General features: G+C 32.8%; 2 protein-coding genes across 5 annotated transcripts; both read right to left on the bottom strand.

Annotated features, from left to right (window-relative positions):
* Positions 1-27,850: 27,850 nt before the first annotated feature.
* LOC126777249 (trypsin-like) lies at positions 27,851-33,055 on the bottom strand. 4 transcript variants are annotated; one of them, XM_050500249.1, is made up of 6 exons: positions 32,998-33,016; positions 32,652-32,864; positions 31,368-31,654; positions 29,884-30,139; positions 28,317-28,505; positions 27,851-28,065 (listed from the first exon to the last, which is right to left on the bottom strand). In XM_050500249.1, the coding sequence occupies exons 3-6, from the start codon at positions 31,607-31,609 to the stop codon at positions 27,856-27,858; spliced, it is 897 nt and encodes a 298-aa protein (XP_050356206.1). In that variant the 5' UTR covers positions 31,610-31,654; positions 32,652-32,864; positions 32,998-33,016; the 3' UTR covers positions 27,851-27,855. The 4 variants fall into 4 exon arrangements, with proteins under 4 accessions (XP_050356206.1, XP_050356207.1, XP_050356208.1 ...); XM_050500250.1 differs by lacking the exon at positions 32,652-32,864 and having other exon boundaries at positions 32,998-33,055; XM_050500251.1 differs by lacking the exon at positions 32,652-32,864 and having other exon boundaries at positions 32,901-33,005.
* An 8,584-nt stretch (positions 33,056-41,639) lies between these two features.
* Positions 41,640-56,669, bottom strand: LOC126777324 (orexin/Hypocretin receptor type 1-like). Its single transcript, XM_050500326.1, has 7 exons — positions 56,082-56,669; positions 50,724-50,871; positions 50,077-50,218; positions 48,792-48,904; positions 44,944-45,043; positions 42,611-42,723; positions 41,640-42,103 (listed from the first exon to the last, which is right to left on the bottom strand). Exons 1-7 carry the CDS (start codon positions 56,667-56,669, stop codon positions 41,640-41,642), a joined length of 1,668 nt encoding a protein of 555 aa, XP_050356283.1.
* Positions 56,670-72,089: the final 15,420 nt, after the last annotated feature.

The raw sequence follows: 72,089 nt of genomic DNA, 5'->3' as shown, positions 1-72,089 counted from the left end.
ATCGTGCTTAACAAACCCGTGACACTGTTTTCCGCAAACACAGGGCACGGGGGTGTGAGGTTTTCGGGCGGCACATTTATCGGTAACCACCAATCAAGGTCAACGACGAATATCCTCCTCTTAAAAGCTTCAAGACCAAGTCCTTACTCTCTTATACCAGCGTAGAAATAAACAGAAATCTTGACATGTATATGTATATATGTTTATTGTAAATTACCCCAAAAGTTGTACAACGTAAATATTTCTATATGATAATATTTTTAAAAGCACAAATTCAGAAAAATATATACACAGAAACTCCCAATCTTTAACAATAATTTAAGATTAAAAAAGAAAATGTTTGTCAAGATTCTTATTTTATTATAAAGCAATCCCTAATGGACTTAACATGTGTTCAGGGATAAAGGAATTGCCCTTCAAGGGACTTCAAAAGGGACGATGTAACACCAGATACGACCATTAATAATAACAAATTAATATATATAAACAAATGTACATGGACTGTAATAAAAATAATAGAACATTGTTCTAAATTCTAATAGATTTTTTTTCAGCTTTATATGCTTTTTAAGGGATAAACTCCAATGAAATCATTATTCATCTACTCCAACTGCTATTGGTACTTGCACAGACCAGGTACTGCGCGACAGTATTACTGCTACTATAGTCTGCTGGTTATGCAAGCAATACCCAAAGTAGCGCTTCGTAAGTGGATCTGATTTCTAATACAATTCTTTAAATATATTTCTAACATATATAGTTCGTTCTATATTATCCCGTCATTTATGTCATATGGTTTGGTCAATCATATGACATGATTGATTCGATGGCCTAGTGGTTAGAACGCGTGAATCTTAACCGATGACCGTGGGTTCAAACCCGGGTGAGCACCACTGAATTTTCATGTGCTTAATTTATGATTATAATTCATCTCGTGCTTAACGGTGAAGGAAAACATCGTGAGGAAACCTGCACGTGTCTAATTTCATTGAAATCAAATTAAATTATGTCACATGTGTATTCTACCAACCCGCATTGGAGCAGCGTGGTATAATATGCTCTAAACCTTCTCCTCAAAAAGGGAGAGGAGGCTTTAGCCCAGCAGTGGGACATTAACAGGCTCTTACTGGATGTCATATTTTTAAATATCCAACTTACATACTTCAATATATTTGTCTCTGTCAGACAAAATATGTTCTTTCATAATTTTAATAACGAAACTTTAATGAGGAGCCGGATCGTTTTAAAACTTTTAAGACCTCGCACATATTAAATGATACCCGGGCAAAATGAAAGGGTTATTATGCTTATATATCCAAGTACACGACGAACTGGCTATGAAAAGAGTTTGCTTAGTCAAATTTAAATATTCCGAAGTCAGCTCACGGCAGCGACTTCTGCACTAATTTTAGATATTAAGCTGTCTCGTTGAAATATTCCTGTCTTTGCATATTTTATGAAAATAAATATAGTAAAGAAACGTGCGTAAACATTTAATGTTTATTTAAATATATATACTAATATCTTAAATGCGAAATGAACTCGGTATGTCTGTAACGCTTTCAGAGCTAGAACACTGAACCGATTTTGATGAAATTTGGTATGAAGCAAGCTTGAAGCCCGAGGTAGCTTACTTTTTTATAACAACTCCTGCTTTTAACACCGAAATCTCTCCTTATCTAACTAGTGTGAAAAGCTGCTGTCGAACATTAGTTTGATATAAATTATAATAATTTAATTTGACGCCGTAGGTAATACAAAATTGGAATATCTTGCTTTAATAGACTTTACGGTACTCACCAGGCTCGAGCATCGGTTCTTTAATTAGAAAGCTCCTCTCGCCCTTTTCTAACAAATTATAATGATTTAACATTATACATTCTTAAGTGCATTGAAGTTTTTCTTTCTTAGAAATTGTGCGATAAAATATAACAAAAACACTTGATATACTTTATATCAAATAATTTTCCAAAATATTACTATGGCTATTCTGTAAGAACAAACTCGAAACTCACCGCAGAAAGCGGTCGTGAAATGTCAGATAGTGTAGATATGTAACACATCAAGAATACACGTATCAAAATAGTACATCACCGTAAGTCGATTGTCAACATTTCGCGGGTGAGTAATGAAGTGACTTACAGAATAACGAAAGTTTTCGATATATTTGATAGGTGATGGCGCTATAAGTACCCCCTCTTTATGCAGATTTTCTTTTATGAAATAGGAAGATGGACGAGCATATGGGCCACCTGATGGTAAGTGGTCACCAACGTCCATAGACATTGGCATTGTAAGAAATGTTAACCATCGCTTATATCACCAATGCGCCACCAACCTTGACGAGCCGGTTGGCGTGGTTGGTAGATAAGATTGTAGAGAAGGTTGTGGGTTCGATTCCCATCCAGGACAGACATTTGTGTGCATGAACATGTCTGTTTGTCCTGAGTCTGGGTGTTTCCATAGCACAAGCTCTGCTTAATTTGGGATAAAAAGGCCTTGTGTGTAAAAAAAAGGAAAAAAAAAGCTTGGGAACTAAGATGTTATGTCCCTTGTGCCTGTAATTACACTGGCTCACTCACCCTTTAAACCGGAACATAACAATACCAAGTACTACTGTTTTCCGATAGAATATCTGATGATATTCTATCGGAACCTACCCAGACGAGCTTGCACAGAGCTCTACCACCAGTATGTATTTATATATCTTAAAAACTAAACTAACTATTTGTAATTTTTTTTGTATTTATTTAAGGCTTTTTAATACACATAATAAAATTACTTTTATCTTCAAATAAGTGGGTATTATTCTTGCAATTCCTATGTCTTGATGTTCTAGTTTTGACGGCCGCAGATCCAGAGATTCTAAATTCATACCCCATTTCTGTCGAGTATAAGGATATTAGGTTTTTATGTCGGGAAATTCTCAGTTGTATCCTTAAAGTTAAGGTCTTAAAGTTGCCAGTGCTTACACTCCCGTGCCTCGGTAAGCGCGTAAAGGCTTTCCCGAGCCAGATTTCGTCATCGTGTCGGATTTGCGCTACATTCTCAGAACCATTTTATTATCCTGAAAAAAGATACATGGATGGATATCATGGATGAAAGAAACATCCTGTCAGTATACGCATAAACTTAACTATAAAAAAATTAAAGAAAAAAAACATTAATCCGCAAAGTAATAGTTATTCGAAAAAAAGCAAGAAAAGGGAGCGATCGCATAAGATTGGCTGCATTCATAATAAACAAAACCGACCCATGCTATTATATGCTTAAAAAAAACTTTCTGACAAATGTTTTTTATTACTAGTAATTGATAAAAAACGGCAGTACGATCTTTATGTTATGTAACGTAATAACAGGACCGTCATAACTCAAAAACGATTTTCATATATAGTCTATACTTTAGGTTTATATAAAACTGTTTTACCATTGGTAAAACCCAATGGATGAAGTGATGAGTATACATCTAAAGTGTATATAATATAGTTTTGCGAAAATTGGCTGAAATATAACGATAAATGACTGAATATGTCGGAAAAAATCATGTCAACTGGGAGTTTTATTGACGTGTGAACCATTAGAGTTATATGTATTACAGTAACAGCCTGTTAATGTCCCACTGCCGGGATAAGGCCTCCTCTCCCTTTCGAGGAGAAGGTTTGGAGCTTATTCCACCACGCTGCTCCAATGCGGGTTGGTAGAATACACATGCGGCATAATTTCAATGAAATTAGACACATGAAGGTTTCCTCACGATGTTTTCCCTTCACCGTCAAGCACGAGATGAATTATGATCCTAAATTAAGCCCATTAAAATTCAGTAGTGCTTGCCCGTGTTTTAACCCACGATCGTCGGTTAAGATTCACGTGTTCCTAGTAGTTACTAGGCCATCTCGGCCTTGTGCTCGGCTATATGTATAACGATATGAATAAATAAATATAATTATATATATACTTGACTACCCATGCGAAGACGGGCCTGGTAGGTAGCAATTTAAATAAATATCATAATAATGAGACCTGACATACCTACTCGCGATAGTACATTAAAGACGCTATATAAATAATCACAAAATATCGAATATCACACGGCAATACACAGAAACTTAATTTTCCAATAAAAAATCCGTCAGATTATATTATATTAAAAGAACGCGAGACGAAAATATAAGCAGACGTTTGGTATATTGCTTAAGAAGTTTTGTAATAGTATTATATAAAAAAAATACTTGAAAGCCGACCCCGGTGATTAGAGGACATGAATCTTATCCAAAGGTTGTGGGTTCAAAATCGGGCAAGCTATTAAATTTTTATGTGCTTAATTTGTGTTTACAATTGAAATCATGCATGGCGCAGAAGGAAAATATTTTAAATAAACCTATGTTATTTTAATTTATTTTTTAAAAAAGGTGTCTAGTAAATATCCTTATAATAGTGAAGGTGCTAAAGCCGATTAACTATACTTCATAAAACATTAGTCTATATCTGGATAGAAGAAAATTAGCTAGGTTATGGATACAACTTTTTATTGGAACACTAATCACTTTCATACGTTTATTTTACTATCGTTATTCATAGGTTTCTGACCGTTTGCTACAAGCTAATGATACTCGTAGCTTCTCAGTTACGCCTCGTAGACACTATCCGTAAGCAAAACGTTTCTTAAAAACCGGGAACAGAAATCTCTTATTATTGCAACATGTTAATAACAAAGCTAAGAAATATGTTCAAGCTAGTAGAACATTGTGCTTTCGAACATTTTTAATTAAAAAAATAAGTATAAATTTATCATTATATAAAAATGAAAAAAAAAACAATTCGAAATTTAAATTATTAATTATGGTAAAATTATGGAATAAACAAAACTAGTACAATTTAGTAAATTGTATTCCAAATTTTACTTCACATAAAGGAAGATTCGTATACATTTAGAGACGTGCTCATTCTTACACGTGTTTCATCAATAAATATTAGCCCACAATACAGAAAACGTAGAACATCAAACATCTCTGGAATTTTCGCGTAAAAATATATCATGAGTCTTGGAATGACCTTTGATATTATTAGTATCTTGAGAGTCCCTCAATTCCTCAATATTTTGTGGTCGTTGGGATCAAAATTACAATTTATTTTATATATTTTTTATACTTTCTAAATATATGATGCTTGACAATAATTAATAAAATCGAGAATACAAAGTATATATAAGACACAAGATAAGAATTAAATTAAATTTTATTCATAATTTAATTGATTGCTTTTAGTTGTGCTAACAGTGCTCTCTGACAGAGCACAGATTATTTCGTCAATGTCTCGAAGGAACAAAATATGAAATTCTTGTATTATCTTTGGTCTCACTACGTGAGTAAGATTTTAAAATTAGAACGTCTGGAAATTGGTGAAATGTAATTATAAGATTCGTAACGGAATCATCAATACATAGAATTAATCTAATAAAAAAGAATAAATATATAAACAAACATTATTCATTATAGTATTCATATATATTTTTTATAAAATAGGTAGACGGACTGGCAAATGGGCCAGCTGAAGTTAAATGGTCACCACCCATAGACATTGGCGATTTAAGAAATATTAACCATTCCTTACATCGCCAATGCACCATCAATCTTGGAAACTTCATGTTACGTTTGTTGTACCTGAAGTAACACTGGCTTGGAACATCTGATGATTTGGTGGGGACCTAGCCCTACCACCAAATAAATTAGTTCTTTGAGACATTTTTTTGCAAAGTAAAAAAAAAATACTCTTACGTTACTTATGCGAGAATTCGAGGCACGTGGTAGCTAGCGCAAGCTGGTTTATTTGTATTTAGTACTAACACTAAAGGTGTTAGCTTATTGTGTGTATTTACACTACTACAAACACAAAAACGTCTCCAAGCTGATTTATCATCAAAAAAGTTATTTAGTTATTTTTTTTTAAATGAAATTAATAATAATTCCATAATAATTATTACTATTATAACACAAGTGACAATATTGCGTATCACAAGTTTAAATCAACTTGTGTCATTTCAATTTCGAAATCTCTCACAATTTTCGCCGCCCTAAAGATTAAGCATTTATTAGAAGACCTTTTATAATTTGAATAATGTAAACATTAAGATTTCTTTTGGAGCAGAAAAATTCAATTAAGATTAATGCTAAAACGATATCTTATATTTGAACGAATTATAATTTCCTTCTTCCTTTTTTTTAAATATTTAATTGCTTTAAATTATTTTTCAGATTGATGGAAATGTAAATTACACAATATTACTATAATATTCAATGTTATCTTATTCTGTGAGTGCGATAAAAACACTTTTATATTAGGTAGGATATAATGATTCTTATACTCTTATTTATTGTACGTACCACCTAAATTATTGTATTCAGTTTTGCGAACGAAATAAATACAGAGACCAATTATATATGTATAGTAATGATTCCAAGTAAGAAAATACTTGAATAAATTCTTTTTTATATATAAATATTCCAAGTTTATGAATTAAGTGAAAATTTTTGAACGAAAGTTATGTATCCCATATTCTTATACGTTCCAAACATCTTCAAGCTAGATCGCTTGATCGTAGATACAACACCCTACCTCTTCAATTCCATCGGGTTGTAATTTTTATGCACTTATTTACGTTTACGTTTAATCCATTTTACTGATTTTTAATGTAAATACTATTTTTAAAAAAAGCAATAAAACAGCCCGTAATGCGTTAATTTTACCACAAAAAAACCACATCGCTAAATTCGTGCTATCATATATATATACGGCTTAAGAACTTGTTTCTCAAAAGAAATAAAACAATTCACTTTAAAGATTTGAAAAAACTAACATACTTAAATATTATGTATACAACACTCGGGCGGTACACAAAAATAGAGAACAACAAATTAAACTCATCACTTAAACTATGGGTATGACAAAACCAAGATGCTATAACGTATCATCTGTGTTATAGCAACTAGATTGCAATTAATCTTATTATCTTTAACTAATTATTATATATTATATACTTAATACAAATACTTTAATTGTTTATTATATCCTGTTTCACTCCACTTAATGGTTTTCCCTACATAACGGTGTCGTTAAATGCAATTACTGGATGTTATCCACAAAGGCAGCTTAACCAAGCCAAGGTATGGTCTGCTACGATAAATTTATTGGGCATTGTTCGTGTACTTTGAAACAATTTCTGAACTGATTGTTATAAATATGTGCAACAGTTTAACGATGTTGTCAATGTTGCCATTTTCGGTCATTCTCCTTTTATTTATAGTTTATTTTTTTTTTATTTCAGAAAGAACTTTAATGAATGTATACAATTTTTTTTTTTTTTTTATATCCTAGGACATTTTTCACACACGGCCATCTGATCCCAAATTAAGCTTGTACAAAGCTTGTGCTATGGAAACCAGACAACTGATATACTACATATACTACTTTTCTTTTGTAAATACATACTTATATAGATAATTACACCCAGACTAAGGACAAACAGACATGTTCGTGCACACAAATGTCTGTCCTGGGTGGGAATCGAACCTACAACCTTCGGCGTGAAAGGCAAGTGTTCTACCAACCACGCCAACCGGCTCGTCGACAATTAATATTATTAATTAATTTTTTTTTAAACAGGTTGGCGCAGTTAACAAGTAAAACACATATACATAAGTAAGAGATATGTGACAATTAAACGTGTCCACATAGTAGCTACAGTGCACAAATAAAGAGGATTTAAATATCATTTATATAAATAATAGCTACATAAAATAGAAACAAATACCAGTGGTCTAGAATATTATTAGATTATTAAATTACGTACGTTAAATGACGATATTTACAGCAATTTAATAATGCGTTTACAGTAATCAAGGTATATATTTATATATATATACATATATACTTCTATATATACTTTTGGATATATATATTACGGTCAATAAAAATAAGAGCATTATATAATCACCACATATGAACAAAATATCTTACAATGAAAAAAATATTTTAGAATTTTAAACAGTATATATAACTGTTTAATTTAAAAATTATCTAACTATTATACTAAGATTTGTCTTCTTTAAGTACTTTGCAAGCGATTCAATTTTCTCTTCAAATGAAGCGTAAAGGTAGCTAGGAATTGGTAGGACAATTACAGCCCAAGGGATTACCCGCCAGCCGTTCGTCTTGACATCGTTAGCGACCTGTGCACTGTTGATTTATTCAGCTTAAGCATAGCTTATATACATATATGAAACCTTTTTTCTTAAAGATATTTTCTTATATTTATTTATATTTAAATTTATCACGTTTTGATAAAAAAAATTATAATCCCATTCATATCACATTGTGGATACGATGTAAGCTAAGCAGCCATATGCGAGGAGTGTGGGGTACAATCACATATCCCCTTCCTCCAACATGGGTGCCGGGTACCTTTCTGAAGGTATCCACTACATGAAAAAAAAAATTAACACATATGCAGGATTCACAATTGTAAACAATTTATGGGGCTTCAATCCTTTGTGTTCAATTATACTTTTGTAATTTTTATTGTAACTACTTGAAATATAATTATAAAAATACGCTTTCAATGTGAACTATTAAAAATACAGTTTGACAAGATACATAACATAAGTATTACTACGTAAGTATGTAAATTACAGTTAGTGTATTTTTACTGGTGGTAGGGCTTTGTGCAAGCTCGTCTGGGTAGGTACCACCCACTCATCAGATATTCTACCGCAAAACAGCAATACTTGATATTGTTGTGTTCCGGTTTGAAGGGTGAGTGAGCCAGTGTAATTACAGGCACAAGGGACATAAAATCTTAGTTCCCAAGGTTGGTGGCGCATTGGATATGTAAGCGAAGGTTGACATTTCTTACAATGCCAATGTCTAAGAGCGTTGGTGACCACTTACCATCAGGTGGCCCATATGCTCGTCCGCCTTCCTTTTCTATAAAAAAAAAAAAAAAAAAAAAAAAAAAAAAAAAAAAAAAAAAAAAAAAAAAAAAAAAAAATTTATTCTTAAATTATTAAAGACAATCGTTACAGATTTGAATACTTTGTCCCAAGGAGATTGTTTATTGTCTAGTTGGAATACCATTATTATAATCGGAGGAGATTATTCGGAGAGTCATATAATATGCGCATTTTTTTTTCTTTTAGATCTACACAGGTTACGTATCCTTTGTTACGAATCTTATAAATAACTCATAGTGTTTTTGTAGTCCACATAGGACTGAGGTGTATACATACTTTTATATAAAAACGATGATGCTATAACTATCTACTAGCAAAATATTACGTCACCACCTACGCCGTGAAAACATTACGCAGTTCACGTTTACACTGTTTCCCCCTGTGAAAACATGGACAAAGTGATGTCCTGCCAAAATTATTACGATAAATAGGAGACACCCTAAAAACGTTCATTGCAAGATGATATCGAAGGAGTAGTGCTTGCCCTTTGCCCGGTAACGTTTTGAAGGTCAGTAGTACCAACAGCAATTACACAGTCAGGAAAAAAACAAGATAGCAATCGACAAAGGCGGACTTATCATAAGACATTATCTTTCTTAATCAATCTGAGATTTCTTGGAAAATTTTCAAATAAGATAAATTAATTACTACGATTTATTACATTTTGATTAGTGTTTGTGAATCGCACATTATAATCTGGACGAATTGAATATCTCACATTTCATATTATTTTATTCATCCATTGTTTCCAATTACTTCGGGCGTGTATTAAACCTTGCGAAAATTGTTTTTGTTATGACATTTCTCTGTGAGCGGTAAGCCATTGTAATTACAAGTATGAGGTTCATAAGAACTGAAATCCTGTGGTTTGCAGCGCATAAACAATATACAGAATGTTTAATATCTAATTGCAAATGCTTATGTTGTGGTACTGACTCGCTGTCTAGTTAAATAGAAAATCAGTTAATACCGTATCGATTCGAATTTCATGCAAATATTTGGTTATGTTCGGTGTGTGTTGAAATAATGTTAATTATTTCAATTAAATGTCCTTTAATTATTATTATTATTTTATTTGTTAATTTTTATATTTCTCAATTTACTAAACGTAACAATAATCTTAAGATTTATTGTTACAAATAATTGTTATTAAAATACAGTCGTGCCAAGTAATCCCGCACTTTGTCAGCCTACCAACAGCAAAATTTAATACATTTTACCTTTTTTTCTTCCTTTTTTTATATTTACCGGACAGGCAATTAACTTTACTCCACCTGATGATAAGTGTTAGTAGAGTCCAAGTGCGACGACGGCCAGTACAGTCGGGAAGAATGTTCTGCACTCCAGCCACCCCCGCATTGCCGGCCCGCAAGATGCCTCTTCACGCCTCGTTTGAAGGAACCTCATTCCGTCATCACAAAAAACACTGCAACTAATACCTGCAACACATGTTTTGCTAGGTATTCCTAATGTGCTAATGTGTAAAGAGACAAATATTATTAATTTATTATAATTTACTAACACTAACCGAAAAAATCAGCAAACTGAAATGGCAATAAGCTATTTACGTACGCCATCGGACAAATGGCCGTTGGAGCAAACGAGTCCTTTATAGAGAATTGTACATGATAAGCTGCAGCTTTGAACGTTGCAGTAGGTGGACTAATGACATGAACAAAGTCGCAGATCATCATCATCATAAAAACCGGAAAACGTCCACTGCTGGACAAAGGCCTCCCGCATCCAACGGATTTTTTTGTGGTATTGGTATACGGTGGACGAGCATATGGGTCACTTGATAGGAAGTGGTCACCAACGCCCATAGACATTGGCATTGTAAGAAATGTTAACCATCGCTTACATCGCCATTGCGCCAAAAACCTTGGGAACTAAGATGTTATGTCCCTTGTGCCTCTAATAACACTGGCTCACTCACCCTTTAAACTGGAACACAACAATACCAAGTACTGCTGTTTTGCGGTAGAATATCTGATGAGTGGGTCGTACCTACCCCAACGAGCTTGCACAACTCTTACAATGTCGTCGGTCCACCTTGTCGGCTTGCCCACAAAAGTTTTATAACTGGACTAGAATGGCAGACGTAACTTTGTATGTACTTTGTATTTTACTAGTACGCAGAACGAGCAGCTGGTGTTATATATAAAACGAAGGACAAACAACGAAATTATTCAAGTAATTTCAGATAAGAGCAACACATTGCTGCTTCAAGTAAGTAAAAGTGCCATTTGTTTTATCCATGTCTAATCTTGCATTCAATTCTGATAAATAAGTTCAACCAAAATGTCATGACAAAATCATCTTAATGACATGCTTTTTTTTGCACTCATCCCTAAAAATATCAGTTTTAATAAAAATAAATAAAATATATATTTATATTTATTTTTCTTTTACTTGTAAATTGTTATTTATTTACTACATTTTTTTAATAAGCGGTGCATTGTTTTTTTTCTTGTTAAAACCACGGAATACGTCTAGGTTCATATAGACACAAATTAAGCATAACTTGTGCTATGGAAACCAGACAACTGATATACTACATATACTACTTTTTTTTTGTAAATACATACTTATATACATAATTACACACAGACATGTTCATGCACAAAAATGTCTGTCCTGGGTGGGAATGGAACTCACAACCTTCGGCGTGAAAGGCAAGTATCTACCAACCACGCCTACCGGCCCGTCACTTCGTTACAGTGTCATCTAATTACGAGTTACAAAGAAGTAAGAATCTATCTCCATGAATAATATTTATAGGTATATACCAACCTTTATGTATTATTATATTTATAAACAATACATCCGATAAATTATATTTATTGAACCATGTCTTATTAAAACTTACACAAAAGTAACGAAAAGTAATTATGATCGAAAATTTTGTATTTCAGCTGCCACTTCTTTAAAATTCAACTCTGTGGAAGAAATAGAAAAGTTTTATAACCCTTTAGATCTTCTTTATTCCACTTTCAATAAAATGTGCCCTTGACGCGTGAAATCGTAACACATTGAAATAAAACGCGACCTTTATTTTACTGCTATATACATTGTGTGATCGTTATATTTATGAAATTAACTCATTTTATAATATTTAAGGCATAAATATTGCAACAAAACTAAGTCACTTGAGGCGAAGAAGTGGGAACAGGCTGTAAGGACAAACGAAACTCACCGCAGAACAGTCGTAAAATGTCAGATGTCAAATGGTTGTGATATACGACATTGACCTTAATAATTATAACATTTTAAGAATACACGCATCAAAATAGTATATCACCATAAGTCGGGTGTCACTGGTGATTGAGTGAGTTATTACAGAATAGCACTGCTGATTAGATACTTATAATTATATAATAGATCTTTATTATTCTGAGTAATAGGTACTAGGGTATGTATTTTCAGTATTTCAAATAGATTACCAAATAAAGCAAATGTGATTTACATTTAATAATAAGTTCGTGGCAGTTCGCTCAAAGTCAAGATGCACACGACCTGCTACATTTGCTTAGGATAATCAACAAGCATCTCAATTGGCTCTCACCCTGACGTTCGGTTTCCTTGATGGGGTGTGATGCTCTACCAGCTCCTCTAAATATATTTTTTTTAAAGAATATGTAAGTATTATCGTTATGCATTTAAGTAAGTTTATTTATTAAGGGTTTTATAACAATAAAGATAGTAAAGTAAAAAGTACAAAAAGTAACAACCTTTACATGCGCCATTGCTAAGACTTCTACTTTTGAGGAGCAGAGCCTATCTCACGCCGCTCCAATTCGGGTTAATGAACAATTTGTGTCAGATTTTAATCCTACACATGCAAGTTTCCTTACATATGATATTTTCTTTATGAGCACAAAATGAAATATAAACACAAATTAAGCACATGAATATTGAGATACCTTGGAATTTAATTCAATATCGTTTAATTAAGATTCACTTACTCTATTGGATTTTTATTTAAAAAAACTTGACGTACTTAATAGGTTGTATTTCTAAATAGAACCGAATCAATATTATAAATGATCTCACACGTAATATACTCTCTTAAGTCTACAACTCAAGCTGAAATTACGTGAATATTTTAAGCTATCCTTAAAACAATACGTGTACCAACATAATTAAAATTCACATTGTTTTTATTCAAATAGATTTTTACAAGGACTCTTGACTTATCAAGTGCTACCAACGGTTCAGAATGTCGAGGATCTGAGAAATGCTTGCTAGAAATTCGAATGTATCTTTTTTTAATATGATATATTTGTCAAACTAATTGGAAATTTTATTTACGATTCAGAAACTTTATATTATTTTTTGTCAAATATAAATATCATATGGATACATAAAAATCATGACTCGTTTTTTATAGTATAGGAAGGCGGACGAGCATATGGGCCACCTGAGGGTAGGTGGTCACCAAACGCCCTTAGACATTGGCATTGTAAGAAATGTCAACCATCGCTTACATAGCTACTGCGCCACCAAACTTGGGAACTAAGATTTTATGTCTTTTTATGTCTAAGATTGTTCTGTAATTACACTGGCTCACTCACCCTTCAAACCGGAACACAACAATAACAAGTACTGCTGTTTTGCGGTAGAATATCTGATGAGTGGATGGTACCTACCCAGACGAGCTATATCTATATACGTATAGTTAAATGTTTTATATTTACCTTACAATATGCAAAATAAGTTGAAAGGCTTTAAGTTAGGCTTTTTAATATGTGAGAGAAACTTAACCATAATCGATTAACTTCGTAATCGTAACCGAAATATCTTCACAGTCGCATCTATAGCCTTAGTTATAACGCTATCATGCAAGCCTTTGTTCCGAAATATGCTTACTAGTAACTAATTTCATATAGACTTAAATCAAATATACGTGTCCTCGTAATCCATCACGTTGGCTCACCGCTTATTTTACATGCCGCAAATTCGACTCCACTTGGACTAATCTCATCTCTTGTTCTTTCTGACAGGCTCGATCCTTTGTTTCTGCTTAGAGATGCAAGATTACTCTGCATCTTTTAACGCAACTTTTACGGAGAACGTTCCGCGGAATTGTTTAGATTTATCCCGGTTGAATTTCACCATTGGACATCGGGTTAGAATTACAAATTCCACCCATACCACCTCAGTCTGGAAATTCACAAAAGCACAACTACTCTTTGCCTCCTATAAAAAAACTTACAAATATTTTAAAAAAAAACTTACAAATATAAAATAATTATATGTTAAGACGTTTTAACATAACTGACAGAAAGAGTTACTTTCGCATTTTTAATATCAGTCTGATATTTTAATTAATTTTGATGGCCATGGAATATTATACTATATTAGCTTTCAAAAGCCGTTCCTAACCACAGTTAGTACAAACGTCAAACTGTTTCCTAGCTTTGAAATGTTTTTGGGTCAGATTTGTTAGTGTACTAATACTAATACGTGGCTTAGTTTTCTCTGCCTCTAAAATTTTAAAATAAATTGTTATAAAAAATGACTTCTTAAATATTTGTCTTAAATATATATCTGTTATCCAAACTTATATAAGTTTAGTAACGTAACAGATATATATGCCCATGACTGGGTAAAGGTCCTCATTTTAAGGAGAGAGCTTAGAGATTAATGGTTAATGGTTGGAACGCATGAATCTTAACCGACGATCGTGGGTTCAAATTCACTGAATTTTCATGTGCTTAATTCATGATTATAATTCATCTCGTGCTTGACGGTGAAGGAAAACATCGTGAGGAAACCTGCATGTGTCTAATTTCATTGAAATGATGCCACATGTGTATTCTACCAACCCGCATTGGAGCGGCGTGGTGGAATAAGCTCTAAACCTTCTCCTCAAAAGAGAGAGGAGGCCTTAGCCCAGCAGTGGGACATTAACAGGCTGTTACTGCATGTAATAAATTTAATTCCACCGCGGGATTATGGAAGAATTTCATTCGAAACGTTTAGCATTTTCTTACGATGTTTCCATGAAAAATAACTGATGCTTGACCTCACTTGAATCAGTATTTTAAGCTAAAAGCTCCTATAAAAAAACTTGCAAATATTTAAAAAAAACTTACAAATATTAAAAAAATATATCAAAATCGATTGTTTTTTTTTAGGAGCTACGATGCCACAGATATACATGCACATACTCACTTTATCCTTATAGCACCCCTTTTTTTGCAACTGGGGTTGAAAAAGCAAGTATACAAGTACATTAAAAACTTAAATTGACATTGAGCTTTCGTCACCCCCCAAAGAAGTTTCACTTAAAAAGTATCTACTACTTTTTAAATAATAAATTAAAAGGATAATTTGAATAACGAAAACAATTTCCGTTTAACTTTACACTGGCCAAATTATAAGCATCATAGAATTTTTGTCGTTGACAAATTAGCTGTCACTTGTAATGTTTTCGTCAGATGACGTTTTAATCATTTAACTTTACCCTTTTGATGTTGTGTAGTCAATTTCAAACACAATTTTTTTATTATAACTTTTCTATCAAAGACACAATATTTTTCTATATCTTAAACCAGGCATAAAGATTCGTTTCTTAGTTAGATAAATATATTATTATTCGCCAATGTATAAAAAAACATTTTAATAATATTGTTGCATTCTAAATAGAAAATATATATTTCATTCAATAAGTGAGGTAATTCAAGCTTTTATCCATTACATATGTGACATAGGTCTCTCCAATGGCACGCCACTGAGCTCGATCTTCAGCATGTGAGGTTTAAGACTTCTCGAATAAAACGTAAAAAAGATAATATGTAGTAAATGATTCGAATTTTTTTTTATTTTGCAAGCACTACTGGCAAGTGGTGTGTCTAGGTACTAGACCACATTTACACCACTTAACAAATATAGCTATTGTACATGAGAGCTGTTTGTTAGATTGACAAAGAAAACAAAACTTGTAATTGTCTAATCAATTCGATACCCGTAGCGCGATTTTTATAGTATTTTAGGGCACTGAAATACATGATATTTCTATTATTGTAAAGAAACCGTATATATTTTCTGGTGCATATTTCCTAACAAAAGACACAGACGAAAATCTGCCGTCACGATCCAGTTTGATCCGGTTATAAGTTAGATAAGTTCTCAATGATGAACCTAAGTAGACTAAGCTTTCGGAATGGTAACAACAGCGAGATTATCTTTGTTAGAGTTTATAACAGAGACCATTATAACGAAATAATTCATGTAAGAAGATTACGTATTTTTTTTTTATATTTATATACTAATATAAAAATTCCAAGTCTTGTCTATATTTATATAAGCAAATGGATAATTGGTATTTTGTCCTCATCTTATCTTCAAATATAATAATAATCTTTTCTATCTATTTATATAAACTAATTATTCATCTCCATCATGAATTTCTTCAGTTCATAATATTTTATCGTACTATATAGACAAGAATTTTGGAAGAAAAGTAACAATTAGCCAACAAGAGATTAGGGAATCGACTAAGTGACGCTTTTAATTTCTCATGAAAGGATAATACCTAGAAATATTAATTTGGTTGTAGCTATAGATGCGTGAAATTCTACAACCGGCCAACGACACAAGATCGAACACATTGGTATTGACGATAAGAGTTTATCACTGTATTCGTTCAAATTTATGGTTTATTTTAAATGTTAATTTGATTAATTTTCTTATAGTCTGTTATCAATAAAATAAGTCAATCTTGGAATCATTTACGGGCTTACGGCGTAAGATAGGCAAAGGGTGGAATGACTTGTAAGTGAAAGCTCTCAATTACGCCTTCACTAAGCTTAATCAACTGTCTTGTTTATTGTCAATTTAATCGATATATACTATACAATAATGAAATATATCCCATTTCCTCAAACTTCATCAAGAAGTCTATTAAAAACATGAAGCTGGCGATGAAAGGTATGGAAATTTGAACGCAATTAAAAGGCTTTGCATAATTTCTATAGTCGTTTAATCTTCGTTGCTAATCTTCCATATTGAGGACATGAAGGGTTAAAAACGAAATTTTAATTTTACCTCAATAAGCTGGGATCACAAGCTTGTAGTTTATTTAATCATAAATTCAATATATTTTTAAGATTATTATTATTGTCGTATCTAGTAGTCGTTCGACTGTCATTTTTTATTTTTTCGCTGGAAAAACGCATTACGCGTTTCCCCCATGGGAACAATGGGAGGGTATGTGCGGCAGGGCGATGTCCGAGGCGCCGAGTGCGCCCCGAACAACGGAATACCCACTAAAAAACCAGCGGTACACTTTCCGTCAAAACAAGGAGCGCCACGGGATCGCTTGCGCATGCTACCACGACGCTCTGACGGGCAGCCTGCCTATGCAGGCCTCCATTCTCTAGGGTAATTAGGGTGACCAGGGTACTGAGAACCCCCCTAGTTCCGGCGACGCCTATTGCGGCGGAGAGAGATGGTGCGCATAGCGCCTCATTCTTCTCCCCGGTCGGTTCGGCGTAGGAGGTTTGCAGCGGTGTCCTCTTCCCGCTCCCGCTCCGCGGCCTCCTTCTGTGACATCACATTTTCACAGAAGGGTCGTTCGACTGTCATACATTCTATTCACTTTTATAAACAAAAGTTACTTTTTACCCCACGTATGAGAAAAGAGAAAGCAATAATTAAGTACCGACAAATTTTATTTAGACTGCTTACAATAGAATTGGATTACACTGGATATTTAAAAATAATTTTAAGTGCGAGCCAAAACACATTGGCATCTTTAATCTATATACATATAATAAGAATATTTTTTTTGTCCCATATCCGTTTTTATATCTTTCAACCAATCAAATCAAAGTAAAAATATTCATTATTCAAGTAGACTCATACAAGCACTTTCGATCGTCGTCGATCGTCATGTTACAATTTGGACTTAAATTAAAAGCTACCAAAGGTTCGAATTAAATCATTCGGATTAAATTATTCATACGAATATTTTTAATTAATTTATTTGAAGTTGTGTTTTTCGATTAAAAAAAATTATAAACCTATATAGGTATATAATTTTCGTCCAGGTTTCTGTCCAGTAGTCTAAGTAGCAGCCCTGTTTTTTAAAGTTGCCAGTGTTTAGAATTCCATGGCTCGAATACTATAAAGTCATTGGTCCGTCACTTCAACTCATTCAGTCAGATTTGCCATCCCAACGGATTATGAAAGATAATAGGTACAGGGAATATATTTTACGTTTACTTTTTCACTATAATATGTCGAAATATTATTTTCAACTACTATTCTATCGATATCAGTATAAAATATATCAAAGCAAGCAAAGTTGCGGATACAAGATCGTCAAGTGAAAATGCTTACAATAGAATCAAATCTGGTATTTTTCAGCAACTAAACTTCATTTAACCTCTCACCAAGAGGCTTAAGATTAACTTAGAACCTCTAAGTTCGGATGCTACATTTGTCTTTACCGTTTATCTTATACTTGCCATGTTATCCCGCTTTGATGCTGCAACTTTTAAGTCTAAGTATTAAGTTCGGTTAAAGTTGGAAAAGTCAAGAGAAATTGTCTTAAACGGTTTTATAATAGGAGAGACCTTTGCCCGTCAGCAGGATAAAAATTGTTACCATCTTTATCCTTTACTAACAGTAACGGCGTTATATTTTTTCTTATTGGATTTTTTTATCACGCAGTATAAACTTTTGAAAAGGTTAGGTAGGAATCTTACTCAAATAAACCTCTGTGACAGCTGTCTTCAGCACAAATCGGAGAGGCTCGTAACTCAGTGGAGCTTGTAATTCAGGCTAAAAAGTGATGTCGTTTCGTCTAACTCTTAGGTCATTATGCTTACCATTCTCCTCAAGAACAACAAGAAACAAAACATGGATAGCACGCCATGTTTTTGTTAACCCTGAGCTGATCCTTACTATTCATCTAACGCTACAAAGTAATTGCATATATCGTATTATATAGCTCATTATGTAGGTAGGCAATCTTATAATTATAGAGCCTAAGGAAATTATATATCGGTCTTAAAATTAACTCAGTATAGGTAAGATATTGTATACCAAGATTTTAGGCCAATATTCAAGCAGAGTCTCTTCCTTCTAATCCAGCTCCAAGTCTTTATCTATGGCAAACTTCATACGAACAATGGTTTATTTGTTTCGCATTTCTAAAATTAGTTTGATAACCTCTTTTTCGTTTGCTTCAATTCGCCTAAACTAAACAAACTGCTACATCAAACGAAGCAAAATATGCTTCTAGAATATTCGTTGATACGTCAAAGTAATATTAAATAATCAATTTGCTTCGTTACGCGAATTTCCAACCTAAAACATATTTAGCCGCACCGTTAATCATTTGCTAAATAAGGCGTTTAAGCAATAATAAACCTTACAATTGAGAGTTAAGGTATAAATTTGTATATCTTGTATATTTCATACCAAATCATAAGGTATCTTATATTTTATGTTAGTTTTTAGGTTATTGTGGCTTGTGAAGTCAAATTCAATGCTATTTAAATTTAAAATAGTGTTTGCGTTTTTAACCAAATTAGAGAAACCTAACTTATGTATTTAGCCTGCTTATATAGCATCAAGATCCCAAATAGCTTAGCCAAATATCTACCGGCCTTACTTTTAAACGTTTTTAACGGCCTTTGTTAAACACTGATTTATCTCTTTCTGACCTCATAGAATTGATACTCGAAAGAAGAAGACACAGCATTTAACTAATCCTCTAAACAACATTGATATGGAATGTCGTAATTGCTTTACTACATTCGTTGAAAATTATACGTTAGCGAATTAAATTTACTAGCCTTTTAAAATTGCATCATCGACTGTTTTATTTCGAATGTTCTGTACAGCACTCACATAGCTCAAAAACCTAGCTATTAAGCCAACGTAAATAGGTTAGTGGGTAGTTTCTTTGGAAATATTTATTCGTTATAACAAAAGAAATTGTAAAGAAAGATAATTGCAAATACTTATTTATCGTTTAAGTCAGATATAACATATATAATATGATATACTATGTAGGTCCTATTTACATATAAGTAAAATATTATAGCTAATATATATTAATATATATATACATATATTTTTAACAGGAACTTAGTGCCTGTTAAAAATAAATAGCTAACTCGCATTTTAGGGACATTGCTAATTTACTATGTCAAAGTTCATGGTCTTAATATAATTACTATAATATTAATAAAGATTAATTTTCTAACAATACTTAAGTAAATATGTAACATGTATCCATCTTCTTCTAAACATATGGACCTTAGCTTAAAATACTGATTCAAGTGAGGCCAAGCATCAGTTACTTTTCATGGAAACATCGTAAGAAAATGCTAAATGTTTCGAATGAAATTCTTCCATAATCCCGCGGTGGAATTAAATTTATTACATGCAGTAACAGCCTGTTAATGTCCCACTGCTGGGCTAAGGCCTCCTCTCCCTTTTGAGGAGAAGGTTTGGAGCTTATTCCACCACGCTGCTCCAATGCGGGTTGGTAGAATACACATGTGGCATCATTTCAATGAAATTAGACACATACAGGTTTCCTCACGACGTTTTTCTTCACCGTCAAGCACGAGATGAATTATAATCACGAATTAAGCACATGAAAATTCAGTGGTGCATGCCCGGGTTTGAACCCACGATCGTCGGTTAAGATTCACGCGTTCCAACCATTAAATACATCATTATATTGTAATTACATAATTAATCTCTAAGCTCTCTCCTTAGAATGAGGACCTTGACCCAGGCATGGGCATATATATATATATATATAAGTTTAGTAACGTAACAGATATATATTTAAGACATATATATTTAAGAAGTCATTTTTTATAACAATTTATTTTAAAATTTTAGAGGCAAAGAAAACTAAGCAACGTATTAGTATTAGTACAGTAACAAATCTGACCCAAAAACATTTCAAAGCTAGGAAACAGTTTGACGTTTGTACTAACTGTGGTTAGGAACGGCTTTTGAAAGCTAATATATTATAATATTCCATTTCCATCAATAATTAATTAAAATATCAGACTAATATTAAAAATGCGAAAGTAACTCTTTCTGTCAGTTATGTTAAAACGTCTAAACCAATCAATCGATCGTAATGCATGACGATATATGGGCCACCTGATGATAAGTGTTCACAAACGCCCATTGACTTTGGCATTGTCACAAACCATCGCTTACGTCATCAATGCGCCACCAACCTTGTGCCTGTAAGTAATTACACTGGCACAATCACAATTCAAACCGGAACACAACACCAACAAATGCTGTTTTGCGGTAGAATATCTGTACCTACCCAGACAAGCTTGCACAAAGCCCTACTAACAGAAATAATATTGATGCTTTTGTCAAAAACAAGACCGTGTTGATCATAATACAAAAGCTGATAATTTATCGTTACGTTCTGTGATGGCGAATTTGAAAGGTAACGTAACAAATGGGTTCTTTTCAATATAATATTCAATAGAGATGGATTTTATGGAGTACAGTCAACCAAATTTTTATGTTAAAACTCTTTTCAGTTGAAATTGATATTGAGTTATGTAATACGAACTATTTAATGGGATAATTTATAAATATTCATTTAAACTTTATTGCACAACGTAAAGAAGATATAAGAATTTTAAATAATGCTGCGCAAAGAAGGTCTTATTACTTAATTTACCATATTATTATTTTTATCTATTTTTTATATTTAATTAAAAAATAATTCGACGTTCCAATAATACTCTTTCGCTTACCCGCTATGTTTTAATTTTTTAGCTTTGAAGTGAGCGCAATCAGCGGTACATTCTAGTACCAATTGAGTTATTCTTCAATCGTTATTTTTTATTTAGCTTACCAATTAGTGTCACTCCAATAAGGAGTTGACATTGAACTTCGATTCGATTCAAAACTATAGTTATACCATACCATTACAGTCTAAGATTTATATAAAGAGTTCAACCTTTTTTATGCGTTTCCCTTACGGGAACGGTGTGGGGGGGATTATGTGGGGCTCACCGGTGTCCAAGGCGCGTGCGCCCTGAACATCGGAATACCCACTAAAAACCAGCGGTACCTTTTTCGTTTTAGTGAGGAGCGCTACGGGATCGCTTGCGCATGCTACGGTGACAAAGGGTTCATCAACCTTATATAATTTTGTAAAAATCAAACGATAGCGCGATTCAGAAATTACTTTTGTCATAGCACTAAGATTGATTTATGAGAGTGATGGAATGAGAGTGCACTGTACACTTATATACATTTATGTACGCATATGCATTAAAATAACTCCTAGCTGGTAGTGTTCCGAGGAAAACTATGTCAATTGTTCTGCCAACTGTACATTTTTGCTATAGTACTCTATAACATGAATAACGTATTAAAGTGTCATTATATGAAATTCAATAGCACCGGCAAAGCGTTGCATATAATGTCATTCACACTTCAAAGGGTACAACTTGAAATTTTCAATGTGGTTGTACTTTTTTATCTATAATCCATGATGTAAGGAGAGCCGAGATGGTTCAATAAATAGAACCCGTTCCTCAAAGAGATAGTTTGTGAGCTTAAATTCAGATGTGGTATGAGTATTTTACCACCGCTGACACCACCACCTAACACTTAGTATTTTTGTGTTCCAGTTCGAGGGGTGTGTGAGTCAGTGTAATTACAGGCACAAGGGACATAAAATCTCAGTTACGAGTTAATTCTGACCTATGACACTAGCGAAACCGTGGGTAAAGCGCTAGTTTTATGTAAAAAAGTGTTCCACCTTATATATAACATTGTACGAACCATTTTTTTTTTTTTACGTTAGCGTGATTCAGAAATTAGATTTGAGTTTGATATGTTCCATACTTAAAATGAGTGAACAACTGTGATTACAGGCACAGGAGTAATTTCTTCGAGATCCCGTAGTTGGCGGCGCTATATCATTGATGATAAAAGTTAACAGTCCTTAAGTCACTACATGGCCTTGTATTGTTAAGGATTTTAATGAAAATCGTTTCATTTCCTTCCCTTAACTTACGAAGTCTAATAAATAGAAGACAACTCGTGTCGTAGTCGTGCCCAAGTAGGACCAGATAATTCCTTATAAATGGCGTTCCAACGGTAACCACGCTTGTAATTTAGCTTAGTACATGGTCTAAAGTATATTTTATAAATAAATCTTGTTTACCTAATAACTGAGTAGAATTATAGGAGTTACTTCTTCAAACGGTTTGAAGGGTCATTTTTCATATTTGAATATTTAAACGCAAAAGAATATTCGAAACATTTTTATGTATGTGTGTGCATACATACGTAAATAGCATACAGTAAGGTAAAAAATCTTGTGAACATATTTATACATATCAACATAATGTGTGCGTGTGACGACGTACACAAAAACATTTATTCTTATATGTCCCAATACGTCATCACCATTCTCTTCAAAATGCTTTTATTCAATTTATTCTTGGTTGTCGTAGCATCTTATATTGTAACAATTTAAGAAATAGGAATTGGCAGATTTCTAAGGCAAGCTTTCTAACGAAATTAATCCTCCTTGAAAATGCCTTTGCTGATGGAATGAAAACATATACGAAAAAAATACGTAGATTTATTTTCGTAATTATGATAATGACGATGATGGCCTCCTGACAGATTTCGGCCACAGCGGCCATTCTCTGAGAGATACGAAAGCAATTAGTGCACACTCTTTTCCCCCACTCTCATTAATCGACGGGGACACCAAATCACGTCCGGGAAGAGCTTAGACATATGTAGGTTTAACGGATTTACATGCTTGCTAACATAGGGGAGTGTAAGCATTTATAGCTTCCAGAGTCTGACTTACTACTGAAAAATTATTGACAGAAAATTTCGATAACTAGAGGGGCCTCTAGTTTAAGCCCGGGGATTTACCCGAATTTCGAGATCTGCGCCCTTATAGGCTAACTGCTAGACTTTACATGAACGATATTCAATCAAATTAAATTCTGAAAGAATTCCGCTGTCGCCCGTGTCTTGTTGACAGAATAAATTTCTCCTTGTTACAAATACTTTTATCTCGCCGCAATGAGAAAAAATACAGGCATCGTGTAAGCAATGTTTATGTTAATAAAAATCATTTACACCGCCTTTGTATTTTATTTACAAAGCGGAGTCATACATTATCTGTGAAATAATTGTTTATCTTCATTCGGGTACAAATAAGACTTAGTGATAAGTATTATTTTTTTTTAATATCTTGTTGTATATAAATATTATAAGTGTTAGTAGAATAGAAAAACGGTTAAAGGACAACAATTACGTTTCTCACTAATAAATCAATTTATTTCTTTTTTATATAAATTAACATGAATTATCTCGAATCATAATAACCCGATGAATTTTCCTTGTTTTTGCATTTGCATTACCAATAAGGCTGCTTATGTACTAGCAGTAATTGTTTTCATTGTTCGCATTTACGCTTTAAAACTATTGTCGTATAGTGAGTACAATCTGACACGATTTTTACGCTTGGTATGAAAGGTAGATTGTTAAGTTTAAAAATTAATTTCTAAGCAAAGTACAACTGATTTCACTTAAGCTTTAAATGTAGTATTTTATCTTTTACTCGATGATGCTTAATTACTTCGAAAGAAAATATGTATGTGAAATTCTAAAACATTCATGTTTATACATGGTCAATGCATATGTATGTATGCGTAAAGGTAAAGTTAATCAAATAACTTTCAAATCCTTTACTGCCTGTTACTTTTCTATTTATTATTATTTTACTTTTAATAAACGAATGAATGAAATAAATATATTTCTTCAACATGACACTTTGAATAAAAGAATACAGTTACACAAAATAATAATTATTATAAAAAAACAGAGGATAAAACAATTTACAAATACATAACAGTTCACCTTGGAAAACCTTAACGCACAACAAAAATCATATATAACATTATCAAAGAAATGGTTAATGGTTAAGCAAGTGTCAAAATAAAAAAAAGAACAATGGTATAGCTACAATAAGACTTCAAAAAACTCCTAGCCAATAAAATCGCAGCGCACCCATTAAACGCATTTTGATTGTATAATTCGTTTGTTCTCGTATTTTTCATTCTCTCAATCACACTTATGTACTCGTATTTTTGTAATAATTAACTTATTGAACATTTCCTCTACACTTGTTTTTTACTAGAGTGGTATGACAGTCAGTGTTGAATTCATTTCATGGTCGTTGATATTTCATCGTAATTTTAATTGCCAATTATCATGTATTTGTAACTTGATATCATTGAACTTGCTTTAAATCGGATAAGAAAATGTGTAAGTTTTCCTTCGGACCCGATACTACATATATTTAGAGTTTTTCTTGTATTTTCTTCTCGCTAGGCTGCATTCCGAGACGGTGGAGTTTATTGACTGATTCAAAAACTCTTTATTGTAAAGTTTACTTCAATAAAGTACTTTGGATTTGAAAATCACCACAACCTTCTAAGTTCCTTCTAAGTTCGCAAACAAACACATAAATTTCAAAAGATATCTGATACCATTTTGCATATAAATACCGCTTTCCACTAAAGTGTACTCAAAGTTTTACTGTTAGAATGACCTTTGGGCTTCATCTATGTTAAATTCACCTCAAGTGATACATTAAAACATATTTTTTAATTATAATGGTGGTAGGACTTTATGTAAGCTCGTCTGGGTAGGTACCACCCACTCAAATTCTATCGCGAAACAGCAGTACTTGATATTTTTGTGTTCTGGTTGGAAAGGTGAGTGAGGCAGTGTAATTACAGGCACAATGTACATAAAATCTTAGTTCCCAAGGTTTGTGGCGAATTTACTATGTAAGCGATGGTTGATATTTCTTACAATGCCAATGTCTTAGGGCGTTGGTGACCACTTACCATCAGGTGGCCCATATGCTCGTCCACCTACCTATTCTATAAAAAAAAATACTTCTTTAGGACTGCGAGTAAAACTTCAAGGTCAATTTGAAGTTCAACATTTGTATATATAACGTCAATTATTTCACGAATTTCAGGGTTTTAAGTACCTACTACACGTCTTTTTATTTTTATTTAACTTTATATGAAAGAATATTTTTAAATTCGAATTTTCCTTTATTATTAAATAAAATCTTGAAGAAATGATAGCCTACATCCGGGTCGAGCCAAGATACGAAGTTGGCAATGTCGACACTGCCGTGCGTCTGTGAGAAATTTTAAAGAAGGTTCAGATATCTTCTTGTATTTTAATATAGGAAGGCAGATGGGTATGTAAGTAATCTGGTCTGAGCTACAAGCCCTTAACAATTGGAATCGTAAAATTGTTATTCTAGTACATATTTACGAATCCGCTGTGGAGCAGAATGGTGATATAAGTTCCAAGCCTTAAAAAAAAGACTTTTGCCTTACTGGGATATTTATAAATCTTTACTTTAATACCCATACCATAAAACGTCAAGAAATACGGACAAGCAAACATAGAACTATAGGGTTTTTATGACTAAGATGTATTTACTCCCAAAAGGGGCCAAATGCTACACAGCCTTTAATTAAACATATTCAATTAGTTTTGAAGTTGTAACAAACAAATATACACCACTATATAATGGTATGACCTCACTGGATAGAGAATCTTATGTAATAATATTATATAAACTAAATTCGGTTTACTCCAAAGCGAACATCGCTCAAATTGATGGATTCGTTCTATTTCCTCAAGTGCTTATGGAAATCTAAATCTATTGTATAAGGAAGGAGAAGTTTGTAACATTCATACAAAATCTTAAATAAACAATCAAACAATTCCGATATAGTTTTAATATTCATATAAATGATTCATTCTTTATGTATTATCTTCTTGGAGTGCGAAGAAGTTTATTTGAGATTCCGTTTTGCATTAAAATTATATCAAATAATACCACTTGATAAGCTTATTTTAACAAAAGTGTAACTTATAAGTCCCGAGTTCAATGACCCTATTAAAATTATTGGGCTAGGTCAATGAATTTGCAAAAGCAGTCCAATTTATGGTAGTTGACAGTGCTTACACTCAGTGCCTCTGAAACATCGTGGAACCTTTGGTCCGGCGCCTGATCTCAATGCATTCGAATGGGATATACCGTCCCATCAGATTATGAGTGTTACATTAGAGAGTGCACTTGTGCACTGTTTCAGTTAACTAGTATCCCTTGAGAATAGCGGCTGTGGCGGAAATCAGTCATGAGTACATCATTATCGTACATAATAATCAAGAATAATAACTTTTTTTTTTATATATATTCGCCGGGAGGGCAAATGACTCTACTCCACCTGATGGTAAGTGGTAGTAGAGTCCAAACGCGACGACGGCCAGTACAGACGGGAAAAACGTTCTGCACTAGCCGCCATCGCCTTGCCGGCCCGCAAGATGCCTTTTCACGCCTCGTTTGAAGGAACCCGGGTTGTAAGAGGAGGGGAACACGTGAGCTGGTAAGGAATTCCATTTTTTGGAAGTGCGACAAAGAAAGGAGTTGCCAAATTTCTTTGTTCGCGATGGAATTGATGTCACAGTAAGGCGGTGACATCGAGAACCAGCTCGCGTGGACTTAAGAAGGAAGGGGGAAGCAGGAATTAGAGAGAATAATTCCTCACAGCACTCGCCGTGATACAGTCGATAGAAAGCGCTCAGTGCTGCTATCTCACGACGCAATTGTAAAGGTTCAAGGGTGTTTGTGACCTTTACGTCGCCAATAATGCGTACGGCACGTCGCTGCAACCGGTCCAAGGCCTCAAGTAGGTACTTAGCGGAGCCATCCCAAAGGTAACTCTTAAAATACGAACAAAAATACATAATTTTTTCACTGGTATCAAATGTAATTATCCTCATAATCGACTATAACATGTTTCTTATTCCATTTCTTCGCATGAATAGTAGAATGTATCCAGGTACTAACGTCGATAGCTGAGACCAGGGTGGCGAAGGACGGTCCACCTTCCACGTCACAGTCCTCTGATTTCCATGAAGAAATGATTCCCCAGAGAATACCGTTTAAGACAACTGGTGCACCAATTTCCCTCTGAAATTAACAAATTATATCTGTAACATGAATTGAATCATCGAAACTTTATTTTGAAGGTAACCATCGATATGAACGTTTTTTTTTTCATTAAATCAGTTATTATAATTATAATTTATTTAGTTTTTAATTCCGGGCTATTAATTCCGTTACGTCTCCTATTAGAATAGCCACCATGGCCAAAAATTAATCAGGAGTTCAACATCATTTAGATAATAGGCCTTACTACTGGTTAACTTTTCTACCCTTACCTGACAAGGATCACTTCCAATTAGTGAGTCAAAGCACATTATGGCTCTCGTATTATTATGGTCAGGTACCAACATATCCAGTTCCTCTGTACACTCTTCAGGGTCAGTTGGATGTAAATGAGACACTGTTAGAATACGATGCTTGTTTAGCTCCTTCGAGTTTCGGTAATTTTTAGTTCGATTCCAATTCTGAAAAGGGAATTAAAAATTTTCTTGTAATATTTTTTACTAAACTGGTGCAGTTTTAAAGAATTTGAAAATGTATTATTTTTAATCAGATTTTTTTATTGTGTTTATTATAAGGGACTCATACAGTAAATATTGCATGTCTTATACATTTTTTAACTTGTACATAAACCAATCAACTTAAAACTAATTTGTAATAAGTTTCCACTTAAAACTAAATCATATATAGCTTTAAACAGCAAAGAAAAATTTCTTTTTGAATGTAATGAGCGAACAAGAAAAAATGTGTAAGTTAGTAAAATTTCTCATTGTAATTTTTATCGGAGCGATAAATAAATACATGTTGAGCATATTGTTCGAGTAGAGGGTAAATTGAATGAAGAATTATTGCGTGTGTTAAATTTTGGGCATCTAAACCGTATTACCATAAAGTAGCCTCTAATTCTAAGCACAAAAATCGAATTAGCTGGTTTGAATGCTTTTGCGTAATAGACAAATACTTATTTAAAAAGAGATTTACTAAGTACAAAACATTATTAGAATACAAATAATTCAAAATTGAATTAAAAAACTTTGAACAAAAATTTTATATCCAATATTTTTCATGCATATGCCAAAAATATAATACATATTTAGCAGAATTATTATGATTTATTTTGACGATTATTATAAATGAATGGTATATGGCGAGAAATATGACAAAAAAATATCCAAATTCTCAGCTATACTATTGACAGGCCTTAAATATGGGATAAATTATGTCAATGTAAAAGGCAATATGTCCTAGTAGTAAGAACGCGTAAATCTTAAGGGATGATCGTGAGTTCAAACCGGGCAAGCACCACTGAATGTTCATGTGCTTAATTTGTAATTATAATTCATATCGTGCTTTACGGTGAAGGAAAACATCGTGAGGAAACCTGCATGTGTCTAATTTCACTGAAATTCTGCCACATGTGAATTCCACCAAACCATTGGAATAGCGTGGTGGAATTAGCTCCATACCTTCTCGTCAAAAAAGGGAGAGGAGGCGTTAGCCCAGCAGTGGGACATTCACAGGCTGTTACGATGTCAATAGAAGACAGCCTTCTTGGATGTATAAGTCCAAAGAAATATTTTGTTACATATTTTAAGCCGGATAACCTGCAGTGCTTTTCTGTTATTCACTTCATTACTCACCAGTGAAATATTTAAAACCGATTTATTCTTGTTTGTTCTTACAGAAAGTTAACATATACAACAAATATTGTAAGGTTAAATTAACATAGAAGGCTTAGATCACTATATAAGCTTAAAATATTTAGTAAAATTATTGAAAGTTTAAAGTCCACCAACTATTAAGCTTTTCTCGCTTGTATGTATGTCAAAATATTAAAGTTACCATCACAATCGGCCATGATGTAACAATGAAGTGTGTTGCAGCCACATTTCTTGGCTTTTTCTGCAGTCTTATTGGGTTCAAGTTGGGTGTCAATTTTACTGGATTCGGTAGTTTTATGAGTGCCACGTCAAACAATGGCTTGCTGTCATCAAAATACGGATGAATTTCGAAAAATTTTATAGGGGTCACGAATCCTCCTTTTCTATAGTTAACGCTGCCAAGTCGCACTCGAATCATTCTAGAAGATTCTCTAATTCTGGAAACAATGATTTTTAGAATCTTACTAATTGTGATCACATTGATACCACCTTAAGAAGGTGGCGAATACCGACTGGATGCGGAAGTCGGAGGACCGGGAGCCTTGGTGCACCTTAGGAAAGGCCTATGTTCAGCAGTGGACTACGATTGGTTGTTGATCGATTGATTGATTGATCACATTGAATAATAAAGTGATATTTGTCTAAGTAAAGTAAGCCAGACTGAAAAGAAGTAGAAGAAGTTCCTTCTCAAGAAATTATCTTGTTTGGTGAAAAATTCAGGATTTAATAATAACAATTTTTTTATTCTAGTAACTTTCTGTTATTTGAATAAATAATCAAAATTACAAAATTACAATAATAAAACCGTTTTAGATTAACAAAAATAATAAAAGAAAATAACGTTTATATAATATAAACAATAATATAATATATAAATACGTATTTACATATTAATTTATGTTAAATTAATGCGTCGCGAATCTCCTTTGCCTTATTTCCCGAGAATCGGATATCAGATTATTTTTAAGACATTTCGTATGACTTACTTTAACAGCAAAAAACAATTATATTTTACTGCAAAATACTTGCAGCAACAAGTTCAATAACAAATACCAAATTTATTCAATTATTATTGAATCAATTTTATTGACATTGAAATATCCTTAATTTCAATATTCTTGGTATTAGCTGATGCGACATGACATGATCCTGAGAAAGAACTCAGACGTCACCTACAGTTAATATTAAAATTCAAAGAAAAAACATTTTTTTATCAAATCAGTATTATAGAATATAATCTCGAGAAATAAAAGTATTTCTAATATGAATTTTGAAATCAATCGAGTAGAAAATAAGAGTGTCTTTGAATCGTCATTTTACAAGATTAAATTAAACGTAAAACTACCAGGTTTGAATGTAAATTATTCAAAGACAAATGGAATAATTGTGAAACTACTTATTTATTGAGATTAGTAGATATATATATATATATGTTATGTTAAAAACTAAACTGTACGCGTTGGAATTCTGACTATTTGTGCACCTGTATAAGTGATTTAGATTAAAACATTTGCAATTTGCGCTATTGATTTGTTTTCATAAAACCTTACCTCATTTTTTAAACTTTTTTGAAAACAAATTTCACAAAACAAAAAAAACCTTCACAATATTATATCTTTGCCATTAATATAAAACATTTATTATATATAAGATTAATTGACTTACAGGAATAGTGAGTCAGCACCCGTCAGTACCCAGCTCTCATCGATCAAAGCACCGGCACTAATGAATTTTGATTTTTTCAATACAGCGGCCATGAATGGAAATATTTTAGCATCATTAACCGTTGTGTGCTCACTCAAAACATCTATCTTTTCAATATTTCTATTGATTTGAGTTGATTTTTGTATATTTTTCGAATAAATTACGACGATGGGTATTAAGAGTGTTAATGATTTTCTGATCATTATAAATGAAATTTGCTTATCAGTCTATGACACGTTGGATTATTTCTGAAATAAAGGATATATTATTTAATTACTCAGAAATATAAGTTATCATATTAATAACTAGCTGCTATATTTTAATCTATGAAATAATAATTCTATAAATAATATTTATTTGTTATTTGAAGTGTCACCATCACCAAGAGTGCGAAATTTCATCTTAACTGGTTGAGTGTAATTCGCATAAAAGTAAGGTTGAAAGATTTGACCTGCAAGTAATACACATACATACATAAAGGTGAAGTTACATAAAAGCTTATAAATATATATTAATCACGTTAGTGTAAACGCTTGTTACTAATATTTTAATTATATTGAAATTAATGTTCAATAGACCTATGTAATTTTAATACTATTGCACAAGCATATAATTACAAATAACTATAAAAGCATACGAAATTTGAAGATAAAAATGTTCCCTTTAACAATATTATCTTAAAATGAAATCTTAACAAGTTTTCGTATTTCCAACGTCACTGTAAACTGCGGTTTGAGAAATGAATTGTTCTTAGACAGACGCTATCGTAGCGTATCCTTTTACAGAATTACCGTAAAATATTGCAGATTTTAAAACAAATAAAAAATGGTGTGAGCGATTTTCTTTTCGCTTATAATAGTAATTCATCTGTAAGCACTTTGGCCGCACGGTTCGTTTGGCACATACTTATCGCCTTTGTTTCGACTTTAATTGAAACAATACACGTCTTTTCTTTACCTAATAATTTCTTTTTAGTAAAAGCTTCTCATTTGATTGAATTGTATGATCATTGAACCAGTCATTACGTATTTATGTATCAGGTGATGTTGTCAGAGTTAACATAACGATTTTCACTCAAGATACGTTAGAAGAACACAAATATATCAAGCACAGACGCACACATACACCAAACTACACACACTCACACACTCACACTGATATAAATCCCTTAAAAATAACTTGCAATCATTTGCAACATCATCATTTGTAAGATACGATATATAACACGTACTACACCAAACATACCAAACAAACACACTCGCACGCACCCCGATCTGAACTCTACCAACCCTACCAATATCCATTTTGTGCACCCTTATACATAATTCTTCTGTCACTTTATGTCACTAGACTCCTCCTACCGGTTGGAACGATTTTGATGATTTTTTTTTTTATGTGTGTGTTGCGTGGGTCCTGGATGACTTAGATTGGATCCTATAGGTAGGCTGCGATCGGATTCTATTAAATTTGAAAGAAGAATTAAATAAATTTCACCAGTACGAATCGATACGGGACGCCAGCATGCATATCCAACTAATAATAATAAAAATATTAAATAGTAACAGCTGGACGGAAGCTAGTATATAATTACCAATAACAACTACACAATAAATGCGGCCAATTTCTCCGATATATATCCAGTAAATCTACCTGCCAGCTACCAACTTTGATTTGTATTGAACGTAACGTAATACATAGTTTGTAAACATGTGATACGATAAACATTTGATTAGAACTACTAACTAGAAACCGTTCGGGTTATTACATATTACTATGCATTAATACGAACCGATAAGCCTTAAGTCGGTACCGGTGAAATAACATCTCAGTCATTAAAGAATTGATCAAAGTCAAGTCAAGTCAAAAATCTTTATTCGATATAGAAGCGTTACACTTGCTTATTGATTTTCATAAATCTACCACCGGTTCGGAAATAAACACCACAGACCTGAGAAGAACCGTCGAAAGAAACTCAGTGGTTTTTTTATATATATCATCCTTTACAATTATAAGTAATATACAATAGCAGAATAATACATATATTTTTTTAATTTGAAGTAACCTAGAGGCGATCGTTTCATTACCCAAAGTTTTCAGTCATTTAAAAAGTCATTAGTTGTGTAATATCCTTTAGCACACAAGCGTTCCTTAACGATTCTTTTAAATTTCACAATTGAATATTTTTGAACGTTTTCTGGGATCCTGTTATAAAAGCGTATACATAAATCAAACAAATGGTGTTTGGTCATTGACAGATTTCTTTTGTGGTCTTACACCAATCATATGATTTATTGTAATTGTTATTGTTACAAATCTATTGAACTCAAATAATCATACAAGATGCAAAATTTATACTTAAAAGAAGTATGATGCATACTCACCCCATAATAGTTACCATAAAATAAAATTTGAGGAGTTATCTCTTAATGCAACAAATTAGTACTATAATGAAATTAGATTAATATAAAAAACTTATATCAAAAGTTTTTTTTTGAAATATCAGAAGGCACATTAAATAGTCCCTGCTGAAACATTGCTGGTGGAAACATTATACCATATACCGCCAAATCGCCACCAACCATGGGAATAAAGATGATATATCTCATGCCAGTAAAAGCACTGCCACAATCACTCTTCAAATCAGAACGCAGCCATATATAATTACATGGAATAACTGAGTATACTATACCAATATATAAGTACCAAGGTGACCTTGGACAATGTCATAAAACTAATTTTTCTGTAAGGATTTCCAAGATATTGAGAAAGAGGAACTTTTTCATACTTAGGAGAAGTCTATGTTCAACAGTGGAAAACGTATGGCCGATGATGATGCAGAAAATGATGCCTGAAGCGATCATGGCTCATTTTTAATATAATTTTTATATTTTCAAAGATAATTTTAAAAGTTCTTATCCCATGACGATTGAAAACCTCGTAAAATACATACCGCTATTGGTTTTAATGCGCTACAGCGCTTTGCACTCTCATTATATTTTTTACTGGCCTTAAATTTTCCTTTTCCTGTGGTCATAATGGCTGAGATAGCAAGCCTTGCTGCCACGATTCGAATTATGAACCAAATCAAAATGTTCTTTATTAAATTTTAAAAGCACTTAACACACACATGAGACATAAATTCTTAATAATTTGCTGGTATAGCACCACTTTTCTTTACTTTAATATAATATTCTTGTATAGTTAAAAATGCCAGTATGAAAAAAATAGTGAATATGGCGGAACTTAGTTTTTAATATAAGAGGTTCAATATCTATAATACTACGTGGACGAAGGACGCGATGGACCGACCAAATAAAAACACCTGTTAATGGTCCTTTGCATGAATGCACCAGGCTCACCACTAACTGGGACATATGGCGAAGGCTCGTGAGGCGAATAACATCTGCGCCATAACATAATACTTCATGGCGACCACGAACGCTGTGACAAGTGTCACGACGAAGAAGAAGAAGAATCTATAATACCATTTTAACTTCGTATTTATTTATAACTAGCAGCCTGCTCCAATTATTATAATTAGCACAGGGATCTCCAATATTTTATCATTAAATACAGCCTATGTTACTCGCTGATAATATATCTTTCTATAAGTGAAAGAAATTTCAAAATTAGTTTTTTTTTTTATAGAATACGAAGGCGGACGAGCATATGGGCCACCTGATGGTAAGTTTTTTTTTTTTTTATAGAATAGGAAGGTGGACGAGCATATGGGCCACCTGATGGTAAGTGGACCGCTAACAGTTGCATTCATATGCACCAGGCTCACCACTAACTGGGACATATGGCGAAGGCTCGTGAGGCGAAAAACATCTGCGCCATAACATAATACTTCATGGCGACCACCAACGCTCTGACAAGTGTCACGACGAAGAAGAAGAAGAAGAATCTATAATACCATTTTAACTTCATTTATTTATTTATAACTAGCAGCCTGCTCCAATTATTATAATTAACACAGGGATCTCCAATTTTTTGTCATTAAATATAGCCTATGTTACTCGCTGATAATATATCTTTCTATAAGTGAAAGAAATTTCAAAATTAGTTTTTTTTTCTTTTTTTTTAGAATAGGAAGGCGGACGAGCATATGGGCCACCTGATGGTAAGTGGTCACCAAACGCCCTTAGACATTGGCATTGTAAGAAATGTTAACCATCGCTTACATCACCAATGCGCCACCAACCTTGGGAACTAAGATGTTATGTCCCTTGTGCCTGTAATTACACTGGCTCACTCACCCTTCAAACCGGAACACAACAATACCAAGTACTGCTGTTTGCGGTAGAACATCTGATGAGTGGGTGGTACCTACCCAGACGAGCTTGCACAAAGCTCTACCACCAGTGAAGTAGATTTTGAGTTTAACCGATTACAAACAAACATACAAAGATTCGGATCTCTTTTTAGTATTATTATAATATTAAATAATAATATAGAAATATAGATAAGAAATATATTTTCTTAAATAAAAAATACCAATCTCGTAATACATACAATATGTATATATATTTTACTATACGAATATATTTTTCCAATGTAACATTAGAGTATTTGTATATCGAGGTACTTGTGGTATTTCTCGAATAGTAAAGCTTTCGTTACAATAAGAGAAACAAAAATATTAGATTTGTATTGTATTGTATATTGACCTATGATTAATTTTAATATTACTTTAATATTCCAAGAATATCTTGACAGTTGGTAACATACCATAAAAAAAGCCGAGATGGCCTAGTGGTAAGAACGCGTGAATCTTAACCGATGATCGTGGGTTCAAACCCGGGCAAGCACCACTGAATTTTCATGTGCTTAATTTGTGTTTATAATTCATCTCGTGCTTTAACGGTGAAGGAAAACATCGTGAGGAAACCTGCATGTGTCTAATTTCATTGAAATTCTGCCACATGTGTATTCTACCAACACGCATTGGAGCAGCGTGGTGGAATAAGCTCCAAACCTTCTCCTTAAAAAGGGAGAGGAGGCCTTAGCCCAGCAGTGGGACATTAACAGGCTGTTACTGTACTGTACTGTACTGGTAACATACAGTTAATATGAACGGTATGAGAAAAAAAACCTTTTTAAAGTGCTAAGAATAACTAATAATATCTGACAGATTAAGCGTATGGTGATCATTCTTAGAGGAAACGAGCAACTGCATAGGACTGTTATAGTGCGAATACAGGAGCAGTATGTCTCTCCTTCACGGTCATTACCGGTGGTATGGAAGTCCGTCACTGGAGACAGTTCAGGCGTCGGTTTTTATGATTCGGTTATTCGGTTAATATAGGAATCGGAATCAAATGCATCTTGATAAAGGATAACTAATTAATAAGAAGTCCTGTTAGTATGTAAATATGGTTATGGAGTCGACTTACTATGAGGGTAACTTCCGTAATGAGTTCCAAGGTTCACCTTACTTACCATTACTAGGAAGAGTTTTGTTTTTATTGCTAGTCCATCTGGTACCACCCACCCATCAGATATTCCGCTAAATAGCAACACTTAATATAATGGAGTTTCAGTTTGAAAGGTGGGCCAGTGTAAATACAGGCACACGGCAATTTATTCCCCAAGATTGGTGGCGCATCGGTGATGTAAGGAGTAGTTAATATTCATTACATCACCAATGTGTACTTGCCATCAGGTGGCCCATTTTCCCATACCTATCTAAAACATAAAAGTTTTATTAATATTTCAAAGTGTAATCATGAATAAATATATTTGAATTTTAATTCTTATGTGTATCGTAAGCTTAGTAATATATCTGTGGAGCAATATTTTTAAAAGCTAACGGTAAGCATGGCTCGACGTCCCCCAGAGATGTGCACCAATAGGATGATGGTGTCCGTTGATCTGTGAAGTCTATATGTATGCTTATGTCTCCTTATATATATAACACTTAAATGTTTATTTAAACTAAAAATCTTTGCCCTCAAAGAATACCCGACATATTAAACATCGACATTTATTTATCAATGAATACATTTTATTATATTAATATCGCGGTATGACGAAATATATTCGATTTTTTATTGGATTCAAATTTGGAATGTTAGATAAAGCAAGGAGTTTGATTTTTAGTCAACCTCCTTTAAAACACAATTCTGTAAAATTGAGATCGAATACGAATTTACTTTCGTATCCAAAGTCACTTCGCCACTCATTTGTGTTGCTGGGAAGCAGTGAATTCTGTATCTCTCTTTCATTGCTTTGCATTGCTGTCTTGTCGGCTTATGAAAACAAAGTAGTAGAAATTACACCTACATATGTTTGTAAGTGCAGTTATGTTATGCTCTGTTATGTACGTATTACATATACATTTGTGCAATGTATATGCGTTATAGTTTGCTAAAATTAAAAATTTTAAAGGCCGACAACGCACTGTAAGCGTCGGGTGTTGGAGGTATCCATAAGCGGTGGTAGTCACTTTCCATCGAGTGAACCATTTGCTCGTTTGCCAACTCTTACATAAAAAATGCGTGAAGAGATAAACCAATACTGTTTATTTTTATAACTATTATATTTAAAAGAAAAAAAAAGTAGGTATTTTACCATTAATATTATATAAGTATTCTTATTGTTTTCATTAATATCCTACTGAGGTTAATAATTTTTTGCTTTAATTATTATTTAATAAGTCATATTACGACAGCAGAGGTTAATACAAAAAATCGTTTTTATTTAAAACTACAATTTCGAAATACCCACAAATGTCGTAAGTTTTATAAAATACTTGACAGCGCCATCTGAAGACTATTTGAAGTATTACTTGAATATAACGCTATTTTTCCGCGCTTCCATTTCGGTTTGTTTAATAATATTTTTAGTTCCGTCATTAATCGATAGATGTCATTATAGTAAAGTAGTTTATTAATAAGATGGTACACTGGTAAGATTTTTTACCTGTTAAATAGACTAAGCTGTTAAACTTAAAATTCATTTTCGTAACACGTAAGTTGTTAGGATCTAAACAATTAGACATTCGTCATTGTTTTTAAATATCCAAACTAATATTATAAATGTGAAAGTAGCTATGCCTGTCTGTTACGCTTTCACAGTTAAACCACTGAGCTGAATTTGAGGAAATTTAGTATTAGTCACTTTCCATCGAGTGAACCATTTGCTCGTTTGCCAACTCTTACATAAAAAATGCGTGAAGAGATAAACCAATACTGTTTATTTTTATAACTATTATATTTAAAAGAAAAAAAAAGTAGGTATTTTACCATTAATATTATATAAGTATTCTTATTGTTTTCATTAATATCCTACTGAGGTTAATAATTTTTTGCTTTAATTATTATTTAATAAGTCATATTACGACAGCAGAGGTTAATACAAAAAATCGTTTTTATTTAAAACTACAATTTCGAAATACCCACAAATGTCGTAAGTTTTATAAAATACTTGACAGCGCCATCTGAAGACTATTTGAAGTATTACTTGAATATAACGCTATTTTTCCGCGCTTCCATTTCGGTTTGTTTAATAATATTTTTAGTTCCGTCATTAATCGATAGATGTCATTATAGTAAAGTAGTTTATTAATAAGATGGTACACTGGTAAGATTTTTTACCTGTTAAATAGACTAAGCTGTTAAACTTAAAATTCATTTTCGTAACACGTAAGTTGTTAGGATCTAAACAATTAGACATTCGTCATTGTTTTTAAATATCCAAACTAATATTATAAATGTGAAAGTAGCTATGCCTGTCTGTTACGCTTTCACAGTTAAACCACTGAACTGAATTTGAGGAAATTTAGTATTACGCAAATAATATTAATCTACGATATTCACTAGGCCGCGGAGTTGTAATCGGAACTTTGGAAGTTAAATTAAAGTTTTTATAACTAGTTTAGTGGAATCCTTACTTTAATCAGGGAGATTGGCTGTCGCCTTAGAGAGAGAGGATTTGACTGTCGCACCGGGTCCTACTTGGCACAGAGGTTGTTCATTGCCGTACAGCGTGGAAATGCGGCCCGCATTACGGGCATCTTTGCGTCGGGTGGGAATCGGGAGGCACTATTTTAAATTTCATTTAAAAAAAAAAATTATAATAATACTTTGTCTTTAAAATTATAATTAAGATAAGATAATAAGTTAAGTGGAATAGTGTTGTATCATAAATAAAGGTAAATTAATCAAGAACTGTCTATAGTGCGTAATACAGCTGAGCTATTATTTACTGGTGGTAGAGTTTTGTGCAAGCTCGTCTGGGTAGGTACCACCCACTCATCAGATATTCTACCGCAAAACAACAGTATTTGGTATTGTTGTGTTCCGGTTTGAAGGGTGAGCGAGCCAGTGTAATTACAGGCACAAGGGACATAACAACTTAGTTCCCAAGGTTGGTGGCGCATTGGTGATGTAAGCGACGGTTAACATTTCTTACAATGCCAATGTCTAAGGGCGTTTGGTGAACACTTACCATCAGGCGGCCCATATGCTCGTCCGCCTTCCTATTCTATAAAAAAAAATCGGATGGAATATGAAAATCTAACCTTTGTTTACCTTTACTCCTTTTTCGATTTATTTATTTTATTAATTAGAAAGCCAATGTTATATATTAAGATAGACATTGTCTTATTGAATGTATAAAATATTTTAACAAAATATATATTAATTATGTAACTTAACATTTAAAAAAACCTTTAACTTAAATAACAAAATAAATAACTAAATTTTGATATAAATATAATATAGTGAATATCTCTGTGGAATAAGAGCCTCCAACGCTTGCTGGATGCTTGCTTGTTGGATGTCCATATTGTGGCATCCTTTCTGACGTTGTTTTACGTCATGAATCAATCAATCAATCAACAGCCAATCGTTGTCCACTGCTGAACATAGGCCTCTCCCAAGGTGCTCCCTTGCTCCCTGTCCTCCGCCTTCCGCATCCAGTTGGTGCCACCTTCTTAAGGTCGTCGGTCCACCTGGCTGGAGGGCGCCCTACGCTGCGCTTGCCGATTCGCGGTCTCCACTCTAGGACTCATCTGCTCCAACGGCCATCGGTCCTACGACATACGTGACCAGCCCATTACGTCACCGAGCACGAAATATAACAAATGAAGCACATAAGAAAAGGTTATCCGGGTTCGATTCCACAATCTTCAATTAAAATTTATTATATTTTTATATTATTATATATTTATTTCGGTCGCCAGAGCCTCGATGGAGCCAGGATGCGGTATAAGGAATATTCAATGGTTTCAAGTTACATGTTTATTTTATATTTAATTTATAAAAGGATATTTTAAAAAAATCAAGATATTTGTCTTATTAAACTTTTATATGAATATTATAGGAAGGCTTAACCTACACAAAAAAATCGAGTTCTGTTTCTACATTTTATTATAAGTAATTTATTTTTATATAAATAAGACATTATATGTACAAGATTATTATAAAACTAAAAATATAATAAATAAAAAGCAATATGTTTTTATATAATATACTAACAGTATAAAACATACTTTATATAGTAGGACTAGATACTTTTAACATTCTATATAATTATTGTAATTAATAAAATACAATTATTCACTTAGAATACACACAGAGATCAAATCTTTATATATTTCAGTCGGTAGGTGGAACGGCAAGTGGGCCACCCGATGGGAAGTGGTCACCACTGCCCATAGATATTGACATTGTAAATAATATTAACCATCACATAAACCTTCAATGCGCCACCAACCTTGGGAACTAAGATGTTATGTCCCTCGTTTCTGTAGCTACTTACTCTCACTCATCATTCAAACTGGAACACAACAATACTAAGTACTGCTGTTTTGTGGTGGAGTATCCTTGTGGGTGGTACTTACCCAGATGAGCTTGCACAAGACCCTACCGCCAAGTAAAAACACAGTGCAATCATAAGAATCAACAAACTGATCGACGAGGCTTCACATACATATGTATGTACTATATATATAGTTCTTATATATCTTTTACTACAATTTAAACGTAGACACAGCTCTTCTCATACATCAAGTCACTTATCCCAATATTTGTGACTATTTAAAAAAAAACATAATAATATGATCTTAATAGATGTTACAACAATAACCATTTTAAACATTAATTTAAATTTTGATTATATTTAATATTTTTTTTATATTTAATTAATTTATAATAATAACCGTTTATAATAATAATCTATTTTATATGGATAGATTCCAAATATATTTTTCATTATATTTTTGCTAGATTATGTTTTAGAACAATTATTATTATAAGTACAGATATTCTTGTGACGTCTTTGACCGTTGTTCATTAAATTACATTTTTGATCATGTAACATGTGATCGCAATTTTGTCCTTTTAAGTTTCCGCGGTCAAATTTGTGGCAGTTTGAGATCATATGGTCACAAGTTTTATCTAATTTTGTATCGCATTTAAGACATTTTAACGACATGTGACCACAATGACCATTACACTTAGTATGGTCGCATCCTTGTTCTTTTAACGACATGTGGTCGAAGTTATGTCTTGATATGGGACCGCGGCTTGGGTTTTGATGTTTTAATGACATGTGGTCGCAACGTGAAAGTTTCTCGGGTGGCTGTTCGTATTTCTTCTTCGATGTTGTTAAGCAAGTCATTGTTGTCAGCGTATCTTGGGCGAGTCCTGTTGAACAGCAGAATGCTCGGTGGAATTCTCTTCGATATTTACCTGTAAAATTCAATTGTATTTTTCTCTTTTTTTAAGAATATATTTATGATAATACTTTTAATATATTTACATAACAGTATTGCTACAGATTGTATTTTTCTTTGTTAAGCGAATATCTGGTACATATGTTTAGCGATTAGGGATTAATCAAATTATTGTTTGAAATTAAAATAAATATGAAATATTTTTTTTTGCATACGAGCCACCTGACTGAAGTGGTCACCACCGCATACAGACATTGGCACATTAAGAAATATTAATCATTCCTTGCATCCTCAATGCGCTGGTAATCTTACGACGTTCCGGCGAGCACGAGATGAATTATAAACACAAATTAAGCACATGAAAATTCAGTGGTGCTTTCCCAGGCTTAAGCTCCGAGGTATCGGGATCAAGGAATTAAAGAACAGAATAATATCCAACTGTATGGGAGATTTATCTTAAGGATGGTCCGACATCTGTCAACATTATTTAAAAAATATTTTATGTATATTATTTGTAACTTACCGCTCATAAAGTTGTAAATCAATGGATTTATAGCAGAATTTGCGTAGCAGAGGACATGCGATATAAGAGCGAGAAAGGTGATGACGTCATTTTGTTTCATATCTAGGATATATCTGTAAAACGAGATAAATAACATTACATAAAACCAGACAATCACCAAAAATATATTCGCACACAAATATATACACTTACAAATAATTTTGAATCTTCATTTATAATCATATCGTGTCAAATAAACGAATATTTTAAGCGATAGCTACTCTTTCTAATTACAAATGATAAACTACGTACGTAACGAATATAACTTCTGAAATAAAGCAAAAGATTTATATTGATAAACTTCTAGTTTCTACTGGTGGTAGGGCTTTGTGCAAGCTCGTCTGGGTAGGTACCACCCAGTCATCAGATATTCTACCGCAAAACAGCAATACTTGATATTGTTGTGTTCCGGTTTGAAGGGTGAGTGAGCCAGTGTAATTACAGGCACAAGGGACATAAAATCTTAGTTCCCAAGGTTGGTGGCGCATTGGATATGTAAGCGATGGTTGACATTTCTTACAATGCCAATGTCTAAGAGCGTTGGTGACCACTTACCATCAGGTGGCCCATATGCTCGTCCGCCTTCCTATTCTATAAAAAAAAAAAAAAAAAAAATCATTAATCTGACACAATACTGAACGCTCATTGGTCGCCAACTACGTCATCGGCTGCTAGCAACCAATTATGACTCAGATTACAGTCTGTTGATTGCGTTGCGTAAACTTTCGCGAAAAATAAAATTAGTTCATTTGAGTTTGATCAACAATTCAAAAACTGGTGTTTGGTGACAAATATAAAAATGACTTCGGAATTTTATAACAGGATGAGACATCAGTTTCGAAAACTGTCATACAAAATATAATAGCATACAGCTCACATTCTGTCGAGCACTATACTGTAGGTACTAATTAATTATCTATATAATTGTTTGTGTGATGTTTGTTTATATTGAGTTATGTGCGTAAATTTACGTTAATTTTTTAATGTTCACAATAAGTCTCAAAATAATGTTATTAGTTATACATGCTAACTGAAAATTTCTATACTAAATTGGTTATTGTGGAATGCGTAGGATGTATGAGAAAAATCATTATTAATATTCAATTATGATTTCGCCCAGTAATACGGAATATTTGGTCGACATTTCCTTTCATTTGAAGAATTATGAAAATTGTATTAAATTAAGCTTCGATAACATTTATATTCGTTCAATTTAACATAATGGCTCATTTCCATAATTTCCGTAAAACATACACCGTGTTTCATAATTTCGTGAAAATTTTTATAAGCCGATTTTATTATATTCCCGAAATTTAGTCATAAAATCTGATTACACACAAAACAATGAAAATTGTAGAGATCTGATCAGACGATTCATTACACGAACTAAAATTCGAAATCAAAATAATAATAATTATATCCATATACTATTTAAAAACCAAACAAAAACGTATTAATATCTCCGAAAATCGACTTTGTGTTACTTAAAACACGTCTGTATTTGTTAATAATGGTGATATAAAGAAATTTATTTTTAATCAGTATGTCAGTCTATCGCGTATATATATGGCTTAGATGCCTGAAAATAAAAGTAAATAATAAATAAAATCATCCTAAAAAACAATTACATCTGATGCGTAATGCGTACCTTATTGATTTTATTATATTTTAATGTATTCCGAATCTTTTATTTATTATTTTTGTAATAAAAAATTGTATCTCTAATGTGTCATTAAGTTCGTCAAATGATAATTTGTAAGTTTGTTCAGACAAAATCATAATATAATAATATCCTGGGACATTATTCACACACGGCCATCTGATCCTAAACTCTGGATTGCTGAACTATTGATTGCTTGCAAGATTACATGGTTTTATTTTTAATTTTATAACAATTAAATGATAAATCAAACTATTTTTACAGATAAACTTACAGATACAAAATATGCATTAATCTCTCTCAGATTGAGTTGTCTGGAAGAGATGACTAATTAGTCATAGGTCCGCCCATTGTACAACACACTTTTTTACCGTTTATTTAGTTATTTTGTTGTTTCCTGTTAAGCATTGTCTGTATCATATAGAATATATCTGTAATATACAATACAGAATATATAAATAAATAAACTAATTTTAGTGTAAATCTCTATTATAACTTTTGAAGATAACATTTTAGTAAGACTAATAAAATCATGTGTCCATTTGTTCAATAGGATAAATGTCACAATAGTTATACTGTTCAATACGATGATAATTTTATCATAAATCATATAAATCTTAATTAAGCAACTAACCTGAGCACGGACAGCAGATGAACTGGAAAATAACAAACGGCGAACATGATGACAACAGCCACTAGCATTTTCGCTGCCTTTCGACGTGAGCTCAGTTGTGCTGAAACGAATATCGACTTTATTGTTAAGGACATACAGATTAGTATAGCCTATAATATGTCATCTATTAGTAAAATTATTAATTGTCATCATTTAAATTAATTCCTTTTCTTATATATTATATAGGTGGACGGGCAAATGTGCCACCTGATTGTAAGTGGTCACCACCACCCAAACACATTGGATCTGTAGGATAGATTAACCATTTCTTACATCGCTTTGTGCCACCATGTGCCAATTAACTTGGGATCAAACTTTGGAGCTTAGAAGTCGGCTGATTTTATTCTCCCGTGCCTCAGAAAGCACATACACCGATGTCCATGCTCCTATCCCGGAGCTATTACGTAAATGCGAGTAAAGTATTTTTTTAAGCATTTACATGTTGGCTATTTAATACATTAGGATTATTTAATTCAATCACATAATAATAAACAACAATCAATCATTATCTGCCTTCCTCAAAAAAACCCTTTAACAAAGATAAGTTATTCGCCATTTTACATATTTATTGGCGTAATAAAATTCTATTTACTTCTCCGCAATGAAATATTCGACCTTCGTCAAAGATAATTATATAATTTGTAAACGAAAAAAACAAAAACAAACACAATATTTGCATCATTTTTATCAATTATAAAGCGAATGAAACATATTTTAATATTTCTGAAGGTAATAATGAAATATCAAAATCAAAACATTTCGACTACCCTTGCCTCGTATATCAATCACAATTTCATCGTTCACTCAATTCTTTCGTGCGTTAACTTTATTCATATTTATGGCGCAAGTCTAAGGCTTACTGAGGTTTATGAATTGACCTACCAATAGACATCTATCGGATTGAACCATAATACCTTTAATTTACAAAGGCTCACTCACCTAAACTTGGACACAGCAATGTAATTCAGTATTGTCGTTAGAATAAATGTTGAGTGAGTACCCCACCTGGAGAGCCGTTTTTTTTTCGCTGGATAAATGCATTTATGCGTTTCCTTTACATGAAGAGGAAAGATATGTCAGGCTGACTTTGAGTATACCCACTAAAAACGTCACTAAAAGTTACGGGATCGCTTGCGCATACAACCGTGACGCCCCGAAAGTTGACCTCTGTGGGCTTCAAATTCATAGAACTAGCAAGATTAGGTCTTGCAAGCAAGAAGTAAATACAAATCAAAATAAAAAATTTCTACTGTGCAAACTAAGTTCACGATCGTTTATTCTATAAATTCATTTAATAACCACTGTAACTAATTATGGTAAAAAAACGTTGTTGTTTGTATAAGTACAGCTGTACAATAAGCTTCCAGATGATATTAAAAATCGTAATAAAGTCAATATATAGAAGCGGAAGCTTAAAAGCATGCTTATAATGTAATATTTCACAAATTTTTCTCAATTTTATAATCAATCCAATCCAAGTATTCAAAAGCAAAAAATAATTTATGTATGTCATAAAAAAAATATATTATTTTAAGCGAATTATGTAAGTTCTTATAAGAAATAAATTCTTTAAACACAAAAAAAATTGATGAAAGTTCTACCTGAACTTTCATCAATTTTTTTTTTCATTTCTAACAAAATAATATTATACTCACAGAGATATATTAATAGTTGTCTTATCTATCTTAATCTATACTTATCAATGAGATGTTTTTTTTATTATAATGTCTTCCAGACCGATTTCGGCCACGGCGGCCAATCTCAAGAGAGATTAGCCAACTGCGCAGGAGATGTTATAGTGCACAAGTGTATGCGCAAACACAGGTGCACTCTCTCTTCCCTCACTCTCATAATCAGGTGGGACGGCAATCTGACACGACCGGAAAGAGTTCAGGCGCAGGCCCAACGGCATTACGTGCTTTCCGACGCACGGAAGTGTAAACACTTCCAACTTCCAGACTCCGGGATGCTGCTAAGAATTTTCTGACAGAAAAAACCCGATAACTTTATATTGGGCCCAACCTGTGAATTGAACCCAGGACCTCCAGGTCTGCGGCCTTACATCAAGCCACTAGACCAACGAGGCAGTCGAGTTTTTTTTTATTATACCTCACTGAAAAAATTACTAAGCCATTATACATTAAAAAATATTAATGACTATTATGTGCCAAGCATGAGATTCATGTTCTTGTATCCGCGTCTGATATTAACGATTAATATTTTTGCTATATTATAGCTGGTTGCTGCCAAATATAAAACTATTATTATAATTCAGTAACAAAACATTTAATTCCTTACTATTTTGTCAGCTCGTGACCACAACTGAAACTGTCAAAATTTAGGTCGATTTAAAAAAGTTACGATAATGGTTAGAAAACGAATATAATTTATGAAATTTTTGACATTTCTCCATCTTATAAAGGTCATCATGCTCCAGCTTGTATCTTAAGCCGAACTGAAATACGTTATAATATACGCGGAAAACAATCAATAACCATAAAATTTGATTTGTATTCAAAAGCTCTTTTCGTGAATTTATTGAGAACGTCCGTACGTCTGCAGTGTTGACTTAAAATATGCGGAAACAAAAATGTTTTGGTGAATAAGACTTCTTGTTTTTATGGAGTTTGAAGAATTGAGACAAGAGATAATGCAGTAAATATATTAGATCTTTTACTATGTATATATATTAGCGAAGTGCCACTGACTCATCACGAAATCTCAATAATTTTAGATCGGATTGTCTCGAAATTTAGCACAGTTACTCCTTTTGCGACGTTTATTGTCGTAATTGTCGTATGAAGTAGGGCCGGGCAGCTTGTTTATATATCTTTCAAACAATAAACGAAATTTATTATATGTAATTAAAAACCCATTAACAGTTAGTGTAACTACATTTACCGATCAAAGCTGGGCTTTGGAATTAAATATCAAGAGAACTGTTTGAAAAGCTTAACAGCTTTTCGCATTTTTATGAATCCCTGAAGGAAACTACAGCGAGCCTCAAGCGTAGCACGTTTCAGGAGGGGCACAGATACGTCATATTCAAATGATCCCTAATGATCTATTCATGTACTGCGCTCACTAATTCAATTTATCTTTAACTCTTTTTTTGATTACTAAGAAGAACACGCAAAATATTAACTGAGTTTCAAAACTATGCACTAATGAAACATTCATTAGTGCATAGTTTTGAAACTCAGTTAATGTGTTACAGTTTTTTTATAAAATACGTAGGTGGACTGACAACTGAGCGACCTGATGGCAAGTGATCACCACCGCCCATAGATAATGTAAATTTGACCGGTCCATATATCGCCAATTCAAACTAACCATGGGAACAAAGATCTGTCTTTTGTGTCTGTAGATACTCTGGCTCAACCACCTTTCAAACAAAGCCAGAATAATACTATGTATTGCTGTTTAACGGTAGAATATCTAATGAGTGTGTGGTACATACAGTGGTGGTATGTAGTACTAAACATTTCTGGCCATGTAAATAGCGTCGTGGAAATCAATTCAACATCGTAATAAAAGCGATGACATTTGTCCATTAGTGGGATATTCACATTAGATGTATGATATCTATTTAAAGCTGGTATAAATAAATAGATTCATTATATTCACAAACATTACGTTTTTTTCGTAGTTTATAATTTTTAAACAAATCTTTAAAAATAATCAAATCTGGCTGTCTTTCGACTTATTCGTATTATACACAACATATTCTTCTTATGTTATATCAAAACTGTATGTATTGGAATTTTACATAAAATAATACATAATAATAGGATTATATCCATACTAACTTTGTTCTGCTGGAGCAAGCTTTGTGGTTTCCGCGTGACCCGGTATCTTTTCAGAACTCCAAAGAATGCGAACGATCTGATGATACGCTATCGTCATCAAAACAAGAGGTATTCTGTAAAATAGCATGCAAATATATAATTATAATAAATGAATCATAAATTTTTGTAAAATATTCTATAAGTAACAAAAAATATTTTTTTAGTAAGTTAGTCTATTCACTCTTAATAATATTAAGTATTAATGCAATTTATTGATATTACACTTCTTTCTGTCATAAATATATCCTGTATATTTTGTAAATATGTTTTATATATTATATTTTATTCATGCATTTGTCTATTTGTATTAAAGACATTGTGTCGTTTTGGGCGACAAAGTCCTTTTCAGTCGGATTGAGTGAGGGAATAGAGAACGCATCTGTGTTTGTGCACACACTTGTGCAGTGTAATATGTCCTCCGCAGTTGTTTTATTTATTATTTAATATAGGTTTGCTAGCGAATGTTACACAAACTATATTTTAATAAATCATGTACTAAAACTAGTAACATTTTATGTTCACCCATTTGAAAGGAAACAATCCATGCGTAGTGTTCTTGCACCAATTACAATTTCATAAATATAATAAATAACAATAACAGAAAGAAAAAAATCACTCTTGAGATTAGCCGCCTTGGCCGGAATCGGTCAAAAGGACATCGTCATTTAGTTTTCAAGGATAAGGCTATTTAAAATGATATATTGTATCCTTATTCGTACGAATAGTGAGATCCAAAATACATTATCTGTTCAAAATGCTGCTAGAATGGTCCCTTTCTAAATTGTGTTACATGACAGTGATTAAGTGTAGAGTCAGCAAAAACTATATTATAAAAAGTGCTTGAAATGATATATCGTTCGTATAAAAAATAAAGTTTTAGGAAGGTCTTTGTAATTACGTAATTTACGCACTTCGCAAACATAATTGTTTAGCACAATGTCTTGTATTTTATAACCTTTTCTTTTTAAAAATTTAAATACTGTAAAAAACTAACCTCAATACCGTTGCTAATGGTACTTATAAGCAACTTTTCTAAAGTGCTAACCCTAACAGCATTTGTAACATATAATATTCTGAATAGAAAATTGATCAGATTAACAAATATATTTTTATTTAAAAACTCTTTTTAAATTCCAAATTTGAAATTTATTCTTGTTGACTTATACTTGTACTTTTGATTTATACTTGTAATGCCTGTGATGGTTGGTGAAACGTCACCAATAATGTTATATGTAACTAAACTTACGTGTAAATAAAAACAACTTTAATGATATGCCACACAAGGTCGCTAGTTGATGACCATATTGCTGTACATTGGACGAGGTATTCCAACTCAAAGCGGAGGGGAACTGTCTTCACTGTTGTCAGTACTACCAGTTCAGGAGTGTCTGAAAATAATTTTAAGAATGTTAAAATTATACCATATTTTTATATGTACATCTGATTAGTCAATTTAAAATCTTTATAGAAGAAATGTTGCTGCGAAATTCTTAGTATAGACATTATTTAAAAGAATGAAAGCCATTAATTTTCCTTGGCTAGATCTGAGGGCCACATAAACGATATGTACGAGAAGCTTTCCAAGTTTGCCTAACACGATATCGCATCGCGACAACGCAACATGTGATATGACGTCGTATGAATTGGCCTTGACAAAAAATTTCAAGGCTTAAAAATAGAAGAACTTCATCATAGCTATTATTAGTTAGTCTAATCGTCTGATGGTTAAAAGATTAAAATTCCGGGACAAGCGAATACTCCCGTGTTTGCTATATATATTATATCACTATAGTGTCTCAACAGCTGTGCAGTTGAGTGTGTAAGATTGACTATCATCATAGGAATTCGTTTAGTGTGAGACACAAATTTTCCACATTTAACAATAATACTTACTGAACAGTAAAGATACAGCCCATATGACAAAGATGGCGGTCTTCGCGCGGTTGATCGTCGATTTGAACTTGAGTGGATAGCAAATGGCGTACCAGCGATCTATTGAGATGAATGTCAGTGTCAACACTGACACCGTCACTGATACTGACTGAAATAAATAATTTAAAATACTATTCATTTAAAATAAAATGCCAAGCTTAGCTTAATATTTTAGGGTAATTAGTTATGATATTGGTTTAGTTATGATATTTAAAAAGCTCATGTTTTTTCACTAAGATTTTATGTCCCTTGTGCCTCTAATTACACTGGCTCACTCACCCTTCAAACTGGAACACAACAATATCAAGTATTGCTGTTTTGCGGTAGAATATCTGATGAGTGGGTGGTACCTACCCAGACGAGCTTGCACAAAGCCCTACCACCAGTATATAGTATGTTGTAATACAAACAGTTCTTGTTTAATATGTATATCTTGATAAATTTTATACAACTTCACTAATTATGTTCCGCTAATGTCCTTTCCTTTTTTTTCTGAGGAATAGGTTTGGACTCACTCCACTACTCTACTTCAATGCAAGGTGGTACACATGTGGCAGATTTTTATCCGACACATGCAGGTTACTTTGGGATGTTTTCCTAAACCGAGCACGACATGAATTATACACACAAATTAAGCACATGATAATTTAGTGGTTTCTTTCTCGAGTTAAACCCATAATCACGGTTAAGATTGTTTCAACAACTAAGCCAAAATGAAGTAGAAAAATCCGTTGTCCAATTTATTTTACTTAAAATTTACCAACATTATAAACGTTTTTTTTTACGAATTCCTTCGTCTTATTTATCGATGTTTTTTTGTCATAAGATTTTACTTCTATTACAAATAATTGTCATTACAATTAGTCGTGCGAGCTTAATGGGTAAAAAATCTTAATACACAATGTCATTTAAAATATTATCACGGCAAGGTATGAATGTGCGATGGGCGATGGTGATCACTTACTACCAGGTGGCCCGTCCGCCTATCTATTTTATAAAAGAAAAATAGAGCTAGATAAATATGTATGTCATTTGACGATTAATAAATTCGACAACAGTATAAATAGTGATCAAAGTTTAGGGAGGAAATGGAAGTTAAAGGCGCCAAAAAGAAATATGACCGCAACCTAGACACCCGGTAGATGTGTAACATCTAAATTGTAGGTAATTTAAATAATTTATAAATGAATAAACCTTATTAATAAATATGCAGTAAAATATAAAAGCAATATAGTTTCGTAATTAAAATAAATATTTTATTTTTCTTCTAATAATTAGTATTTATATACTATAAGCATATAGTATACTAACCACAGACACTCAGTGAAATTAAGAGCGGCGGCGAAGGTATAGGTAAGGTCTTGCCGTATGCCGTCACGGCATCAATCTTAACCAAGAAGAGTTTAGCTGTTTCACATTAAAAAAAATACGATATATCTATGAACGCAGTCTTAATTAGCAATAGCATGTAAGAATTATTACCAAAAGCTTTTGAATCACATCGTTTTGATATCAACGATCAATGTGTCTAGAGCAAGTTTAGGAAAGAAAATAAACGCTATCTAGTGACAATAATAATAATGTCCTCCAGACCGATTTCGGCCGCGGCGGCCAATCTCAAGAGAGATTAGCCAATTACGCAAGAGATATTATAGAGCAGAAGTGTCTGCGTGTGCACTCTCTATACCCTAACTCTCATAATCCAATGGGACGGCAATCCGACACGACACGAAAAAGTTCAGGCGCAAGGACCAACGGCTTTACGTGCTTTCCGACGCACAGGAATATACACGCTTCCAACTTCTAGACTCCGGGCTGCTACTGAGAATTTTCCGACAGAAAAACTCAATAACTTTTTATTGGCCCGACCTGGGAATTGAACCCAGGACCTCCGGGTCTGCGGCCTTACATTAAGCCACTAGGCCAACGAGGCAATGACAATAATCGGAATTCCATTAAAATCGCAATTAACGTCAATGCTATGAATAAGAAAAAAAAAACGCACACGAAACACACTGACTTTTTAAATTTAGAGAGAGAATATCGTTTGTTAAACAAAACAAAGCATTGTAATCATACATGAATCATCACCAATAACATAACATAGTTACCCTACATTCTTTATTACATAATACCTAATAAATAATGATAGCTATAAGAATATAGAACACGTGAATCGACACAAAGTAATTGAATATAATTCAATATCATCGTAGGCGTGGAATTTCGTATATTTAAATACTTTAAGTGTTTGTAAATAATGTTCCAAAGTATCGCAAATATTTTCATCCGACAGATCACGTGGATACAAATCGAAGGTCACGCATTAAGAGCAGACATCAGTAAGTTTTTTCTAATTCTAAACTTATTAAAATTTATCGCACGCTTTTTTAATTTATATTATTTATCTAACAATCGAGTTTTTTAAAGTCGTAACACTAAAATTGCGTTGCGAAGGAAAGGTGACTGGTGTTAAATGGTCACCACCGTGTATAGACATTGGCGCTGTAAGAAGTATTAATCCTTCCTTACATCGCCAATGCGCCACCAAATTTGGGAACTCAGATGTTATATCCCTTGTGCAGGTAGTTAAAACACAACAATATTAAGTAGCGTGGTTTCGTGATTGGCACGGGGTACCTACCCAGAGTGGTTTTAAAAAAAACCCAAACACTAAGTGCTGTGTCTACTGACACACATCACCTGTCTATAATTATCGAATATTAACCAACACTTCCAAACGATTTGATCCTTCCCACTAAATTCTCAATCTCGACTAGAATTGAAATGACATCGAAATAAATTATGGAGCCAAGCAATTTTTAATTAAAGTACTTTGTTTTAATCATGGCTTAATTTTTTAACTGCCACCTCTTCAGGCCAAAATACCTTTCGAATAAATCGAGCGGTTGAGTATTCGACCCTTTTTGAACCCTTAAGTTGATTTATATTCCTATCAAACAATTCTCAATTCTTGGGAAAACGTACTTGATAACCATACTACATACCTACTTACATACATACATTTATATATCTTCGTACCTACTCGGATAACCTTATACGTACTATTTGTTCATTTTTGGTAGGTGGTTAGGTCGATAGTTAATGGATTGAGCTTTAATTTTAAAGTAGTTTAATATGGAGCGATCCCCCGACACGTCAAAGTTTTAATTTAAATAATTATATTATCTTGTATTAGAAATTTTAATATAATGTATTCGGTCGAGATTTTTATATAAACCTTTCTATTATTAGTATATATACTTTTTGATTGTTAATACGCTTATAATATTCGTATTATTTATTATTATAATTCATTATAATACACAATCAAATCCTGTTATTTGATACCTCACTCGGATATATTCGCTTACGTTTATTCATCCCCCCTTCCACCCCCCATAACTATTAAACGGCTGATTCAACATTCGACTAGGGAATTTTTCAAACAAAAGCAACTAAGTGAGAATCGGTTTATCCGTTCGAGACCCTTAAGTCTTGATTTATATTCCTATCAAACAATTCTCAATTCTTGGGAAAACGTACTTGATAACCATACTACATACCTACTTACATACATACATTTATATATCTTCGTACCTACTCGGATAACCTTATACGTACTATTTGTTCATTTTTGGTAGGTGGTTAGGTCGATAGTTAATGGACTGAGCTTTAATTTTAAAGTAGTTTAATATGGAGCGATCCCCCGACACGTCAAAGTTTTAATTTAAATAATTATATTATCTTGTATTAGAAATTTTAATATAATGTATTCGGTCGAGATTTTTATATAAACCTTTCTATTATTAGTATATATACTTTTTGATTGTTAATACGCTTATAATATTCGTATTATTTATTATTATAATTCATTATAATACACAATCAAATCCTGTTATTTGATACCTCACTCGGATATATTCGCTTACGTTTATTCATCCCCCCTTCCACCCCCCATAACTATTAAACGGCTGATTCAACATTCGACTAGGGAATTTTTCAAACAAAAGCAACTAAGTGAGAATCGGTTTATCCGTTCGAGAGCTACGATCTCCTGTAAACAGACAAACAGAGATACACACACGCCTAACTTATAACACCCTTCGTTTTGCGTTGGGAGTTAATAAAACCTAACATCATGTAAACGTAAAATGAATAGACTATACAAGTATCTATTTAATAATTTTAGTAATTAAATGCCGAGATGGCCCTGTGATAAGAAGGCTTGAATCTTAACCGATAATCGTGGGTTCAAACCCGGACCACCACCACTGAATTTTCATGTGCCAAATTTGTGATTATAATTCATCTCGAGCTTTACGGTGAAGGAAAACATCGTGCATGTATCTAATTTCACAGAAATTCTGCCACATGTGTATTCCACCAACCCACATTGTAGCAGCGTGGAAAAAAACCTTCTCCTCAAAAAGGGAGAGGAGGCCTAGCAGTGGGACGTTCACAGACTGTTACAAACGAATTAATTATATCAATAAATTAAGTTATTATAAGCTCTTATTGTTGTATGATAATTTTTAAACTAAATTATTAATAAACTTAATAAGTAGGAATTACTTTACTACAATTTAAAATATTTTTCACTAATTATTATTTTTTACATTCCAACTAAAATAACATTATTAGCGCATAAAGCATTCCTGTATCTTATATTTTTTTAAATGTTTTTTGATATTATCATAAATCACATTATATTTATAATTAGGATATTTTGATTTGATTAACGTCCTTAGTTAAAACCATTGTTTAGCGGGTGATTAGTTAAAAATTGTTGTGTTCTCTTCTTTCGAATGTCAAATCAATAATGACAGAAAGAGATGATTCAGTGTTTATCTAAATAAGGTCTTAACATTTTTAAATCAATAAACTTTGTATCGAAAAGTTTTATATAGAAAATCGTACAGTGCTAAATGATAAACTGTAATTTATAAGACTATGTTCTTATGTGGCTAGGTCTATGTCATATTTCATTAAAAACGGTCCCATTACGTGACGTAGTAACAAACAAAGACAAAGTTACACTCGCATTCATAATATTAATCCATTTAGTGCACAAAATTATAATATTATATTTTATATTACCTAGGTTTTATGTATAATATAGGTAAACATAATATAAATAAGCGAAACTAGAATAGTATAATTAATGTAAAGATAAGAAAAATTGTGTAACCTACCAGAGCAACATAGTCACCCAAGTGACTCAGCTCTTAAAATAATGAATAAAAAAGAATAAAAAAATACCTAGGTTTAAACACTGTTATTTAGAATCAATAATAGCATCGAATATTTAAAACATACCTGGAAATAAAGCAGTATCTTGCACAGAGCGTCTCCTAAAAACCAAGTCTCCGTCACATCCCATAAAACAGTCGCCGGTAAACAGAATAAAATCACCATGAAATCAGCCACCGCTAAATTCACAAGGAAGTAATTCGTCACAGTTCGCATCGAATGATTTCTATAAACTGCTACGCAAACAAGTGTATTTCCAACTAGACCGACGATGAAGACAGCTGTATGGGTACCTATTAGCACCCATTCATAAGTTTGTGGATATATATAATCGTTTAACATCGCTATGTAATCCTCTTTTGTCATGTTACAGTATTCCGCGTCACCTACGCATTTCTCTGTTACGTTCTGTATTATTTCTTCAACAGTTTTGCTTTTATTTTTCATCTCATCAACGCTTTCGCCTTCTTCTTCATTTCTGAGACTTCTTTTAGATCTTATGTTATCTTTATTAAAACTACTAATAATGAGATCATTTTTGTTAATACTATTTATAAATTTGTCTTCAATTATATTGATACTTTTTGCCTCTTTTGCATTATTATAATTAATTTTTCCTATGATGATTATGACAAATAATATTATTCTTAACATTTTGCTGTCGTCGATTCTTCTGTACGGTGTTTATCTCGCTTAAATCATATTTATCTGTAACAAAAGAAAGATAACAATTATTTCCTGTGTCACTATTTACAGTGGAAATATTCAACTTTATTTGATTTTTTATGCAAAATCTATTATAACTTCAAAGGTACTTTAAATTGAAATTGAAACAACAGACGAGCATAGTGTAATTTAATTAGGCCATCTTCTCATTTCAGCTCACTTCTGCTCTTATTTTACGGAAAATAAATTACAGCTTCATTAGGTATTTAAGTTAATAAAAAGGCGTTTGCGTTTTAATTATTTGTAGGATTAAAAAAATAATCAAATATATTGTAATTAAAGATATTTTTTTATTTATTTTTTTATCCTGGGACATTATCCACACACGGCCATTTGATCCCAAACTAAGCAGAGCTTGTACTATGGAAATCAGACCACTGATGTAGTATACATATTCAATAATTAATCATTATCATATATTTCATAAACGATAAATTATTTTAAATAAAGAAAAGTTCGTGTTTTGAAGGCTACTTTTCTCTTTGTGATTTTTTATGTATTCTTCGAAAGCGTCAGTTAAATGATCAATCTGATATGAAATCGTTATGTCTGCCAATATAATATGTTAGCATTTTCAAGCTATATGATTTTTTATTTTTTTTATATGTGCCGGGACGGCCAATGACTCCACTCCACCTGATGGTAAGTGGTAGTAGAGTCCAAACGCGACGACGGCCGGTACAATCGGGAAGAATGTTCTGCACTAGCCCGGGGGCGCCTTGCCGGCCCGCAAGATGCCTCTTCACGCCTATTACATGTTAAATATCTTGCGCCTTTGAAAGCTTACTTGCCTGTCTAGCTATATAATAGCTGTACATCACAAATTAAAAGTTCAAATGAATCGGTTGGCGAATGCATGAACGCAAATACTAACAAACATTACCATCAATATTCATTTATAAAATATTCGGAAATTTTAATTGAAAAGGCAATAAAAAAATATGATCACTTGTAAAAACTTAAATATAATGAAACTGATTGTAATAGAAGGCGCAGAAAGCAGTGAAGTGACTAGCTGGAGACAAGTCTGAACCCAACCATATATTATACGAGTAATCACGTTAATATACACCTTTTACTTTCCAGTGCCTCTTTATAAATAGCATCTCCGTTATCGATATCCCCCCTCCAAAACCAAACCTAAGAGTAAAACAAACCATAATCCCTACAATAACGGGTTAACATGTACATGAAACATGATTCTTTGCTAATTCAGTTCACGAAGGAAATAGACGTACGATGGATCACGTAACAGAAAGAGACGACAAATGTTTACGGCTTACGGATCCGAAAAATATTATTTATGGGGTTGTGGATATATGACGATTTGTTTTCGCGCGAATGTTTGTTTACGATTCAACAAGCGTTAATAGATGTGTGACATTTTGTTTGGATGTGCTGGTTTGATTTATGAACGCAAAGAAATATTGTCGATCTGTTTACTGAAAACGATAATGGATATCGAACACTAAATAAAATATTTGGTTGTAGGACTACTTGCAAGCTTGCTGGGTGGGTACCACCCACTCATCAGATATTGTACAGCAACACAGCAGTACGTAATATTTTTATGTTCCAATTTAAAGGATGAGTGAGGGTATGTAACTACAGGCACGAGGGACATAACATCTTCGTGCCCAAGATTGGCGGCGCATTCGCGATTTAAGGGATGGTTAATATTTGTTACATTACCAATGTCTATGGGCGGACCCATTTGTCAGTCTGCTTAACTGATTTCAATATATACATAATCTATGGCGATTATGATTCACGTGTCTAATGCAGCGCCAATAAGTTGGAAATACTTTTCTTTATCATGAAAAAAATATATTGCCTAGCAGTGGGATATTTAAAGTAAAAAAACAACCTCAAAATGTCTAAACTCATGCTTAATTATCACAGAATATATTTTGTATTTCAGTCTTTCACATGCTTGAAGAAAAACTCTTTATTAAAAAAAACTCAATCACGTGTTGTCAAAAGAATAATTAATTGTTAAAGGAAATTATTATATTAAACTATTTTCTACCCGAGGCATAACCATTGAGGGGAACGGAAGCAGGGGTCCCTACATCATTTTCTAAGCCCTGACAACGCCTAATCAAAATTTCATGATGATCGATCAATCGATTGAAGTTGTTAAGACGCGAAAGCGACAAAAAAACGACGTTGAATTATAAAAATAAGTTTTAATGATCGCTTCATTAACGGTTATTTTTATTATGTTTAAAATACTCAAATTATAAGATATTAAATTGAATACAGCCCAGAGTTGATATCCTTGATAATTAATTTCCTAATTAAAAATTTAGTTTTTCATATTTCGCAACAAAGTGCATTTATTACTTGAGCATTGACTCATATGCCTTGAATTGAGCCTTGAAATTTGGCGCCGAAAAGCCATCCAAATGTATGGCAACGATATATTTTACAAAGACAGGTAAGGTGTATTTGTATGCAGTAAGAGTTTATCCTATCCAAATACACTCATTCACATCAAAGCGATATAAGAAATGACTAAAAAAGATACAAGTTAAACGTTACCAAGTAACGTAGAGTTTTATGCAAGCCTGTCTGGGTAGGTACCACCCACATACATATGTTCTACCGAAAAATAGTAATACTTAATATTGATGTGTTCCGGTTTGAAGGGTGAGTGACTCTGTATATGAGGAATAGTTAATAGTTCTTACAGCGCCTCTGGTCAGTGCTGACTATCATCTGACCTTTTACCCGTCTGCCTATCTATTTCATATAAAAAAGACTAAATGTCTGATTACTATAGAATATTATAATATTCCTTTAAATTTGTTACATTAAAAAATATATATATTAAGTGAGTATTACAGTATACATAAAGTTAGTGAGCGCTTAAATAAATAATATTTACGTTTTTCTTGTTTGTAAATTATAAACGAATTAAGATTCATGTTCTACATTCATATTTTCTAAAGATCGTTTCATTTCCCGAATGAAAACGTAACCATGCGATAAATAAAGCGAATGAAAGACCGTGAAAGTGAACGACCGATTACAAATCATGAGCGTTCATTCGCAATATATAAGGTGCTTAACACTCCATTTAAACATAATAAATCTTACCTATATTTACAAAAGGCAATGCCCGTTTGTACATTAAGCATGTGAATCAGAATCTGGCCTGATTTAAATCAATCTTGTAATCTAATGTATTATTGTGTTAAATAAAATATTTCATCCCCAAGACTAAACAAAAAAGCTGGTTCGAGCAAAACGCTGAAACTAAATAAGCTGGGTCATTATCCACACACGGCCATCTGATCCCAAACTAAGCAGAGCTTGTACTATGGAAACCAGACAACTGACATGCTAGATATACTAGTTTTCTTTTATAAATACATACTTATATAGATATTACACTAAGATTCAGGACAAACAGACATGTTTATGTTATTAATTAATTGATATAAGAAACGTCATCAGTATAATCACAAAATAAAATAATATATATAACAACAGTAGTAGGTTATTACGGTATATAATAGTGTGTGTGATACACCATTATAGGCATCACAAATGTATGACATTACACTTATAAATTAACAATACAATTACAATGCTAACATTACACTTAACTGAAATAAAAAAGGTAGGAAGAACACATTAAAATAAAATCAAAATATATTATAACAATTAAACTTTAAAAAATATAAATGAAATAAATTAAACTCCAATGCTGCTGCTAGTTCAGTGCTTTCATTAAAATGAGTTCAAACTGAGAATGTTGATGTCATGAAAGGTGATAGTTGTTCAACATCCGCTATGAATGTTAGGTTATAGATTAGTAAAGTAAAAAGTAACGTTTAAATGTCCCACTGATAGGCTAAGGCCTCCTCTCCCTTTTGAGGAGAAGGTTTGGAGCTTATACTACCACGCTGCTCCAACACGGGTTGGTGGAATACACATGCGGCTGAATTTCAGTGTAATTAGACACGTGCAGGTTTCCTCAAGATGTTTTCCTTGACCGTCAAGCACGACATAAATTATAAACACAAATTGAGCACATGAAAATTCAGTGGTGGTTTCCTGGGTTTGAACCCATGATCATCGGTTAAGATTCACGCGTTCTAACCACTAGGCCATAGCTATAGGATTAACATACGCCATTTTAAAAATCTTGATTTCCAATTAATAAAATCGAATACTATTAAATAATTTAACGTTTAAATATTTACCGTTTCAACGACGATGTTCAGTATTTCGTTAGTTTGTTTTTGTAAGCCCACGTTTCCTAAAAGTATGTTTAAAAATTCCTGAAACTTTTCAGCCTTGAGTGGGTTGAACATTAAGATATAATTTTAATGGAGAGCGATTGAGTGATATTATTAATGTGAAAACTAATTAATTCATCATCGATGCCGTCAATATTTAAATTAAACTAATATATCAATATGTCAGTTTGGCTAAAAATTACTAAATAACTCACAAACATCATGAAAATATATAAAAATAGGTTAAATGGACATCCATAGGTATACCAGATGATTTCAGATTGTAAATAAGTAGCGTAGTATAAGAGCCTGTCAATATTCCTTTGCTAAAAATTAAGCACACAAAATTCGACGTTGCTTAAATGAATTTCAACCTTCGTTGACCTTATAGGGTCCCAGAGTAATTTACTAAGAGCCCATCAAGTCACATAATTAAAAAATATTAATTTCAATGATATTTAACATATTTTTTTTTATATTCGCCGGGAGGGCAAATGACTCTACTCCACCTGATGGTAAGTGGTAGTAGAGTCCAAACGCGACGACGGCTAGTACAGACGGGAAAAACGTTCTGCACTAGTCGCCTTCGCCTTGCCGGCCCGCAAGATGCCTCTTCACGCCTCGTTTGAAGGAACCCGGGTTGTAAGAGGAGGGGAACACGTGAGCTGGGAGGAATTCCATTTTTTGGAATTGCGACAAAGAAAGGAGTTGCCAAATTTCTTTGTTCGCGATGGAATTGATGTCACAGTTAGGCGGTGACATCGAGAACCAGCTCGCGTGGACTTAAGAAGGAAGGGGGAAGCAGGAATTAGAGAGAATAATTCCTCAGAGCACTCGCCGTGATACAGTCGATAGAAAGCGCTCAGTGCTGCTATCTCACGACGCAATTGTAAAGGTTGAAGGGTGTTTGTGACCTTTACGTCGCCAATAATGCGTACGGCACGTCGCTGCAAGCGGTCCAAGGCCTCAAATAGGTACTTAGCGGAGCCATCCCAAAAGTGCGAGCAATATTCCACGCAAGACCGTACCTGTGTTTTGTACAGCAGACACAGTTGTTGTGGCGTTAAAACGCCGCACCTTGTTCAGAACTCCGAGTTTCCGTGTAGCTGTTTTCAAGTCATTTGTGGACATCAGGTCCAACATAGGATAATAATAAAAATACTTGAGTCCGTGGGCCTAGCTCTTCTATAACACGATGCAATTATCAAGAAATAAACAATGATTGGTGATTAACATTATATAATTATAACTTTTAGGCTTTTATATAGTCTGTAGACGGAATATCTAATTATTAATGATATTGAACAGATAGCTTTTGTGGTTAATATAAACATTTTGGCAAAGTATTCCAAAGTTAATTCAGAAAGATCAAATCGTAATAATTGAATGTTTATTTGAAACATGTTCATAAATTTTATATGTAATTTGAATGTTAAATCGTTTTATTCGATCGTAAAATTTACAATGATGATCCTCTTGACGCGTCGTTGAACGACCCCAAAGTAAACTGTAAAATATTATAGCTGAGTTTACGACATAAAGCATCGGTTACATCCATAATAATATTATATAACTTTGTCTAAATTTTTAAAAATTCTTTCATATTCATGTTTCGTTAAGCTAAAACTGTAGATAGAGGGAAGGCCATGGAGAAATTCCAGGACAAGGAAGTCATGCTCTTTCAGGGTGGACCGCGTGGGGAGCTAAGCACCAAGCTGGGCTAGGGCGAAGACCTGTCGCTGTCAATTGTGGTAAGTGTCATGCTTGATAGCAAAAAGACTGACAGATCGGCGGCGGCCTTCTTCTATTTTAATGAGATAAGTGTTTGTTTCCCAATAGTGTTAGCAGTCCATTTTGTCATAAGTTAAAGCATCTTCTAATGTCATCATTTTTATCAGTTTCAAAGATCTCAGAGTTTAATTATAAAAACACAACAATAGGATTCGGTTTATTTAATAACCACCTAGAATTCTAGCGAAGAAAATATATCTTACTAATTACAGGTATTAGATAAAATATTGAGTTATAGTTAAATACATATATTTGTTTATTTAACACAGGGTCCAGTGACTGGCATGTGAGACTACATAACACGAGTTTGAGGGTAATCCCGGTAAAACAAATTGAAGAGTATTTCTGTCAAATAAATCTCAGTAGCAGTCCGAAAATGGTAATTTGGAAGTGGTAATTTACGCTAACGTAACTTGGAAAGCACGTCGTCTATCCGGTTGTGTCAGTTTGCCGTCCCATCATATTATGAAAATAATAATAGAGAGTGTTTACATGTTAATCGAGCATACTATAACAATATGTCCCGTGGAAGTGGCAGGTCCTAGGCTAGGCTAGGTCCCTCGAGAAGTGCCGCCTTGGTCGAAATCGTTCAGGAGCACATAATAGATATATTTTTAAGTTTTCTCCGGTAAGTAGTTTATTGTACAGTTGTGTTTCGGGCCTAATACGAGTATATTACAATAATAATCTAAGTAAGAGAACGAATCATAGTCGTAAAATATAATGGTTTAATGAAATAATGTCACAGCGAGGTCGAAGCTTAATGTTTCTGTTATAGCTTACTCCTAGTACTTTATTGTGGAAAATTTGATATATACTTGTAGCGCATTTATACAAAGAGAACAATTGATACAACCTCAGGGAAAATATGTTGAAAACTAAAAGTTGATTTCAGACAATGGGTAAGATTTTCGGGGTTATTTATTTAGTAATTTGAGATGGACGGTAAATGGAGTTATTTTAGTATCAGATAAGGTTTCTTTTGGTCAGATGTCAACAAAGATCAAATTGTGTGACAGTTCATTTAATAAATAAATTATAATATTTAATTTAAAAATTTACAAGCTTTTATTCGCTTAATAAGACGAGAAATAATCAATAAGAATATTAAGTATTAAGTTGAAGATGTATTATTTAAAACAATTTTTGTTAGTTTGCAAGACATTGACCTATTTTCTTTTATGCTCCAGAGTTGAAATTTTACATGATGTTTCAGTTCCGATGACAATGCTTAGTTATGGTAATCAAATCTTTACCCATGATTGGTTATAGATGTAGGAACTATTTAACAATCAACAGCTTGTTGTTATAATGTTGTTACATACATTGTTGCAAGCTATATAATGACTAATGTAAGACTAAATTTAACAAACACAATGATTTTTAAAAGTTAATCGTTACATATAGAAACGTTGCAACGCAAATTCAACGTTCTAATATTGTCTCAATAGGTCTAAAGAATTTTCACTTGCGATATTTCAAGTAACTTTTAACAGGTCTGTGACGCATGAATACCGATAATAAGAAACCGTAAATACGCAATGATTAAGCCCACAAATTGCGAAGCACCCACATTTCAACCCATTCCGTTCCAAAATAACTAATCTATTTACAATCCCATCGCTTGACTCATGGTGTTTTAAATCTGTCAGGTTTGACATAAATATGCGATACTTCGGCGTTTCTTTTAGTGTTTGCATTGTTACTAATAGCTTTGGTCTGGTACTTTATTAGCGTAAAACTAACAAATAAATAACATGTAATAATTCTCGTTTTGCCAGTCTTAAGACTTTATATATGAGCCGAAATGGTCCAGTGGTTAGATCGCGTGAATCTAAGCCGAGGTTTGCGTGTTCAAAACCAAATTTTTGTTTATAATAAATTGTGTGTTTCTTTAGGAGAGATGTATGTGTCGAATGAAAATCTGCGACATGTTTACATCGACTTGGAATTGTTTGGTGTAATAAATTCCAGGCTTTCTTAAATGAGAGGCTTAACCCAGTAGTGGGACATCTACAGAATTTATAACTTATGACTTTATGTATGGTAACTTAAGAATTAATCACTAATAATAATAATAAGTCACTCGACTATTACTTCGTTCATTAATTTGTGCACACTATTGAAATGAAATTAAATATATTGTTAGGCTATGTGCCTTTTCGCAATAGTGAAGGGCTTCCTGAATTAATAGTTAAAACAAATATTATTTATGATCATATGACTGTCTGCTCTTTCTAATCTTTTTGGTACATATTGTTATATATTAGCATGCAATTCTTAAAACGATAGTGTGTGTCTACATTAAATTAAGCGTTAAGCTATTATGGAATTAGCGAAGGGTATGAATGGAACTTTCATACCACTATTAATATATCTTGTTACGTATTGTCACTAAAATTATTTTTTTTCTTTAGCTGAATTGGCTTTCTTGTTCCTACAATATGGAACTTTAATTTTTCAATAAGATCTTATAAAGGATAAGCGTTTTACTATTTATATCTTATCCATGGAAATATACTTAAATGCTAAAGTATCGTTAAAGTTGCCACTGTTTTTTCGTTAATATTGTGCATTTTCGACATTCATTCCGAGTTCATAATCAATATCAAGAAACGACACTACGAGTGGAATTGTATTCTTCAACATGCATTTAGGTGTTACAGATAAATAATCTTAACTCAAAACGTGTTGTATTATTGATACATTTTTTTTCTTTATGTTATTTTTATTTTTATTTATTTCCAGCCAGCATTATAATTTCAGTTTTATAATTATTAAACTTTAATTTTGTAAAATTTTAGCTAGCTTTAGGCTTATTTTTTATATTTAATTCTTATCGATGCAATTTCTTGTCGAAAGAGATTGAAAAGGCTTTTCAGCTTATCTTAAACTATAAAAAGGGCTCTCTCGACAATCATACACTTATTTAATTGTTGCCTTTGGAAATAATCGTTATAATGACAAAAGACTATCCAATAGGTCACTGACACTAGTTTCCTATACACGACGGGCTCTATTATGAGCCGTTACATACGCTAACCTCCCACCTTATATCAGGAAAACAATGTTAAAGGCCGGAACTACGGTGAAAATGCTAACACAAATAAATGATGCGAATATTAGACGCTCATATTACAATTATATATATTCCAAAATATATGTTATATTTTTACTAACATTTCGCAAATAAAGGTATTTCGGCAAGTCAGTGGCACGACGTCATATATCCCATAATCTCAAATAAACGCGTTATACAAATCAAAATGATTGTTTCAAATCGGACTTGGAAGTTACTGATATTAACACGTTTAACCATACACTTACATACAAATAACTTTATAATATAGATTAAGTGTAAATTTAGATTGTGATTTACTGGTGGTAGGTCTTTGTGCAAGCTCGTCTGGGTAGGTACCACCTACTCATTAGATATTCTACCGCAAAACAGCACTTGCTATTGTTGTGTTCCGCTTTGAAGGTTGAGTGAGCCATTGTAATTACAGGCACAAGGGACATAACATCTTACTTACCAAGGTTGGTGGCTCATTGAAGATATAAGCGATGGTTAACATTTCTTACAATGTCAATGTCTATGGGCGTTGGTGACCACTTAACATCAGGCAACAACATATATGCTCGTCCATCTACAAATACTAAAAAAAAATATATATTGCCTAGTAAAAACATGCAGGCATATAAAATTATTATCATTAAAATTAAATATTTAAATAATAACATTAAAATTAGATACACAAATGTTACGGATAAAACATCTGTGTAGATAAGAACAACAAAATAAAAAATATATATACATGGAGGTAGGAATATTATTTGTCTAAGTAATCTGTAACCACCTGTCTATTTGTTCAAATAATGTTAGTTGTATGTTATTTTTTGTGATTATGATAAACTTTCGGTCGAACAAAAACGTTCTCACAAAGCGTACGGCTTTCCTTTGATCTGATTACTTTACGGCTTTTATAAAACGGAAATCCTGTTGCAATATAGATTAAAAAACGAAGAATAAAGATCACCTGCTTCTGTAATGTGATGATAATCGTGATAGATTTTAATTTATGGTTTTGTTAAATTATTTTGCACGTTATAGAATATTATGAAGAAAAGCTTAATCTTCCTGCCATTTGAAAATAAGAATTGCTATATTTTTTATGAAAACGCTGTTACATTCAATATTCGTCTATTAAACGTAATTTGTTATTTTTTTAAATATTTTTATGCTTTGTGCAAGCCCGTTTGGGTAGATGTCACCCACCCATTTGATATTCTACCGCCAAACAGCAATATTAAGCATTGTCGTATTCAAGTTTAAAGGGTGAGTGAGCCAGTGTAACTACAGGCAACATCTTAGTTCCCAAGATTGATTGTGCTTTGCCGATGTAAGGAATGGTTAATATTTCTTTCAGCGCCTATCTATCTATGGGTGGTGGTGACCATTTACCATTCAGGTGGTCCATTTGCACGTCCGACTACTATCACATTTTGGACCTAGAATTTCTTTACAAAATAAATTAAATTCAAGTAAGTTGATACAGTCTGTATAAATATGGCACTGCTGAAAAAAAAACCTTTTGTGTTAGAAAAATATATTTCCAAATATTCCACTACATTGTTGACGTAATTGATTATAAGCAACACGTTTCGATATTCTTGTACTTAGTTATATTTCCCTTGATTAACCAGAACCTTCCGGTGTTCCATGCACTAAGCGTTTTATGTCAATCAATTCGACGCAATTTTTTAAAAGACGTACCTTATATAAATTCTTTTTTATTTTACTACATATTTAATTATTTGTTTTCTTTAATTATAATTATTTTCTCACCAATGTATTTATTTCTTTTAATTTTTTCCCGCTAATATTTACATTTTTCTTATTTATACTCATAAGGTTTTTATTATTAAAAATAAACTTTATTTATAGTCCCACAATTGTTTTAATTCGGACGAAGATAAAATATAACAAAAACGGCTTGTTCATAAACAAATAATTTGATTAATGACCAATATAAATTGAAAACGTAAATAAGTTATTAAAATCAAAATTAATAGCAATTGAACAAATCATGACCATGTGGAATGGTGGCAAGAATGCTAACCGTATTTCCCCTTTGAATCGTAATTCCGATTCTCTACGTCGAAAATGTACTAAACCATCTGTCAAGCGCACGCAATAAGACGAGGTTATATACTTATCTTTTATAAATATTTTTATATTATGTAGTAACATATAATACAACAAACAAGCACAGTGACTGCTCTTTAATTCGTCATATGAAGCGATTATACTGCTGCATAATTATTAATTAGAGTAAAATGTTAAGAGATAATGAGAACGTTTAGTCCACTTTTCTTCCGCTAGCCTTCTCATAGCCAATTTAATTTATTGTAAATTTTCTTATGCGTTCATCTCAACAGAACCCATATTCCAAATGTGTGTTACCAATTAAAAGCTATTCCACGCAATTTCAACAATACTGCTCCTACCCCGTGAGTTGTAGCATAATGTTAAACAGTCTATAATGTCTCAATGAACAGGCTATCTAATGCAAACATTTATATGGCCCTGTGACGCAACGGATAACGCGTCTGACCTCGGATCAGAATATTCCAGGTTCGAATCCTGGCAGGGTGACTGTATTTTTCCTAGAGAATCGGAATTGCGATTCAAAGGGAAAATGCTGCTAGCATTCTTGCCATCATTCCACGCGGTCACGATTTGTAAAATAACTATTTTTAATTTTTATTTGTATTCAGTTAAGGCATTACTATAAATAATAATTATATAACCTTTTACATATCAATATATAAAGTGTAAATGTTTTGACGTTATTTGAACTCGAAATACTTGACGAAACAATTTATACTTATGCAAGCAATAAGCAAATTTAAATTGTTGTAATGTTAAACATTTGCATAACATTAATTTGATACATCTAATTGCAAAAATGAATAAACTCGACAGCGTTGCTAACGATTCTAGAAGGCATTAGTAGTGCTATTGTTTATTTATTCACTTAGTATATCACTCGTGAAAGCGTCGCCTGTCCAAGCATGCGTCATCAAATTCACCATAACCAGCATCAAGCAAATTAAGTTATTTGACAAAATTAACGAAGAAATAGTAAAAGGTCGTTATTTCCCACAGCTGGGCAATCATCTATCGCTAAGGAAAACGTTTCGAACTTAACACTGCTCCAGTGCGGAATACGCAAGTTACCTTCCAATGTTTTCCTTAAACCCGAATACAAGACAAAAATGTACATATTAAGCATATAAAGAGTAAAAGATATTAATCGGATTTGAATCAGTGATATTCAATTACTATTGACGTGTTATATCCAAGCCTCTGAACACAGAGTTAAATAAACACGATAAATTAGGAATGTTCGTTCAGGGTACATAAAGCTTTCATGATTATATTTGACATTATCACGTGGACACAACTAATTTGTTTAATCATGATATTAAGAACGTCACATTAGGGTTGGGACGACACGTGTTTATTTGTTTATTCAATTATGAAGTTAGCGGCATAAATATAACATGTATAATTTTTGTTTATTAAAAAAATCGTACTGAACTTATTGCTGATTCTGATTCTTTGTATAATGTACATTTCGAACCAATGGTTGTAAAATGACCGGAGATACTTCAGGCGCTATCTATGGCTTTATATGCTTTCTGAGACACAAGAAACTTAGCACTTCCGACTTCCCAACTCCGAGCTGCTAATGAAAGTTTGTTGACAGTAAGCCAATAACTTTCTAACGTCAATAGCTTAACGTTAAAAGAGCCGTCTCCTGATCTAATGGTCGCAAGTTCAATATTGATCTTTTGGACTATTATTAACCCCATTCTTTTAAAAGTTTACGCTGAACTGAAGGAGAAGAAATAAAATTAAAATTAAAAAATTGAAAAAAGAAATATTAGTAACAGGCAGACTGTAACGGAACACTCACGCCACAAGACCAACGAAGCATTTCAAAAGGATTCGCTTGTATCTATTCGCTAACTACTCGACCTGGCTTCAGACGGATACGTACCTATACTTTCTTTATTAACATAACATGAAAAAAATATAACAAAAAAAACAAACAACAGAATCTCAACGCACTATTTTGATGATGGACTCGCTGACAAAAAGTAATCCATGAGCTTTTTTTTAAAAGTAATGAAGCTGTCATGAAAGATGTCAATGCCATATATAACTTATGTCAATTCAATATGCCGAGCACGTATGCGCACTATCGGAGCCAGCTTTCAAAAGAGAAATTTTCGTGATAGGGTTATGGAATATTTTAGTTATGATACTTCGGGGATGTTTGCGAGGAACAGGTAAAGGATATTTGATGAAGTTGGTCGCTGAACTTAACCTTCTTGTGAATAATTTTATGCAAAATTCAAATCTTTTGCATATCCCGCCTATTTCGAAGAGATAATATACACATATTGGTTTACGCGACGCACGCCAGTATAACTCCCAGTTGGCATGATTTTTTCCGGCATGTTCAATTATACAACTTCCCCATAAATTACTCCATCTATTTTTCAAAACCATATAAAACCCGTTCGGAAAAACCGAACGGATTTATCGCACTCAGATAGATAGATACAGTTTGTTTCACAATATGCAGTGATGTTGAGTATGAGAAATTTTCTGACGTGTTGGTTTATCTATATTGATTGATTTAGGTGATAAGACAAAGGTTAGACGCCTCGGTGGAGGCGACCCCACTAACAATAAATTACATCACTAGGTATGGGTTATTAGAAAGCATTTACGAAATTAGTTTTTATTTCATAATGTTCTGACGTAAAAGGTACGTGATATATAGGATAATTGACTGACTGATATACAAATTTTTATATATGATATTTTACTGGTGGTAGGGCTTTGTGCAAGCTCGTCTGGGTAGGTACCACCCACTCATCAGATATTCTACCGCAAAACAGCAATACTTGATATTGTTGTGTTCCGGTTTGAAGGGTGAGTGAGCCAGTGTAATTACAGGCACAAGGGACATAAAATCTTAGTTCTCAAGGTTGGTGGCGCATTGGCTATAAGCGATGGTTGACATTTCTTACAATGCCAATGTCTAAGGGCGTTTGGTGACCACTTGCCATCAGGTGGCCCATATGCTCGTCCTCCTTCCTATTCTATAAAAAAAAAAAAAAAAAAACAAAAAACAGTCCTAGTAACTACTGTGTTTAGCACCATGATGCTTAGTGTCATTTTTGCATGTTGTGGTTACCTATAAGTATGGCAACTTTTACCGTTAGAGGTCTAACTTAGTTTGTAAACTTTTAATTTTTAATTTTAAATGTATGTCATGTTGGTGATCCTAAATAAATAAATGAAAATTTGGACACATGTTTCTTTGAAACAGTGGGTTAGTACTGATGTAGGATTTATGATTATTTAACCCGTTATAGTGATAATGTTTGTATGAAAATCTTTCATATTTATGACGCGAGTGAAGCCGAGGGTGTTGACTGATAGCTTCTCGTGGTTTCAAATTTTTGTTTTAGTTTTAATTTATTTTTATATTTCACGTTTTAAATAGATTGTTTTTTTTTCTATTTATATTATTAATAGTGCTTAGTCGACCAAATATTTTTTTAATTGCTTTTGTAACTTGCTTTGTCTGTGTTGGCGCAGATTTGCAATTGTTAAAGGAAATCGGAAAACTTTTGATCAGGATATTATATTTTTTAGAGTTTGTTATGGACGTGTAATTGGAACTCGATTATTATATTTAATATAGCTTAAATTGTTGGATTGTGTTTGTAAAATGTCGCTGTTTTGTGGTAACTTATTTTTAGATTTTTATCATAAATTAACTGTATCACTTTTATGTACCAAAATTAAAACGGAATTGATTATGATTGTAATGGAAAAAGCAAATATATATTAATTATTAATTAAATTTTAGCCATTTTGACTAAAAAGTTCTTTAGAAACATTACGTCAATATTTCATACAAAACTAACCTCTATTGTAGATGACAGACAACAAATTAATCTGAAACGAAGCATTATAAGCACAAAGCAATTTTAAAACCGAATTAGTTAATTAGCATTGGATTGTAGATACTAATTAATATATTTAATTATTAAATAAATTTAATTTATATTATATTTTAAATTATAATAAATTCCAAACCATAGAATTGGCCTGGCAACATCGAATTTGTGACGTAGAAACAGGTTGGCGGAATTGATACAAGCAAATTGGCATAATTATAAATAAAGATAAAAAATATTTAAAAAAATAATAATTTAA

Source organism: Nymphalis io, chromosome 22, assembly GCF_905147045.1.
Source record: "Nymphalis io chromosome 22, ilAglIoxx1.1, whole genome shotgun sequence".
Classification (NCBI taxonomy): domain Eukaryota; kingdom Metazoa; phylum Arthropoda; class Insecta; order Lepidoptera; family Nymphalidae; genus Nymphalis; species Nymphalis io.
Note: the sequence above shows the minus strand (reverse complement) of the source record. Positions and strands in the feature narration are given on the sequence as shown.

Coding starts and splice junctions, on each gene's coding strand:
- LOC126777249 (XM_050500250.1), bottom strand. CDS start 31,609: ATGATCAGAAAATCATTAACACTCTTAATACCCATCGTCGTAATTTAT. Junction 30,140..31,367: donor GGTGCTGACTCACTATTCCT/GTAAGTCAATTA, acceptor CATTGTTTCCAG/AATTAGAGAATCTTCTAGAA. Junction 28,506..29,883: donor CATCATGGCCGATTGTGATG/GTAACTTTAATA, acceptor TTCCCTTTTCAG/AATTGGAATCGAACTAAAAA.
- LOC126777324 (XM_050500326.1), bottom strand. CDS start 56,669: ATGTTAAGAATAATATTATTTGTCATAATCATCATAGGAAAAATTAAT. Junction 48,905..50,076: donor AAAGTTGTTTTTATTTACAC/GTAAGTTTAGTT, acceptor GCTATTTTACAG/AATACCTCTTGTTTTGATGA. Junction 42,724..44,943: donor CATCTGCTGTCCGTGCTCAG/GTTAGTTGCTTA, acceptor CTCGTTTTACAG/ATATATCCTAGATATGAAAC.